This window comes from Homarus americanus, unplaced genomic scaffold (assembly GCF_018991925.1).
Source record: "Homarus americanus isolate GMGI-L3 unplaced genomic scaffold, GMGI_Hamer_2.0 scaffold11022, whole genome shotgun sequence".
NCBI lineage: Eukaryota > Metazoa > Arthropoda > Malacostraca > Decapoda > Nephropidae > Homarus > Homarus americanus.
Genome location: NW_024737068.1, coordinates 39419 through 111507, shown reverse-complemented (window position 1 = coordinate 111507; position 72089 = coordinate 39419). Strand labels below are relative to the sequence as shown.

General features: G+C 42.2%; 3 protein-coding genes across 5 annotated transcripts in view; all 3 read left to right on the top strand.

The window, feature by feature from the left end:
• Window positions 1–31862: 31862 nt before the first annotated feature.
• On the top strand, window positions 31863–37940 carry LOC121872863 (probable serine/threonine-protein kinase drkD; the record flags this gene model as incomplete). Its single annotated transcript, XM_042375916.1, has 4 exons — window positions 31863–32146; window positions 32398–32457; window positions 33315–33360; window positions 37581–37940. Coding segments are annotated over exons 2-4 (450 nt in total), but the record flags the coding sequence as incomplete, so codon positions are not given.
• Window positions 37941–37977: 37 nt separating this feature from the next.
• LOC121872862 (mucin-17-like) lies at window positions 37978–59419 on the top strand. The gene is made up of 9 exons (XM_042375915.1): window positions 37978–40982; window positions 41581–43089; window positions 45058–45213; window positions 45984–46085; window positions 46717–46854; window positions 47310–47668; window positions 48462–48705; window positions 49582–49684; window positions 50578–59419. Exons 1-9 carry the CDS (start codon window positions 38523–38525, stop codon window positions 52332–52334), a joined length of 6828 nt encoding a protein of 2275 aa, XP_042231849.1. The 5' UTR covers window positions 37978–38522; the 3' UTR covers window positions 52335–59419.
• A 7361-nt stretch (window positions 59420–66780) lies between these two features.
• LOC121872860 (N(6)-adenine-specific methyltransferase METTL4-like) overlaps window positions 66781–72089 on the top strand; it is a 7770-nt gene continuing 2461 nt past the window's right edge. Inside the window, exons 1-5 of one of the 3 annotated variants that reach the window (XM_042375911.1) lie at window positions 66781–66905; window positions 69231–69437; window positions 69834–69918; window positions 70591–70756; window positions 71132–71377. In XM_042375911.1, coding sequence (XP_042231845.1) covers window positions 69273–69437; window positions 69834–69918; window positions 70591–70756; window positions 71132–71377 — 662 coding nt within the window. In that variant the 5' untranslated portion in view covers window positions 66781–66905; window positions 69231–69272. The other 2 variants (XM_042375910.1, XM_042375913.1) reach the window with 2 other exon arrangements.

Below are 72089 nucleotides of genomic sequence, written 5' to 3'. Positions count from 1 at the left end.
AGCTGGTGCCTGGTACCCTGTCTCCCCAGCTGGTGCTTGGTGCCCCATCTCCCCAGCTGGTGCCTGTGCCCCATCTCCCAGCTGGTGCCTGTGCCCCATCTCCCAACTGGTGCCTGGTGCCCCATCTCCCCAGCTGGTGCCTGGTGCCCCATCTCCCCAGCTGGTGCCTGGTGCCCTGTATCCCAGCTGGTGCCTGTACCCCTTGTCTCCCCAGCTGGTGCTTGGTGCCCCATCTCCCCAACTGGTGCCTCATCTCCCCAGCTGGTGCCTGGTGCCCCATCTCCCAGCTGCCTGGTGCCCTCTCCTGCCCCATCTCCCCAGCTGGTGCCTGGTGCCCCATCTCCCCAGCTGGTGCTTGCCCTCTCCCAACTGGTGCCCCATCTCCCCAGCTGGTGCCTGGTGCCCCATCTCCCCAACTGGTGCCCCATCTCCCCAGCTGGTGCCCCATCTCCCCAGCTGGTGCCTGGTGCCCCATCTCCCCAGCGGGTGTCCCTGTCTCCCTCGGCTGGTGTCAGTTCCCTCCACTATAAACACCTTCAATATACCATAAATTACTTAAGACAATATTAGTGAACGTTTTTGTAATATTGCATAATTATAAAATAAAATATCTAATGATTACAGTATTATGTTTTGTTTCCTGGGATTAATACAGTAGATAGTCATTGAAAATTTTGTATTGTTCAGCTGTACCACAGAATACACTAACATCCTCACCAATTTGTATATAAACTTAAGTATTTCAGTTGATAATATCCTATAGCAATATATTGATAAACATTTAAGGGAAGAAATCATGGTATTTCTTCCATTACCTGAGTTGTTCTGCTGATGCACTTAATACCATTAACCTGGTTCTTGAATATCACTCTTAAGATGTTTGTCAATACTCTACAGACACACTACCTCCCCGCCACATATTACAGCAGATGTGAACTAAAAATATTACTTTCTCACACCACCACTTTATTAGTCAGTCATGGTAACGGTCAAGATTAATAATGACGTGAGAAGGGATGCATCTTGATTTTCTTAGTAGTAGATGTAGGTGGGGAAGCTGAGATGTGATCAGCCTACACCCCCACCCACTCCGCCTCCTAGCGTACTTCGCCCCACCACACTGCCGCCTCCCTCCCACTATATATTCTAATGCATGGTCGTATTTTATGCATTATAACTGTTCTTTAGCATATAAATTCAAAGACGAGACGGTTATATGGCATATGGTGAAACAGGTTTATAAGATAACCGAAAGGGAGAGCTCACGTCAGCTGTTTTTCTCGATTTGTGGGTGGAGTTGAAGGTTGGTTTTACACTCGGTTGCTAGCTCTTATTTTCTCTCTATAATATTTTAACTTAGGATCATCATCTCATAAATACATGTACAAGAGACAATCTCTATATATGGCAACAATACTCAGTGAGCATATTGATCTTCATAATGGCTTATAAACACTCAAATAAATTGCTTAAAATGATGGGTTCCAACTCGTACTATTTCTTTCTCAGATACACTACAGCCATGCGCGTTCGCCTCGTGACGTCATCGTTTTGCTCCGCCCACCGAGCGTTCTCATTGGCCAGTTTTGCCTCTTGTCAGGAAATGATATTTGGAGAGCTAGCATTTCTACTTGCAATTTTCTAGATCCTCTATGCTAGGGTCCTCATTCTGCTCCCATACAGCTCTCGGGTAACATGGCTCGTGAACTGGGCGCTTTCTTACAGTTTCTGCTCTATGATCTTTTTCATAACTTATGACACATACAGCTGTTAGTTCACCTTACAGCAGTGCCTGACGTGTGACTATTGTAACTCCATTTGACCTAGATTATGCATAAAAGGTATGAGCGGCTTAATCATGCATCATCATTGCAATTAGTAATTTCTAATGAGGCTAGAGTATGTCATTGCTTTTCGTATATGTATAAAAATATCTTGCTGTACGACTTCTTCCCTTTCTTGTTCGGCTCACTGGCGTGATGTTTGTCAGTGACGTCATTAAAATGCGATACATAATGCTCTTTCTCCTTGATATCAGTTTACATTATAATTCTCAGGCTTTGATAACATGCAGAAATGAGTCACTGAATGAAGGCGAAACGAATGTGCGAGTTACGAAGAGGAGGGAACTTCACGGACACGATCCGGGGGGCGGAGCTTACGGCATGACGTCATGGATTGAATGGGTCACAACAGTCGACACATTGTGGTATGATGATGTACTTAACGCTGGGGATTCGACCTTGAACTTGGTGTGTGCTGTAGCCTGAAGCCTCTCACTTCACTGTATAATGTAAATAATTTGTTCGAGTTAGTTTTTATACGAAACTCCACTCGAGGATGTGATATTGCTGCTAAAATTGGGATTGATGAATGAGATGAGATGGAGGTGTTGGCAACTGAAGGCCGGGAGCCCGTGCGAGGCGGAGGTAAGCCCCGTAGCACCCTGGAACGTTAGAGGATGGGTGAGTGTCTCTTGATTATTATTTTACTGATAAAAATATGAGGGAAAACATGAGTTTCAGCCATGACCAAGGTACCAACAAACGCCTAACATTCTCGTGCATAGAAAATGAGTGCAGTGATAAGAGTGAATAGTGATGGTGGGAAATCGTAAGGAAATTAAATTTTGGTGGGGACGTGGCCTTAGTTCCGTGTGCGTGGCGGGTGTTTGTGTGAGCGGCGTGTGTGTGTGTGTGTGTTGGTGTTGGTCTGTGGGATGTGTTGTGGCAAGTGTTGTTGTTATTGTGGTGGTGGTAATTCCTGTTGACTCGCCCCCTACTACTACCACCCCCTCTTTACCACAACTATCAACACTTGTTACACCAACCACCACCACTATCACCACACCACCACATCATCTGTTTACAGTATTATACGTCACTTTTTATCATGTGTTAATTGTATATTATTTTGGGGTAACGGTGAATGTGTTTTATCTCGTTATAGAAAAGTGTATTCGTGATAATTTTTTCGTCAACGTTGTGAATCTTGCACCAGAAACTGTCACCTGTGAGCACGGTAACTACTGCAGGTGAGAGGTATAGTGTTCCTGCTGCCCCATATTGACCACTGTGTTACCGACAAACGTTTGCACCACACACATGTTCCTCGTTTACTCTTCGTACACCGACTATCACCAAGATGACGCCATTTGTGTCGAGAAAGTGAAGTAGTCGGTGAGGTTGTTGTTGACCAGAGGCTGGGAATAATCCTTATGTAGTGTGAGCGACACATGGAGTTGTTTGTTGTGGTGGTGGTGGGAGGGTGAGAGGGCGGGGCGGTGTGGTGGCACTGTGGCGCTGCCCGGGCACGTGTTTGTCCGCCCTGGTCTTCTGCTGCCTCAGTGATCCTCACCAAGCCTTCAGGAACACTGGAGGAGGAGGAACAGCTCCACGTTCAACATATAGGAACGTCACTTGTAAATTCCGTCAAATTGTGTGTGTGCTGAGGAGGGCGCGGATTGGCCGAGCCAGCGGCATTCGCAGTTCAGCGCACTCCCATTGGTTGATAGTGCGCTGGCCCCGCCCCCTCGGACACGCCTCCTCCACCACCACCAGCCACCTATTTACGACACACCTATTCAATAATGGGCTCTACTGCTGTGTGTTCCTGCTTGGTGGTGGTGAGGGTGTGTGAGTAGACTCTACACCCACACCCCTGCGACACCGCCCGCACCCGCACCCTCTACCGCTCTCACCCTGCCTCGCCACACTGCCCACTCCACCACACACACACACTCCTCATTTGGGAACTACGACACGTCACCACGGGGGCACGACTCTTAAATAATGGTGCTAGAGATAAGTCCATTATATCAGGAGGCAATATCACCATGGTGGCGTGTCTACATGTGTGTGGTTAACAGGTTGTTGTGTTTGTGATCTTAGCTAGACTCCCACTACCTACCTGCATGGAGAGCGTGGCAGCATAACACCTCACCTCACCTACCTACAGTCACACTTTGCATAGCACTAGACACCCTATTTTTATTTTATCCTATTCATTGGGAATTTATATATAATAAGTATATTTTAATTTTCCTAATCGCAAGAATTTTTCGTTTCCTCGGATATTTTAAAGGTTATCCACACGTTAGAATATTAAGGTTAGGAGAGATGAGCCAGGATATTGATGGAGATGTAATATGAACAGACACGGAGAATACATTTACCGGTAATGTGAAAGTTTTAGTTTTATTTTATATTATTGTTTGTTTGGGAAAAACTTTGAAACGGTATCTATACGTATGAGTGATGAACCATAAGCTGTAATGCATAAAAAATAGCTGATTGATTTTATTCCGAAATTCATGAGGTAAAGAGTGTGCACGTGAAGGAATTGTCTTCAGTCATAGGATATTTTGAACAGTTCTAAGATTATTCATTTATGTGGCAACTGTGTCAAAGAACCACAGATCGTTTACTGGAGCTGTTATTATAATTATGATATTAATGTTCGTTATCGGTATTGAGTGATTACAAACGATAAATTAAATGATGTATTGCAACTTGTGGTGAGCATATTATGGCTGTGTGTAGTATATATATGTTTCGTAAGAACCTCTCATGACCAGTGATGTTGATAAACTTTGGTGAAATAACGCTCACTTAAACTGGGTTGGAACAGGTTAAACTTGAGTCGATATGTAAGGATGTATTTTATTTTCAAACACTGCTGTTGTTCATATTGTTTAGACTTTTTTGTGAAAGACTGGTTGATATTGTCGAGTATGGGGGTCAGTTCCTCACGAAAGAAATGCACGAAAGCGTCTGGTATAAAGAACGAACGTTTCTGCATTAAACTTGGCTTGACGTAACCCCCTCCCTCCCCCTACTTGTTATGAAAACGCGCAAGCATCCAGCCTTTTCTTACGCACCCCAAGTTTTTGTAAACGAAACCTACACTGAAAGAAGGACTATTTTAATATAAAATGCTTTGACGGCTAAGGTCTTTGAGTACAATTTTTAAATCGGGATCTACAGTAGACAAGTTTTAAAGGCATAAGGCAGAGTACAGTATGTGTGGCTCGTGTCGACAAACTTGATCACGCTACTGTGAATCCTTTCAAGTTCAGTGTGTACTCTGCTTAGACCACGTGGAATTTAAAGTGCGTGCGTACCCTCGGATTTTTCTGGAATGAGTTTGCTTTTCACCAGATATTTTCGTCTCTCTCTCTCTCTCTCTCTGTCTCTCAGAATTTATTAAGTACCGGTAGACGATTATGCACAGACGATTACAATGTATGGCTTTGCGTATGTTTATCAGTCAGTGTCTTTGCTTCTGTCAGTCGCTGTTGGGGGTTCACGCTGGTAATGTAACGGAAGAGACGAGATGCTTTCAGTTGCAAGGGTGGCGGTGGTCATGCTGGCAGTGGTGAGTCACGCTGCTGCAGTTTGCCCAAATGATTTTATTGATACAAGCCATTAGAAAAAGACTTCGACTTTTTATCATGTTAGAAATGCAAGAATGAATGTTTAGGTTAATGTATTTAATGTTTATTTTATTTTATACTACCCGGTTATTGGAGTAAATACAGATAAAAAAAAATTCAGGTGTGAATATTAATCAGTCGAGTTCTGTTTTTCGATTAGAAAAATCAACGAACTGTTTACTCGAAGCTTAACGTATAGATAAGATTCCCGAGGAGTGTGTTTAGGTGTGTGTGTTGTCTTCTAACTAACATTAACACCAGTTACACTACATGAGTTAAGGCGGAATTAGTTGAAATTTATTTAGTTAGGAGTTTGTTTTATTTAATCTTGTTAGGTATTTTGTTACCACAGTACGATGTTATGTGTGTATGTTGGTATGTCTTGAGTCTTCAGATTAAGGAATAGTTAAGGGGATTTTGATTATCTGAATTTTGTTGTATATACTGTACTGTGTTTTATAGGTCTCTCTCTCTCTCTCTCTCTCTCTCTCTCTCTCTTAAGCTCAGTGGGTATGTTTGCTGAGTATACTGTATATGTCAGGTTTCATATCATTGGAGGTGGTGTGTGGTGCCATATCAAACTGTTTACGACCTTGGTGAACTTTATCTTGGCGTGTGTAAGCTGGTTGTGTCTGGGTAGTTAAATATATATATATATATATATATATATATATATATATATATATATATATATATATATATATATATATAAATACATATTATATATATATATATATATATATATATATATATATATATATATATATATATATATATATATATATATATATATATATATATATATATATATATATATATATATATGTGTGTGTGTGTGTGTAAAAATATTTATGAATGATTATATGATGAATTATTTTCAGGATATTTTAAGATTTTTTAATATAAGAATTTTTAAGACAAGCTATAGATAGTGAGTGATTTTATAGGGTTTAATATTCTTTACTTTAATTACCGTTTTATTTTTAAGATACCGGATAAATAATTAGACTTGTTTAGTTATTATTACTATTACCGGTATATTATTATTATTACTATCACCGGTATATTATTATTATTAGTATTACTATTACCGGTATATTATTATTATTATTATTATTGAATAAAGATTTTATCAATATTTTTCAGTAGTAAATAAGACTTAAAAGTTACTGACATTGTCATTAAATTTTATGCGATATAGGACTGTTCATGTAGATTTATCAATACAAACTATAAATGAATACCTTACCGTAAGTACTTCAACTAAAGTAACTCAACACTGTATACTGTAGTCGTGGTTTGGCTGTTACGGCAAAATGACCTGACATGAAACGGGAAATTTTAACCTTATGATTATATTTATTTATTCTAGTTAACACATCATTTGCTTCTTAACGCTTAATTAGATAGTTAGTTCATTATTTAGCTTGACGTCGTGTGTGTATGTATGTGAACGTAAGCTTATGTTGAGTGAATGTAACGGGGTGAACGAACGGGTGCTGACGTGTGAGTGTGTGCGTGCGTGCGTGCAGGAAAATGTGTAAGAGGATTTTCACGAACCGAGTGATGGTGTAAGTTGGTGTGTACTGTACTTGACTGTCCTGGGTGGGTGTCGCCTACAAGACTACACTACACTAGCGGGCGGGTGGGTGGGTCAGGTGGTGCCTATACCCGTTGTGTGTTTTTGTTGGTTCCTCCAGCCGGTCACCGTCAACCGGTCCAGCCAGCATCAGTGTACACCGGTTGTACTCACTACTCCCCCCATCTAGCCTCGCCTACCTAACCGGACCCAACAACTTTCCTTACCTCAACCTAACCTAACCCAACCCTGCCTACCTCGACCTAGCCTAAACCTGCCTACCTCGACCTAACTAACCTAACCCAACCCTGCCTACCTCGACCTAGCCTAAACCGCCTACCTCAACCTAACTAACCCAACCCTGCCTACCTCGACCTAGCTAAACCCCTACCTCGACCTAACCTAACCCAACCCGGCCTACCTCGACCTAGCCTAAACCTGCCTACCTCGACCTAGCTAAACCTGCCTACCTCGACCTAGCCTAAACCTGCCTACCTCACCACCTAACCCAACCCGGCTACCTCGACCTAGCCTAAACCTGCCTACCTCGACCTAACCTACCCAACCCTGCCTACCTCGACCTAGCCTAAACCTGCCTACCTCAACCTAACCCCTAACACCCTGCCTACCTCGATCCTAGCCTAAACCTGCCTACCTCAACCTAACCTAACCCGGCCTACCTCGACCTAGCCTAAACCTGCCTACCTCGACCTAACCTAACAACCCGGCCTACCTCGACCTAGCCTAAACCTGCCTACCTCGACCTAACCTAACCCAACCCGGCCTACCTCGACCTAGCCTAAACCTGCCTACCTCGGCCTAACCTAACCCAACCCCTGCCTACCTCGACCTAACAACCCTGCCACCTCGACCTAGCCTAACAACCCTGCCTACCTCGACCTAGCCTAAACCTGCCTACCTCGACCTAGCCTAAACCTGCCCAGCCCAACTCTGCCTTTCTACCTACCTTAGCCAACCTAATCTAGCAGGAGAGAAATGAATGCCTTCACAACATAAGACTTTTGTGAACCGACTAATAATATTATATACCCTGTACTCTGTTGCTGGTAGTTGCTCTTCACCGATCATTTTGTCCTTATCTCACCTAACTTAATTTAACCTCACTTCACCTCAACTAACCTAACCTAACCTCATCTAACCTAAACCTTGGCTTTACCGTACTGGAGTTAATCTATCTAACTAATCGAACCTGACCTAATATACTATCGGGTAACATAGATTAACGCAGCTATATAACCCCTTGTACCCCCGCCTCGTCTTAGTTTACCTGACCTGACCGGGGCTAATAGTTGTGTTATGGCGAAGAAAACTGTATACTTCAGCTGAGTTGGGGGAGGATGTTTATTGTTTTGTTGCTCCCTGTGAACTATATCGTGGTATTTCCTGTGTGTGTGTGTGTTGACGTTTTGTCCAGTGGGCTTTTATCTTGTGTCTTGTCTAATACCCAACGGGTAGAGGCCCAGGGGATCATGGTATAGTCTTCTGAGCTGGCCCAGTCAAGTGCACCTGACACACACACACCTCTCTCTCTCCCTCTCTCTCTCTCAGGACAGGAAAGTTAACAAGAGGACGGAAGAGGAAGTGTGATGGATGGAAAAGGTGAATAGAGAGAAAGGGAAGTGTGTGTGTGTGTGGTGGTGGTGGTGGTGGTTGTGTAAACTTAATGCAGCATTTGTACACACACACAACATACTACACACATACAAACACGTACACACACACACACACACACACACAACATACTACACACATACAAACACGTACACACACACACACACAAACAGGTACACACACACACACACAGGTACACACACACACACAACATACTACACACATACAAACATACACACACACACACACACACACACACACACACACACACACACACACACACACACACACACACACACTGCACACAACATACTACACACATACAAACACGTACACACACACAGACTAGTGGTTGCCTAGGAGCGTGGTAGAGGCTCCGCCCACTGAGTCAGGCTCCGCCCCAAGACTCACCCTCCCCCAGGTAGGAGCCAAGCGGGAACGTCGCTGAGGAATCCCTCCTCCCTCCTTCCACCTCCCTCTTTCCTCTTCCTATACCTCCGGGGACGCCTTCCTTCCTTCTTCCTCTTCCTCCCCCCCTTCCTCCAAGTCCTTCCCCGTCCTCCTAGTCCTCCCCCTTCCTCCTACATCTCCTCCTCCTCCTCTTCCTTCTTCGGGGACCCTTCCTCCTTCATTACTTCTTGCAAGACTTCCCTCCTCTTCTTTGTTTACGCCAAGATTGTAAGTTGTGTTTACGTTCTAGTTCCTCTTTCCTATCTTATATTTCCTTCTTTCTTCTTTCTTTATTCCTTCCTTCTTTCTCTTTCCATCTTTTCTTTCCTTCCTCTTTCTAATCTTTCATAAGGACGTGTTTCAAGTCTTGTTACCCTTCCCCTCCTTCTTCCTTCCTTCCTCCTACATCCTCCCCTTTCTTCTACATTCTCCCTCCACCCCCACATTATTCCTCCTCCCTCCCTCCTATATTCTCCCTACCTCCTCTCCCCTATATTCCTCCTCCCTCCTACATTCTCCATCCTTCCTCCTATCCTCACCTTGCTCCTCCTCCTCCTCCTCCTCCTCCTCCTCCCTGGTCTCCTGCTTGGTCTCCTGCCTTGTCTCCTCCTTGGTCTCCTGCCTTGAGGATATCCTTACGAGGGACTGATTATTGTGATGGATTAAATTAGCGATTCCTTCTCATTTCTGTTTTTTTTTCCTTCGTCCTTCCCTCCTCCTCGTTCGTGTCTGTTTTCCTGTGAGTTGGTGCGTTGTTATTGTTCTTCCTGTTCTACTTGTTATTTTCTTATTTGTTGTTATTATTAGATACAAGCTATGGATGAATGAGTGCATAATCATCACATTAAAGAAGCTAATTTAACTTCTTCCCTTTTCTCATTGTTCTTCATTCTCTCTTGTTACTACGACTCATTAAGATCTTCCTCTCTTCTTACCTCTTCCTCCCTTCTTTCCTCTCCTCCTTCTCTTCCCTCCTTGGATCACTGAGGAAGGAGGAGGGGATCAACATCGTTATCGTCTCTCTCTCTCAGCTACGGAGAGAGAGAGAGAGAGAGAGAGAGAGGAGTGTTGACTGTGGTGTTGTTTGAGAATTTACTGATAAGATTTATGTTCAGTTTTACGCCGAAGATTACGTCACTGTACACACACACACACACACACACACACACACACACACACACACACACACACACACACACACGAGAAGAAAATGATAATTGTCTAATGGAAAAATTGTTTGTTTGTTTGTTTGTTTGTATGTTTGTTTACTTACTTTTAAGTCGTACCGTACATGTGGCATCCCAACGGTACGAGTGATTGGTTGAGAAGACAAACATTGAAGTAAAAACAAAGAAATTAATGATTCGAGAGTTGAGGAAATACTACACGTAGAGAGGTAATTATAGTGTGTGTAATAATAATAATAATAATAATAATTAAGGGTTTATTGAAAAAATTCTGCAGCCCGAAGGCTGAAAATATACATTGGACATAAATGACTTATTACATACATTGGTGGTTTAACAAAAGCCTTCATTAGAAGGTAAAGGAACATACAGTGAACATACATATTAATGTAGGTGTTGAACAGCAAACTCGTAGTGTAGTAACTCCCTCCCAGATGGTGTTAGGAGGAACTCACGTGGTGTAGTAGTTCCTCAGATGGTGTTATGAGGACCTCACGTGGTGTAGTAATTACCTCACAGATGGTGCTATGAGGGACCTCCGTGGTGTAGTAATTACCTCACAGCTGGTGTTATGAGGGACCTCACGTGGTGTAGTAATTACCTCACAGATGGTGTTATGAGGGGCCTCACGTGGTGTAGTAACTCACAGATGGTGTTATGTGGGGCATCACGTGGTGTAGTAATTACCTCACAGATGGTGTTATGAGGGACCTCACGTGGTGTAGTAATTCCCTCGCAGATGGTGTTATGAGGGGCCTCACGTGGTGTAGTAATTCCCTCACAGATGGTGTTATGAGGGCCTCGTGGTGTAGTAATTACCTCACAGATGGTGTTATGGGGGACCTCACGTGGTGTAATTACCTCACAGATGGTGTTATGAGGGGCTTCACGTGGTGTACAGTAGTAACTCCCTCACAGATGGTGTTATGAGGGCATCACGTGGTGCAGTAATTCCCTCACAGATGGTGTTATGAGGGGCCTGACGTGGTGTAGTAATTCCCTCACAGATGGTGTTATGAAGGACCTCACGTGGTGTAGTAATCCCTCACAGATGGTGTGATGAGGGACTTGACGTGGTGTAGTAATTCCCTCACAGATGGTGTTATGGGGCCTCATGTGGTGTAGTATTCCCTCACAGATGGTGTTATATGAGGAGGTGTGGTCTTAGGCCTTCCTATCGTAGACGGATTAACACATCGCTGGTTGTTGTTGGGTCTCACGGGCCGTTATCACTGGGTACCTGGGACCTCACTGTGTGAAGGTTAACTTGGGTACGACTGTTACTGTTGAGTTGTTCTCACTGACTTAAGCACTGTTCACCCCTGTTCACCTCTGTTTAACATTGGTTCCGTTCCTTTCCTAAATGAAATTGTAACTTCTGGCGAGAACTTGTTGATATTCCGGTGGGGAGGAGGGTTCAGGGGAGGGGGTTGGTATGGGCCAACTTAACAGTTGACCTGGCTGCTCCGAGAGGAGCGCCAGGTACGTCTTGACCCTTCGGTGGTCAAGGATGTAGTGTGATATGTGTGTGTGTGTGTGTAAGGAAATAGGTAAGTCTGGTTTCATTCACTAAAGTTCAATATTTCGTTTATTTTCCACACAGTCATGATGGTGATTGTTTGGTTGATTGACTGGGGTGGGGGGCGGCATATTGTGGTATACTTCTCACTCTTTTGTCTCACTCTCTCTCGTTTGACATATCTTTCTCAGGTGACGATAGACTCTCAACATTAACAGGTGTTGTGGAAAAAGCATCTCAGGAAGGAACCTTTTGAGGGAGGGGGGGGAGGGGAGTCAGCACCCTCTGTTTAATTTACCACAACATAAAAGTCATGAGTTGTTGGAGTGTGGGCAAGACAAGGGGAAGGAAGGAAGGAAGGAGGTGATTTTAACAGACAAATAAACGGTATACTGTTAATAAGGACAAGGGGAGGAAGGAGGTGATTTTAACGGACAACTAAACGGTATATTTTTAACGCCCCAGACTAGAGAGATATTAACCTGTTAGCCAACGTATGTAAAGAGAGAGAGAGAGAGAGAGAGAGAGAGAGAGAGAGAGAGAGACTATGCACCACTAGAGCCGCCACGTGCTGCTTTACCTCCTGCGCCGTCGTCGTGTTCAGGAGAGTGGAAGTGGAGGAGAGGAGCGCCAAGTGGTTGCAGGTGGCGGCAGGAGGGCTTGAGCTTGGTGCATGGAGAAGGGGGTGAGGGAGGAAGGAGGGGGAGGAGGAGAGGGGGTGATGGAGAAAGCAGGAGGAAGAGCAGAGGGTGATGGAGGAAGGAGGAGAATTAATGGGAGGAAGAGAATAGATGAATTGAGGATGAAATAGACTAGAGGAATGATTAGCTTAAATTACCTTAGAAAACTATACCCGTAAATTAAGTATTACAGGTAAGGCACTGGAAGGTGGGCGGGCACAACAGTCGGTAATTCTCGCACTGCCCGACGTCCACTACTGATTCTGCTTACATTATCCGAAGCATCACATCCGGTATATTTTTTCCTCGATAGGACCTATAACAAAATCGATCCTATGACCCTTTATTGTCTATACACTTATGGTACTTCAGTATAGGTGTGTGTTGTGTAATGGTTGTGTTATAACAGAACTTTTCACGAGTGCGTTGTGTTATCATTTGGAGGCGAGCGTCTTGGTGGTAATAAGTGACCCGGCACTAGTTTTATGGTGAGGTGTGGTGAGGTGAGGGAGAGTGTGGTGAGGTGAGGGAGTGTGTGGTGTGGTGAGGGAGGGTGTGGTGTGGTGAGGTGAGGGAGAGTGTGGTGTGGTGAGGGAGAGAGTGGTGTGGTGAGGGAGAGTGTGGTGTGGTGAGGGAGAGTGTGGTAGATGGGTGGTGATGAGGGAGGGTGTGGTAGATTGGTGGTGATGAGGAGGGTGTGGTGGATTGGTGGTGATGAGGAGGGGTGTGGTAGATTGAGTGGTGATGAGGGGAGGGTGTGGTAGATTGGTGGTGATGAGGGGGGAGAGGTGTGACCAGATTGGTGGCGATGAGGGAGGGTGTGGTAGATTAGTGGTGATGAGGGAGGGGTGTGGTAGATTAGTGGTGATGAGGGAGGTGTAAAGTAGATTAAAGTGGTGATGAGGAGGGTGTGGTAGATTGGTGGTGATGAGGGAGGGTGTGGTAGATTGATGAGTGGTGAGGGGAGGTGTAGGAGCCATGCATGTTGTACGTGGGTGTGGGTGGGTAGATTGGGGGGAGGGGCTATGTAGTGAAAAAGCGGCGGGTGGGTGCAGGGTGATGGGACCTTGGGGAGGGTGTGGTGGGTGGGGGTGGGTGGGTGGTCAGGACAGCAGAGCAGGTTGGGTGAGATTGCGTGAAGAGGGGGGAAGAGAGAATAGTGGGTGGTGTGTAGCTCTGGGGGGTGAGGAAGGCAAATATGTGGTTGGTGTGGTTGAATAGAGGTGGTGGGGAGAATTGGTAGTCGGGTGGGTGTTAGAGAGACTTGAAGTGGGGTTGGTGGTGGCCAAGGAAATTGATGTGGGTGGTTGTAGTAGTGGTAGTTAAAAGGTGCATGCATATTTCAGGAGGGATGGTGAGTGGTTAGGGGGGTGTTGGGAGAGGGAGGGATGGGTAAACCAGGACTCTACTGTTTGGAAGTAATTTGCGAGGAGGGGGAGAGAGGAGGGGTGTGGTGGGCCATCCACCACCACCACCCCACTTGGTATACATGCCTGCTGTGGCGTTGCCATACTTTGCTGGTGGGTGTGTGTGTGTGTGTGTGTGTGTGTGTGTGTGTGTGTGTGTGACATACGTATAGTGATGAGGCATGATGCAGTGAATGGTGATGACTCGGCTGGTTGTGGTGGTGGTGAGGAGTTCAGTGGTAAATGTAGTGGTGGTGATGTGGTAAGTGGTGGTGGTAACACAACCCTGGCCTGGTGGTGGTGCCAGCAGGTCCCCCACAGTGTAAACTCCACCAAAATACCCGGGCACACACACACACACACACACACACACGTAGTAAGAGCTCTGAACTTTTACCATGTCTCCCTGACTGGCTAGGGGAACGAATCAAGCCGTGTGTGTGTGTGTGTGTGTGTGTGTGTGTGTGTGTGTTTTATATACTGTCAAGATTCAATTCCCTAGTGACTTCCTAGACTGTGATGAGAGGCTTATAGTGCCCTGAGTATGATGAGAAAGCTTATATAATGCCCTGGGTATAATGAGAAGGCTTATATGGTGCCCTGAGTATGCTGAGAAGCCTTATATTGCCCTGGGTGTGATGAAAACGGTTATATAGTGCCCTGGGTGTGATGAGAAGGGTTATATAGTGCCCTGAGTATGATGAGAAGAATTATATTGCCCTGGGTATGATGAGAAAGCTTATATGGTGCCCTGAGTATGCTGAGAAGGCTTATATAGCGCCCTGAGTGTGATGAGAAGGCTTATATTGCCCTGGGTGTGATGAGAAGGGTTATATAGTGCCCTGAGTATGATTAGAAGGGTTATATAGTGCCCTGAGTATGATGAGAAGGGTTATATAGTGCCCTGAGTATGATGAGAAGGGTTATATTGTGCCCTGGGTGTGATGAGAAGGGTTATATAGTGCCCTGGGTGTGATGAGAAGGGTTATATAGTGCCCTGGGTATGATGAGAAGGGTTATATTGTGCCCTGGGTATGATGAGAAGGGTTATATAGTGCCCTGGGTGTGATGAGAAGGGTTATATTGTGCTCTGGGTATGATGAGAAGGGTTATATAGTGTCCTGGGTGTGATGAGAAGGGTTATATTGTGCCCTGAGTATGATGAGACGGGTTATATAGTGCCCTGAGTATGATGAGAAGGGTTATATAGTGCCCTGAGTATGATGAGAAGGGTTATATAGTGCCCTGAGTATGATGAGAAGGGTTATATAGTGCCCTGAGTATGATGAGAAGGGTTATATAGTGCCCTGAGTATGATGAGAAGGGTTATATAGTGCCCTGAGTATGATGAGAAGGGTTATATAGTGCCTTGAGTATGATGAGAAGGGTTATATAGTGCCCTGAGTATGATGAGAAGGGTTATATAGTGCCCTGAGTATGATGAGAAGGGTTATATAGTGCCCTGAGTATGATGAGAAGGATTTTATAGTGCCCTGAGTATGATGAGAAGGATTTTATAGTGCCCTGAGTTAAATACCCATGTTTAGAGATATTCAAAGCCCTATTATTTTTATTTAATTTTTTTAACCTAACAACAGTACTAATATTTACACACACACACCCTCCATTCCTTCCTTCCTTCCTTCCTTCCTTCCTTCTCTCGGAACGTGTGAACCTTGATGACGCAGTGGTTCTTGGCCAGTGGATGTATGTATGTGGTTTAGGCTGTGTATATTATGAGTACATGTGTACACCGCCAGTAGAGTGTATTAGTTAAGCCGCGAATACGTATATTGTAAAATTTCCAAACCTCTAACAGGAAAATACTCAATAATACTCGTCCTGATAACACGTGGTGGTGGTGTTGAGGGAAGCGACGTAATTTGGTAACAAGGTTTAGTGTTTGTAGATGATAATGTTTGTTGAGAGGTAGGTGGTTGGTTAGGTTAGTTTGTGGTTAGTGGTAGGGGGAGTCACTGCCTGCTGGGGGACTCTCCGTCTTGTGTCCTGTCGCTGCGTCGCCCAATGAAATATTGTCAACTCGATCTACTGACTAAATTCTCACCACTGGAATAGACCCCACCTTGCCCCGGGTGGTAAGGGTGAAGGAGGAGGTTAGCACGAGTGAGGGAGAAGAGGAGGAGGGTAGCACGAGTGAGGGAGAAGAGGAGGAGGGTAGCATGAGGGAGAAGAGGAGGAGGGTAGCACGAGTGAGGGAGAAGAAGAGGAGGAGGAGGTTAGCACGAGTGAGGGAGAAGAGGAGGAGGGGTAGCATGAGGGAGAAAGGGGTGGGTAGCTTTGGGGAGGGGAGAGGGAGGGTAGCATGAGGGAGAAAGAGGAGGAGGGTAGCACAGTGAGGGAGAAGAGGAGGAGGTAGCATAGTGAGGGAGAAGAGGGTAGGAGTATGGCACAGTGAGGGAGAGGGAGGAGGAGGTGCTTGAGTGAGGAGAAGAAGGAGGAGGAATAGCACAGTGAGGGAGAGGAGAGGAGGAGGGTGCTTGAGTGAGGGAGAAGAGGAGGAGGGTAGCATGAGTGAGGGAGAAGGAAGAGGGAGTAGCACGAGGTGAGGGAAAAGAGGAGGAGGGTAGCACAGTGAGGGAGAGGAGGAGGAGGGTAGCACAGTGAGGGAGAAGAGGAGGAGGGTAGCACGAGTGAGGGAGAGGAGGGCAGCACGAATAGGGAGAAGAGGAGGGTAGCATGAGTGAGGGAGAAGAGGAGGAGGGTAGCACGAGTGAGGGAGAAGAGGAGGAGGGTAGCATGAGGGAGAAGAGGAGGAGGTAGCACGGGTGAGGGAGAAGAGGAGGTAGCACGAGTGAGGGAGAGAGAGGAGGAGGGTAGCACAGGTAGGGGAGAGGAGGGGTATGAGGGAGAAGGAGGAGGGTAGCACAGTGAGGAGAGGAGTAGGGTAGCACAGTGAGGGAGAAAGAGGAGGAGGGCAGCAGAGTGAGGGAGAGGAGGAGGAATTGCTCAGAGTGAGGAGAAAGGGAGGAGGGCAGCACAGTGAGGGAGAAGAGGAGGAGGAGGTAGCACGAGTGAGGAGAGGAGGAGGAGGGTAGCACAGTGAGGGAGAGAAGAGGAGGAGGGTAGCACAGTGTGAGGAGAAGAGGAGGAGGGTAGCACAGTGAGGGGAGAGAGAAGAGGAGGAGGTAGCACAGTGAGGAGAAAGAGAGGAGTAGGAGTAGCACAGGTGGGGGAGGAGAAGAGGAGGAGGGCAGCTGAATGAGGGAGAAGAGGAGGGGTAGCACGAGTGGGGAGAAGAGGAGGAGGGTAGCACGGGTGAGGGAGAAGAGGAGGAGGGTAGCTTTGAGTGAGGGGAGAAGAGGAGTAGGGTAGCACAGTGAGGGAGAGAGGAGTGGTGCACGAGTGAGGGGAGAAGAGGAGGGTAGCACAGTGAGGGGAGAAAGAGGAGGAGGGTAGCACGAGTAAGGGAGAAGGAGGAGGGTAGCACAGTGAGGGAGAAGAGGAGGAGGGTAGCACGAGTGAGGGAGAAGAGGAGGATTAGCACAGTGAGGGAGAAGAGGAGTAGGGTAGCACAGTGAGGAGAAAGAGGAGGAGGGTAGCACGAGGTGAGGAGAAGAAGGAGGAGGTAGCACAGAGTGAGGGAGAAAGAGGAGGAGGGTAGCATGAGGGAGAAGAGGAGGAGGGGTAGCACAGTGAGGAGAAGAGGAGTAGGGTAGCACAGGAGTGAGGGAGAAGAGGAGGAGGAGTAGCACGAGTGAGGGGAGAGAAGGAGGAGGGTAGCACGAGTGAGGGGAGAAGAAGAGGAGGAGGAGGTTAGCACGAGTGAGGGAGAAAGGAGGAGGGTAGCATGAGGGAGAAGAGGAGGTAGCACAGTGAGGAGAAGAAGAGGAGGAGGAGTTAGCACGAGTGAGGGAGGAGGGTTGTAACCTGATTATAGGTAGTGATGATGAGGCCTGGGGTAGGGGGGGGAGATGGCCTGGGGGAGGAGGGGGGACGGAGAGATGGCCTGGAGGAGAGGAAGGGAGATAATGCCTGGAGGAGGAAGAGATGGCCTAGGGCGTACGTCATAGCTGTAGGGAGGAGGAGGAGGAGGAAGGGGTCATCTGGGATTTCTCTACCGGTTGCTGATGCTGTTCTCCGCTGCTATAAAATCCTAACCTAACAGTACTTTAGTTAGTTGGTTATAATACAATAATGTGTTGGTGGGGATTTTTGTAGCGTGTGTGTGTCCAAAATACTCAGTCATGCTTCCTACTTCACACCATCTGGACGTGTGGGTAGACGGCATTGGTATTAGTGAAGGAGATGCATTTATTTATTTATTAATTTATTTATTTAGGATTAATAAAACTAACTAATGATAATATACTGCATGATTGGAATTTCCGGAGCAGCAGCTGGAGGATGTGAGTGTTATTCCTGTGCCCCAAATGGATATCAACAAACCTGTATACTCTAAGTTGACCTTTAACACAGTGTAATTAACTCGCCTCACCTCCGCCCCTCTAACCCCACCCACTACCCACCCCACCCCCTAGCTAGGTTATTGATCAGTTAATGGTATACGTTCTTCCTAATATGTCCTGACCTATTGGAATATGATAAAAACAGCAACATAAGTATTAAAATAATTACTCATCAGACAGACAATTGGGTAAATATGGAATTTTCATGAGGGACTGTGTATCATGTATGTACCTGGTGTATAGTGATTTAGTATACTGTACATACACTCATACTTTGTACAGTCAGTATTTTGTTGTTATCATTGTTTATGGATTAATGATACGTTATTTACCTTATCATTGTTACTTTCTTACTACTTTCCACATACTTTCATTGATGTATATACGGGTTGTATCATATATAATTATTATTAATGGACTAGTAAAATTATTAATATCACCACTCGCTTGAAGACCCTAATAATTGTTAAAACGCTGTAGTGATGATAATTATGACGTCAAACAATGCATTGCATCATTCATAAACAAAATACGTACAGTATTAGCATATATTCCTACGTTAAGTTATCCCCCAGACGTGTAATGTGAGAAAGAACTTATATAATATACTATAGGACTAGGCGTGTGTCTGTCTGTCTGTTCTGGGCAGCCGAAACGGCAATCGTTTTTCATCAAACTTGGTGGAAAAATCGCAAAAAAAAAATTGTAGAGTGGAACAAACCTGGTCCCATGTCGATGGTTTCTTTAGGAAGGCATTAATAAACAATTGTAATTACGATGGAAAACATGCAAGTCTACGGACTTGGCGCATCCTCATTCGCTGTGCGCTAGCCAAGCACGAGCGTTCAAACTTTCACTGGGCACGAAGGTGCCCGTGATCACTTGTTTATTACTATAGTCTTAATTCTATGTTCGCTTGGCCACGCTCAGCATACCTGTGGGTGAACCAGTTAATTGCGTTCTCCCTTCATCAGGTAGAGGGAAGCTTAACTGTGTGGAGCCTGCAGACGCTACCGTGATGCCATACCTGTGTTGAAGTGATTCAGATAGGTGTTTGACGTCATAATTGGGTCCGATGGGTGTTTGACGTCACTATTTGGGCCGATAGGTGTTTAACGTCACCAGTTGGGGATATAACTTAGAAATGAGTAAATCCGGGACCAGAGTAGTGAGTAACGAGTGACCTTAGGTTATGTAATGAGTGAGTGACATTAAGTTAGAGTGAATGAGAATTGGTGGTTGAGTGTGTGACAGTGGTGAATGAGTATTAGTGAGTGGTTGAGGTGAGTGAGTGAGTGGGTGAAACTTACCTTGTAGAGCGTGAAGTTCGCCACAGGCAGTAATGTATATACACGTGACTCACCCTTGTGTGGGGCACGCAGCGCTTTGTTACTGTGTGTGTGTGTGTGTGTGCTGGTCACTACACCAGGGCACGCCTCTCAAGATTTTATGTTGGCCCCTGGCTGTGTGACTGTAGCTCACAACCGGTCACTATGGAAGCGGCATGCGTTTTGGGTCCACGTTTGCTGGCATGACGTGTGCTGATTGGCCACACTATTGACCATTTTAATCCTACACATACCACACCACACCTGTCTTTAACCTAAACTGAACCTTATCCTCAACCTATGGATAACGCTGGGATAACACTATTGGACACTGGTTTACATCGGGGAACTACAGAACGATGCGGGAACTACCGGGACACACACGTGGACTTTGCCAACGCGGACTGCATGGAAGAGGAGGAGCATGGAGAGGTGGGGGGAGGGGGATGTGGGCGGAGGGTGGGAGAAATCGCCCCGCCCCATATTGCGACGGGGAGGGACAGGACAGTGGACGATCATGGCTGGCTGGCAGGAACAATGTACTCGTGTCCAGTTACAGAGGACCCGTGTACTGCTGTAGTGGTAGTACGAGGGGGTGGGATCATTGAGTACTGTGGTAGGGAAGGAGGAATGGTGCGAACACCCTTGAGTACGATGACTTAACCTCCCGAGGTACGATGACACACACACACACACACACACACACACACACACTAGCTCCCAGTTACGCCCCTTGACACAGAGAGTTGTCTGTTTAATGCAGGCCAAAGCATCCGGACCTACCTAGCCTCTCTGAACACTGTGCCCTGAGAGAGAGAGAGAGGGGGAGGGACACGTAGTAACCATGGAGAGAGAGAAGAGAGGGAGGGAGAGAATAGGAACCGTGGAGAGAGGGATAGTGACAGGGAGGAAGAATACGTAGGGATAGTGACAGGGAGGAAAGAATACGTAGGGATAGTGACAGGAGGAAAGAATACGTAGGGATAGTGACAGGGAGGAAAGAAGAATACGTAGGGATAGTGACAGGGAGGAAAGAATACGTAGGGATAGTGACAGGGAGGAAAAGAATACGTAGGGGATAGTGACAGGGAGGAAAGAATACGTAGGGATAGTGACAGGGAGGAAAAGAATACGTAGGGATAGTGACGGAGGGAAAGAATACGTAGGGATAGTGACAGGGAGGAAGAAAGAATACGTAGGGATAGTGACAGGAGGAAAAGAATACGTAGGGATAGTGACAGGGAGGAAAAATACGTAGGGATGACAGGGAGGAAGAATACGTAGGGATAGTGACAGGGAGGAAAGTACACGTGGGATAAGTGACAGGGAGAGGAAAGTAATACGTAGGGATAGTGACAGGGAGGGAAAGAATACGTAGGGATAGTGACAGGAGGGAAGAATACGTAGGGATAGTGACAGGGAGGAAAGTATACGTAGGGATAGTGACAGGGAGGGAAGAACACGTAGGGATAGTGACAGGGAGGAAAGAATACGTAGGGATAGTGACAGGGAGGAAAGTAATACGTAGGGATAGTGACAGGGAGGAGGGAAAGAATACGTAGGGATAGTGACAGGAGGAAAGTAATAGTAGGGATAGTGACAGGGAGGGAAAGAATCGTGGGATAGTGACAGGAGGAAAGAATACTGTAGGATAGTGACAGGGAGGAAAGAATATGTAGGGATAGTGACAGGGAGGAAAGTATCGTAGGGATAGTGACAGGGAGGGAAAGAATATGTAGGGATAGTGACAGGAGGAAAGTAATAAGTAGGGATAGTGACAGGGAGGAAAGAATAGTAGGATAGTGACGGAGGGAAAGTAATATGTAGGGATAGTGACAGGGAGGGAAAGTAATACGTAGGGATAGTGACAGGGAGGAAAGAATACGTAGGGATAGTGAAGGGAGGGAAAGTAATACGTAGGGATAGTGACAGGGAGGGAAAGAATACGTAGGGATAGTGACAGGGAGGAAAGTAATAAGTAGGGATAGTGACAGGGGAGGAAAGAATACGTAGGGATAGTGACAGGGAGGGAAAGAATACGTAGGGATAGTGACAGGGAGGAAAGAATCATGGGATGTGACAGTGAGGAAAGTAATGCGTAGGGATAGTGACAGGGAGGGAAAGAATACGTAGGGATAGTGACAGGGAGGAAAGTAATAAGTAGGGATAGTGACAGGAGGAAAAGAATCGTGGGGATAGTGACAGGGAGGAAAAGAATACGTAGGGATAGTGACAGGGAGGGAAAGAATACGTAGGGATAGTGACAGGGAGGAAAGTAATACGTAGGGATAGTGACAGGGAGGGAAAGAATACGTAGGGATAGTGACAGGAGGAAAGTAATAGTAGGGATAGTGACGGGGAGGAAAAGTAGGGATAGTGACAGGGAGGGAAAGTAATACGTAGGGATAGTGACGGGAGGAAAGTAATACGTAGGGATAGTGACAGGGAGGAAAAGTAATAAGTAGGGATAGTGACAGGGAGGGAAGAATACGTAGGGATAGTGACGGGAGGGAAAGTAATACGTAGGATAGTGACAGGGAGGAAAATAATACGTAGGGATAGTGACAGGAGGAAAGAATACGTAGGGATAGTGACAGGGAGGGAAAGAATACATAGGGATAGTGACAGGGAGGGAAAGTATACGTAGGGATAGTGACAGGGAGGGAAAGAAACACGTAGGGATAGTGACAGGAGGGAAGAATACGTGGGATAGTGACAGGAGGAAAAGTAATACGTAGGGATAGTGACAGGGAGGGAAAAGAACAGTAGGGATAGTGACAGGAGGAAGAACACGTAGGGATAGTGACAGGGGAGAAAGTAATACGTAGGGATAGTGACAGGGAGGAAAGAACACGTAGGGATAGTGACAGGGAGGAAAGTAATACGTAGGGATAGTGACAGGGAGGAAAAGACACGTAGGGATAGTGACAGGGAGGGAAAGAAAGTAATACGTAGGGATAGTGACAGGGAGGAAAAGAACACGTAGGGGATAGTGACAGAGGGAGGAAAGAAAGTAATACGTAGGGATAGTGACAGGGAGGGAAAGTAATACGTAGGGATAGTGACAGGAGGAAAGAACACGTAGGGATAGTGACAGGGAGGAAGAACACGTAGGGATAGTGACAGGAGGAAGAACACGTAGGGATAGTGACAGGGAGGGAAAGTAATACGTAGGGATAGTGACAGGAGAAAGTAATACGTAGGGATAGTGACAGGGAGGGAAAGAATACGTAGGACCATAGAGAGAGGGAGGAACACACGTACTGGTCACACATTAGCAGTGATACAGTCATGGGACACGGGGGCGGTGTTTGGACCATTATAGCAACACTTACCACGACCAGGACATTGATCTCCTCCAGGATTCCCAGAGCTTCGTACGTCCCAAATTTCCTCTTAAGTGGAGACATGAGAGAGACCTAAGACACAGTTCACTGTAACACAAAGATAGATCTCAGAGCTTCTACAGCGAGTGCCTCCCCTGAAGTTTAGGTCACTTTGGCTACAACATACGATGCTAAAAGCTGTTGAAAGCTCTCGTAGACTCTAACCTAACCTGACCTAGCGTTACGTAAACTTACAAACCAACCTAATCCAATCTACCCTCACCAAATCAAACCTAACCTAACGAATCTTAATTTACCTTAATCTTCACTTTACCCACTCTTATATAACGCATCTCAACCTTGTGTAATATAACATAACCTAAGCTAATGTAAAACTTAAACCTAACCTAACCTAACCTAACCTGGTGTGCAATGGAAGTTAAGTTGTGGCTGAAGGGGCTGTCGACGTGTACAACCTTTGCACCCCCCCCCCTTAATTGTAGCACCTGCCCGCTCACACACACACATACACTGGCGCCAGGTATTTTGCAATGAGAAAGAATGTGTGTGTCGTGGTGTTTTCTCGACAACTACTCAGCCCCAAAATTTGAGCGGCGCCATTGAGAGTGATTCAGTTACTGCCACACGAGATGGAATGAGATATGGCTGGCGTCGGTGGGGAAGGGGGTGGGGACGGATGTAAGGGGAGGGAGGAGGATGTAAGGAGGGAGGGATGAAGTTTGAGGAAGATGGATGTGTTTGAGAGTGAAAGATGGCCGGAGTAGATAACTTTTCTTAAGGGTTTGCAAGATTAAGATAACACCCCCAACCTTACCTTACCTACCTACCTTACCCTACCTTACCTTACCCTACCCTACCTTACCCTACCTTACCTTACCTACCCTACCTTACCTTACCTTACCCTACCTTACTCTACCTTCCACCCTACTACCTTGCCTACCTACCCTTACCTTACCCTACCCTACCTTCACCCTACCTACCCCTTGCCCTCCTTACCCTGCAACACCCTACCTACCCTTACCCTACCCTTGCCCTACCTTGCACTGCCTACCCTTACCTACCTTGCCTACCTTACCCTACCTTACCCTACCCTGCCTTGCCTACCTTCCTACCCTACCTTGCCTACCCTGCCCTACCTTACCCTACCCCTGCCTTCACCCTGCACAACTCCTACCTTACCCTGCCCTACATACCCTGCCCTACCTTACCCTACCACTTACCCTGCCACCATGCCCAAACACCTTACCTACCCTTACCCTACTACCCAAACTTACCTTGCCCTACCCTGCCTTGCCTACCCTACTTACCCTACCCTACCCTGCCACCCTGCCTTCCACCCTACCTACACCCACTGCCATGCCCTCTCACCCTGCCCTACACACCCCAGGCTTACCTTATCCTACCCTTGCCCTGCCCTACCTTACCCTTACCCTACCCTACCTTACCACTGCCTTACCCTACCTACCCTACCTACCTTACCAAACTTGCCTTACCCTACCCCTACCTTCACCCAAACTTGCTACCCTACCCCATACCTACCTTACCCAAACACCTTACCTACCTTACCCTACCTTGCCTACCCTTACCCTACCCTACCCTTACTCTACCTTACCCAAACACCTTCTGCCTATACCCTTACCCTACCCTTACCCTACCTTACCCTACCTTACCCTACCCAACCTTACCCTACTTTACCCTACCCTTACCCTACCTTACCCTACCCTTACCCTACCTTACCCAAACTTACCTTACCCTACTTTACCCTACCCTTACCCTACTTTATCCTACTTTACCCTACCTTACCCTACCCTAACTTACCGTACCTTACCCTAACTTACCTTACCCTACCCTTACCCTACCTACGTCTATATTTTGTCGTCTTTGTTTTTTACTATAAACTTGACGAGTATGTATAGAGGACAGTGGCAGGTAACATGACAGGCGCTCGTGCTCAGGGAAATATTCTACGCTTAATAGTGTGTCCTTTTTTCTTGTTTATGAGTTCCCTTCCTAGTTTCCTTTTTCTTGTTAGAGCTCTCTTCTCTTCTCCCTCCCCTCTCCTCCCCTTCCCCTTCCCCTCTCCTCCCCTTCCCCTGGGCGTGGAGAGGTTGAGGAAGATAGGATAGCGTTGCCGCCTCCTGAACTCAGCCCCACCCAGTCTGGACATAGTAGGTTGGGGGATAACATTGTTTTCCTCCTCCTCACCGCACAACCTTTCGGGCATTATAGGGAGGGGGATAGCATTGTCTTCCTCCTCTTCACCCTTCCCCCCTCCAACCTCTCGGGCGTTGTAGGGAGGGTGGGGGCGCAACTAGCTATCTCTCCCACCCCTCCCGACCGCCCTCCCCTCCTTGGCCAGGCCGTCACAAGGTCGCCTCACAAAAGCTTCACTCACTGGCTGTGTTGCCCCTCTCAATCATTCAATTATAACCACACAGTGTGGCCATCTACTACTACAACCACACTATGTGTACTACAACCACACTGTGTCTACTACAACACCCCTCTTACCCTACAACTACACTGTGTCTATCTCCTGCATCTCTTCCTTCCTCTTTTCTCATTATTCTTTTACCTCTCTTCTGCCAACCTTCTGCTCTTCACCTTCATCCTCTTGCCCTTGTTCAGCCAAGACACACATACAGTACAGTGTTGTTTGGGTCCTCCTTCGTCTGTTGTTGACCTGTTGTGTTGTTACTTCGGTTGTAGGTACAGGTGGAGAGATCGGTGTTGTGGCTTTACTGGGTGTTAATTTACTTATAGGTACAGTACAGAGAGTGAGTGAGACGGGTGTAGTGTGAGGATGGGGTGACAGTACCAGCCAGCCAGTAACCCGACACAGGCAGCGTACAGGTGTGAATTATATCTGACGCCCTCCCGTACCTTATATTCGTGTTACTGTGTGTTATTTAGGAAACAACTATACAGGTAGAGAGAGATACAGGTACACAAATAGATTACAGGTACACAAATAAATTACAGGTACTCAAACACAGGAACAGGTTCACAAATAGATTACAGGTACTCAAATACAGGAACAGATTCACAAATATATTACAGGTACAGTACTCAAATAGATCACAGGTACAGTACACAGAAACAGGCACAGATACAGGTGATTTTGTCGTATCCAAACCTAACTAGTAAACACAGGAACCTTACCAAACTTATGTAAACAAATTGATGGTTGATGTTACCGTGTTGAGCAACGTTCTTACGACAATACTCAATATTAGTACGATATTTATAGTGTTTACCCAGCGTAAGGTTGGTGATTACTGTACATTATGTCAATAGAGCTTTTAAACTGGCAAATTCTAATTAGTGTACAAGAGCTTAGACTGGTTGGTAGCTTATAAACATTGATATAAATGTTTAATATTATTATTATTGTTGTTGTTGTTGTTGTTGTTATTATTATTGCATCATTACCAGATAGAGACGAATCATCAACTAATATTATTAAATTTTGTAAAGTTTCACCTCAAGGATTTCCCAGATTTCAGATTTTTTTTTACAGTAAAATCTTTTCCTTGAATTGTGTTAATGCGGTTGAGAAAATATAAAAAAATAATACTATTGGATAAAAAAACTATGATAAACGCGGTAACATTCGAATATGCATTTAATTACACATTTTAACATGTTCCAATCCATATGGTGCTGAATGTTGTATATATTGTAATTCCTTGAGATAAGTGTACGGGAGTTTATCAGGTGCCACTTAGAGTACTCAAGGGCTCTTTCTTATCTCAGCCATGTCGATATTGTTGTTATTGTATTTTTTCTGGCTAAATATATTCTCTTATCGGTATCAAGAGTTTAAAATAGTTATTGGTGTTTTTCTTTTATTTGTTATTGTGATTTTTATTGTTTTTTTATTTACTGTATTTATTTTATTTTATTTTTATTTATTTATTTTATTTTTTTTACACCTACACCTCTCCTTCCCTACAGTCATAGTGTATTGAGTTAACTAAATAGTATCAGAATATACTACAAGCCTTCTACAGACTCTTTGCTCTAGATGGCTCTCCTCTCCCACACACTCCCTCCCTAACACCCCTTCCCCTACACCCCATCCCCTACACCCCATCCCAAACACTCCCCGCTCTCCCCCCCTACACCTCCCTTCACCCCCCTCCTATATGAAGTAACTCTGGGCTTTACATTTTTTCCAAGCGTTGTTCTCACACTCGCTATCATTGTTTCCCAGGTGACACAATACTTTTCTTGGAACCTGTGTGTGTGTGTATGTGTGTGTGTGTGTGTGTGTGTGTGTGTGTGTGTGTGTGTAAAATCAGAGTTACATGACATTCACTCCTACGCCTATAAAACACTTTAAACCTAACCTCTCCAAACTAAACCTAACCTAACTCAATGATATCACTCACAAATATCTGCCAGTATCTCATTGTTACATTTCACACCGATTTTTTTTCATCCTACTTATGGGAATAAACTTTTCATTCAATTTTTTTTAATCGTTTTTTCTTTTCTATTTTTTTATTGGTAATATATTAATCAACTTATTGTTTTCATTCTATAATTTATTCAACACTTTGGCTCATATTTTTAGTTTTAAGTTGAGTTAATATCAATCATTAGCTGCATAAATATTCGTTTTAAATTTGCAAAAAAACAAAAAACCAGCAACACCGATAAGATCACCGAGGTATTTACACCGAGTTTATTAAGGTTTTACAGTAATTGGTGGTGTACAGTAATTGGTGGTGTACAGTAATGGTGGTGTACAGTAATTGGTGGTGTACAGTAATTGGTGGTGTACAGTAATTGGTGGTGTACAGTAATTGGTGGTGTACAGTAATGGTGGTGTACAGTAATTGGTGGTGTACAGTAATTGGTGGTGTACAGTAATGGTGGTGTACAGTAATGGTGGTGTACAGTAATGGTGGTGTACAGTAATTGGTGGTGTACAGTAATGGTGGTGTACAGTAATGGTGGTGTACAGTAATGGTGGTGTACAGTAATGGTGGTGTACAGTAAATGGTGGTGTACAGTAATGGTGGTGTACAGTAATGGTGGTGTACAGTAATGGTGGTGTACAGTATTGGTGGTGTACAGTAATTGGTGGTGTACAGTAATGGTGGTGTACAGTAATTTATATGTTTACTGTATGATATCAGGACGAGAGTGGATTATTTTGATACACACGATCTCTAATGCATTTGTGATCATAATAGGCTTAAAACTACTAATTAATTAAAGTAGTAATATGTTCTTGTATAGTTTAAACAGAGCACATATAATTGCATTGTAGTTTATATTAAAAGCTGCTTAGTGCTAGAAGTGACAGTATTTGCAAGAACTGATATTTTGTCTTCCCGCTATTTTGTACACATACGTAAAGGATGTTGCAGGCATGTGTTGAGACAGGAGTGTGTTGAGACAGGAGTGTGTTGAGGCAGGAGTGAGAGTGAGGAGTAGGAGCAACATAAGGGAGTGTCGTTGAGTGTGCGCTGCATTACTGGTAGCTAAAACATGGAGGCCGTCTTGTAGTGCAGCGTTGCCATAGTGCCCCGCCTCGTAATATATTTTGCTGGGGCTTGGTAACAGAGAGGGCCTTTCAGCTCGGGGGTTCGCAAACATTCATTCTTTGGTTGTTGAATCAAATCTTTTGTAGTCTTTGGAAGGAGTAAAGTACTAAGTTTGTTTGCGAGTCTGGGATGGAGTAGGGATCAATCAGTCTTTCATTGAATGGCTGCCCATGCTCCGCCTCCCTCCGTACGCTCCACAGCAAGCCTCACGAGGTGCGCATGCTTTATGACGTCACTGGCACGTCATAGCTTACCAGCCAATAACGCCTGCTCCGTTACATAAAAACCATTACGTTGCGAAGGCTTCTCACATCAAATTACACTGATTATCATTCGAAAGTGAATTTGAAGTTTTGAAGAGCTGTAATGTAAAAGTTGGCAATTTGATATAATCCGTGGGGATGGATGCCAGCGCCCCGCGTTCTCTATTTTGTCCTTAATAACTACAAAGTATTTTCTTGTAGACTATTAGTTCTTATCATCGTATGCGTAATATTATCATGTGTATTGTCTTTATTTTTTTATAATTATGGGCCATGATTACAAAATATCATTACCATTGTTCGTCCACTTTGTCAGTACGTATTATTTAAGGTCTTCTGTATACAGTATACCAAATCCAATATATTATCAACACCTGTGAAAGTCACAATAGATTTTAGGGATTCATTAATTTACGTAAAATAATGTTTTTGTATGCGTTAGAATTATAATACGTTAGATTTTCATAAGTGATGGCAGACTGAATCACCCTCACACAACCCCGGTATAAAAGTGAAGGGGTATTTTGCGCAGTGATATCTGTTCTGACTTTTATATGTACATGTGCATCACCACAACTTGTTCAGTGCAGTAGAATACTTGCCTTCAATAATGTTCCTCAGTATATATTTCAATCAAATTCTCTAGGCTTATATTTATTCGTTAGTTAATACATGTAGACTATAGTGCTTTTATGAATCTATTATTACTTATATTAATAATTATATTTCACTTAAAACATTTCGATAATTTGTTGGTCAAAATTAAGAGAACCGAAGACTGGAGGGTTTATGCCAACTCTTGATCGGGAGGTGTCGGGACACACTATGCTAGGTTAAAAAATTTTCGGGCTGACTGCGCTAGTTGTATATGGCAGGGATTTGGGCACGACATTAAACCAATATAATCTACGTATTACTCGAATTAAATATTTCTAGACATTCTAGATATTTGATGATAGGTATTATTATTATTAAGGGTGTTTGTTTGTGTGGTGAGAAAGGTTTTAGCGTCGCGTCCTCCGATGTAAACAGAGTGAGCCGACAACCTCCGATTTGGGGAATAACATGGAGTTGTTGTGAGCAGTCTCTCTGTTGCTAATTGTCTTCCTGTTGTTAGCCCAGCCCACTTTTACATAATGGTGAGTTTGCTACATAAGGTGGTGAGTGAGCGTGTGAATAAGAATAAATGGCCAAGTAAATAATATAAATTACAGATTCATAGAATCCTACAGGTAAGCGGGCCATGTTAAGGAAATAGATGTATTTGTCAGAAATACCACCTTTTAGTTATGTGGTAAAGTGAAAAATAAATAACATGAAGTAAATATTAAATTTAGAGACTGAAAAAAGAAAGGATTTGAAGTTGAAAAGAATCGGTAACAACAGAAACAGCTACAGTGTACATGTTATGAGGACTGAGAAACAGGGAGTTGGAGAAGATGAGAAGAAAGAATGGAAGTCTAGTACTTTTGGACCAGAGATACGGTACTAGTGGTAATACTTGACAGTTGTATTCCTAAACTACCAACTTGAGGACATTTCTCCATTGAAGATAAAGCCTTTTTTAATGTCACGAGAATGAAAACATGGACTAGGAATTTGATGTAATATAATTCTTATGATTTTTTCAAGTTCCAGAGCTCCTATGCACTGCTTTGTTTAATCCAGTATAATTAAAAGGTTTTATTGTTTGGTGATTTCATTTGCAAGTTTTTTTTTATGGAGGATGATAAGTATTAAATTAGATTTGATTAATTTTATGTATGAATATTTCCACCAGAAATTTGTGGCAATTGTTTTCATTCCAGAAGTACCAGAAACTACTACATTCATATACAGTATATAATGTATCGTTCACTTTTTGTCCTAATGAAGTAAGAAAGTTTTTACCTCTAACGGAGAAATTTCCTCAAGTTGTTTGTTAAGGTGCATATTGTTTGTCAAGTATTACTGTAATAGTTTACTTTTCTTTTGCATTGTACAGTATTTGGAAATTTATGTAATTAACTAAGATTCGTTTGTTTCCTTCTCAAATCGGGGATTATTTAGTTTCCTTGGTCCTAGATCATCCATAATGCCATCGGCTTACCGGTAGACAACTTCAAGTTTTGTTTCCACACACTTAAACAAACCCAGTTAAATGTTTCATTTACTTCTTAAATAACAAAGATAAAAAAATCACTACCCTAACTCGAGGAACAACATGTCCTGTTTTAAAAAATCTCTGCGGTTTTTGAAGGTTTGTACTGTACCTGTTTATGAACCAAGTGTTGAACGATAAGAGGTGAATCAATAAAGTGTCGTAGAACATTGCAGTACCAGCGTTTTGTTCCATGAACATCACTGAACTTTCTGATTTTAGCTAGATTGAACCACCAAAACAAACGGTTGAACTTAACCAAGGTACCGGTACTTAATTTAATTCTGAAGTATTTGGTAAGTTAGGTTTGGCTGGTTAACTGTAGAGTATATAAAAGTGTATGTCTGTGGCCATTTTCGTCAACTTACAGAGGTTACGTTATCTTTGGAGTTTCACGGTGGTGGTAGAGGGGTGTGTGACCTTGTGATGTTGGCCTAGAATAATGAGTTGTAAAGGAACACAACAGTATAGTACTCTACACCTGCTAATGGAGGATTTTTTTATGCTTTACTTCATTTATTATGTGTGATTAATGTGTTTGTTTTAATTAATATAAAAATAAAACATAAATTGGGGATAGTGTGCCTCTTGCAACTGGGGCCAGAACTGTAAGGGTAAAAACTAGAATCTTTACACTACAGCACTAAAGAAGAAATATTGGGAAATATCAGTGTGTCATGGAATGTATAAATTCACTGCAGATCTCATATTTATCAGACGACAGTTAAGAGATATATATTAGGAGGCTAATAAAGCATTTTTGCATTATTTATCATTTATTTTCAGCAAGCTTCTTTTGTCTATGTTCACAGACCATCCTTGTGGTGCTGTAGTGTGGTGTACATTCCCACACCTGCTGAGGAGAGAAACATATACCGTGAAACCTCTATTTAACGGACTATATGGAGAGGAAATTCCATTATATCGAGGGTCTGTTAGATGTGAAACTTCCATTTAATGAACTATAAGAGATGTGAAAGTGCTTGAACTCTCCCCCCATCTGACGGATTTTACGGAGAGAGAAGTCCGTTACATGGGGACTTCACAGTAGTATTAGAGGATTCTTCCACGAGTCAATCACACCCCTAAGATAAACTCGGCTTATGATGGATAAATGGATTAGGAAGATTGGAGGCACTCGGAGGGGAGGGGAGGACTGACAACTGTTCTGGATACCATTCATTTTTATGTGCCGGGTATATATTTATTTATTTACTGTATATGTATAATTGTTTATTTATCATTAAAATTACTGCTTTGAATTTTTCTTAAATATTTTATCTTAAGGGGCTAGTTTATATTTGGAACTCAGGATACTAGATATTTTAGCTCATACTTACACCTTTTCATAGTACAGGGTGTAGCTATAAAGGGTTCAGTTCTTGATAGTGTTCATTAATTTAATATTCCTGAAAGTTTAGTTATTATTATTTTTATTTTTTTTCAGTCATGTCTAGCTTGCAATGGATGATGATGGCCAGAAACAGAGACTGCTTGACGTAATAGGGTGAGTATCCTTGCTAATGCTTTACAGTAGTAAGGTACAGTTTATGAAAGGGATGTACCTAAGCTACCTATGCTTTGACTTTTAAGAGGATATTGTTACCTTCAGAATAATAGGAATCCAGTTTAAGAATGTAAATTCTTTTGGTTTGAGAATAAAATTATGTAGAACTTAAAAAAATTGGTCTTAAATCTATATTTTTTCAAAGATATGGTAAGAGAAGACACGCACTTTGTAAGGAAATGTAGTTTTATTGTCAAGGCACTGTTTGTTATGATTCAGTGGTACATTCATACAACAGTGCTCAGTGGTCTAGTGTTGCTGTAATCTGACAGAGTGTCGAGTCTTTGTTTTCATCTGATAGATCCACAGAGTGACATTAGCAGAAGTGACTAAACTAAACCTGAAGATTCTTGAAAACTAGAAACAAACTGATTTAAGAATTTTTTGTACGGGAATCCTTTTATTTTTTGAGGTAACGATATAGAAAAAAAGAGTCATGGTGTGGTTAGTTTAGGTACCTGTGGACACCCTCTGTTATCATGTCTTCTTAAGTATTATGAGCTCACTACCATTTAATTACTCACCTTTGATAAATATCCTAAATATTATTAAGTCATCCTCAACCCTCCAGTTTTTTTTATTCTAACTGACATACTGTATTGAGGAACTTTTGAGCATATCTTTACCAAAAATATTAAAACTTTATGGTAGACTGAAGCTTTTGTAGTATGTTTTCTGAAAATTTATATCGTTACTGTACAATAATTTGATGAAAGAAGGGGCTTATTATTTTTTATTTATGCTGATGAACTACTTGTACTGTGTTTTAATTCTGGTGGGTTTTTTTTTCCTTACAGAGATCCCCATTTACTTGAAACTTTCCTAGAAAATTTTCCCAGCTCGGTAAGTTTCTTTCTCTGTTTACGAGTAATGATTAGCTTATACATACCAGTAAGGTTATCATATTTATTGTCTTCATCGTTAATAGCTTGAGAAATAACATGCCTACATCGTATAACAGATCATGGGCCGGGCATTACTGTAGTACTTTACCGCACCTCACTGGGAGAAGTGTTTGTTTGGTAAAAAAAAAATTGTACTTCTGTGGAATTGTTATCTCTCAATACTTATACTGTAGCTTGGTGTAGGTATTAAGTATTTCATCAGAAGAACTGGGGAGTGAAGTGCATGTTAGGAAGATTAACTAGCTTATTGTTTTAGTTCAGAAGGGCTTAGGCTATACAAAACAGTACCCCAGTGTAATCATCATCGTCACTGGTTAACAGATGAGAAGGTTTTGTATCTCAGTTTGTTATGGTCAGGTTTCTGTTAACTCTACTACCTGCAGCTGTATGATAGTGAGACAATGTTTGAATGACTCTCCAGCAGTCCTCACTATATCTGTAATAGACTTTTCCTAGAGGTGTTACAGCAACTTTTGGTTCAAAAACTTTAACTACAATACTGTATTGTAAGTTGTTTTAACTACAGTGAATAACTGGATGCAGAAATACATTTTTATCTTATACTGTATAGTAATATATTGTACAGTATAACCATATCTTTTATAAATATATAGTACAGTATTAGTCAATTAAATTCATAGAGATATTAAAACACTTTCATAGCACCGCTAAAACTTTTGTTTGAAAGGTTTGTAAATCTTCCCGTGTAATAAACGATCCTGTAGACTTTGTGTATAAATGTTTTAAAACTTGAGGTCTGAAATTTATCTTTTCATGCTGTGTGCTTCTGTGTAAGGAGTAGTTTTCTTATTTGCCTTTATCTGTTCTTTACACACGTGCTGTATTATATGATTCTGCTTGTTGTTGTGTTTATGTCTGTGTTGACAAGGTAGAGGGAATTATATCACCCATGTATACTGCAACTGTTGGTTCTACTGCAGTGTTAAGTATGGAAGAGTTAGAAAACACTGCAAGTCATCATTTTACACTGATGCTTCTCAGCTCCATAGTTTACAGTCCCCTACCTCTGAGACTGGAGGGGGACTAAGCAGTGTTTAGTGTCTGTGTCTGTCTGTCCCATTAACCTGTTACGTGTTTGTTTGTCTGTCCCTCTAACTGGTCATTTGATTGTCCCACCTACCAGTCACATATTTGTTTGTCTGTCTCTCTAACCAGTCACATGTTTGTATGTTTCTCCTGCCAGTCATGTGTTTGTTTGTTCCTCCCAGTCATTTGTTTGTTTGTTTGTCCTTCACACCCAGTCATTTGTATGTTTGTCTGTCCCTCCATCCAGTCATTTGTTTTTTTGTCTGTCCTTCCTACCAGTCACATGTCTGTCTGTCCGTCTGTCCCTCCAGTCGGCCATTTCTTCGACTGTTCATCCTTTTCTCTGAGACCATTCATGTGTCTGTCCTCGGTTATCTGTTTTTTGCCTAATACTCTTTAACCGCCACAAATCTTTTTCACGAAACTCTGCTCATTTGGGTACACTGATTGGCTTCTTGGAGTTCAGGTCAATGAGTGGGTGAATGCGGGGATGTAGTACCCATAAGGAGTAGTGTATTTACTGACGACGCGTGGCTTGTTGACGTTGTATCTTTACTTGGTGGCCTTTTCATTTTTCCTCATCTGTAATGCATCTTTGTAACCCATTTATTTCATCTCTTCTGTAATGTATTTCTGTATCCCATTTTATTTCTCCTGTAGTCTGTTTTTTTAGCTTTGTATTTTTATCTGTATCCATCAACATTATATAAATATACTGTACCTGTCCTGATTGAGTGACCAATTGACTGGTTCTTGCTTACCTTATTATGAAGGAGTTGTCTTAGAAGAATTTTATGATACTGCAGGTCAAAGTTGGCTGTTCTTTTGTGGTAAATAAGTCAGTGTTTATTTTTTTTTTTTTTTTATTCCTTCATATGTAAAAGGACTTATTAAATGGTAGGTAAAACCTATAGTCCTGTCTTAATAATTAAAGGCAGCCCAACATTTATTTTATTGTGGCTAGATTTACTTCTGGCAAATTAAAATTTATCTGTTGGGGCAACTTAGAAAATTGTAAAAAAAATGTTCTTTTCTGTAATTCTGTCTGGTTCTATGTAATGGATGCACAGGAGCTGTAGTCCACAAAATTAACTGGAATTAACTGAAAAAAATTTACAATCAGTTGACGAATCGGGAAAAAAGTACAGTAATGGCTTTATAAACAGTGCTCACTCAAAACATTCAGGAAGGTGCAAATAACAGCATGGAACATTTTTGAGATAGTATATATGTATATATATACAGGTATATATATATATATATATATATATATATATATATATATATATATATATATATATATATATATATATATATATATATATATATATATATATATATATATATATATATATATATACTGTATATATACTACCAGTAAACATAGAGTCTTACTAATGTTCAAGACTCAAACTGAACAAATACATTTTTCTACATTCTTTTTGCGGGAAATGTCTCACAGTACACGACCATCTCACAGATGTTGTATATACAGGTGTAGACCCTCAAATCCGGGAACCCTTAGGACTAAAGACTGGACTGGTTTTTGAGGATATTTGGTGTCCTGAGTTGACTTCTTCTTGGTGGGTCATCCATATGTTACCCCAAGTCTAACAACGGTTCAGAAGGCTTCGTCAAGTTTGCTTATACGTACACAATTCAGTTCAACATTTATTTTACTTCTTAATTAAGTACTGTATAAAAATTATCCCTGTATGCATACTTTAAATACAAAACAAAAAATTACAAGTTGAGTGTTGCCAAGGTAGGACTCCAAAGCACCAGTGTAAACTTAGCTTAATTGTCTTAGTACAGTACTATACTGATGGTAAATTTTAAGCCATAGTGCAATGCACAGAATCTAATCTATAGTAGGCAGAACTTAATAGGTTTAGCCTTTACGGGTATTTGGTGCAATGTAATTCCCGCCATTTCTAAAAGTGAGTTTGCTGGGTTTGTTTACGTCACAGCGGCTTACCGAGAGTTAAATAGAGTGATATCTTTCTGTTTACTGTATTTGTAATAATAAATATTACAGTAAAGTTATTTGTTGAATTTTTGTAATTAATACTTCCATTAGTCAGATTAAACAACAGATTCAAGGTAACTTATGCCAGATGTACCTTGCTATCACATGCGATCCTATGATGGCACAGTGCTGGTCGATGGTCCTGGTATAGGATTTTGAAGTAAGGTTCGGCTGTTTACTCAAAGGGAATTGTTTACGTCGTAGCATATGCTTCATGAGCCATTTATTCAATCATATAATAATTTGATTGTTTACGAATTCTACTTCTTGCAAAATTATGCAGGTGGTGAGAAGCTGCTGGGATAATTTCTCCTTTATTTTGTGACTTAAAAAGACAGTAAAACCAGTACTGTAGTGAACTGATTGTGTGGAAACAAACCTTAACATAGCCTACTGGTAGTCGTAGGTAGGGCAACAGGTGGATGACACTCACAAGGGAAACATAACTAATCCAGGGAAGAATAAGTACAGTTTTCGAGATTCCTCTTATTTTCTGAGATCGGGATTCGAGGGTCTGTATCTGTAGTGCTGTTTACACATTGTCTGATACCATTATTTGTTGATATATTCTTTTATTTAATCTAAGGCTGTTGTGATGTTAGTATAAGTCATGGATTATACCTGTAATTATCTTGCTTTGTTGTGTTATTTTTTTACGAGAAAGTTCCCTTTGTGTCTGTATTTGATATTCAATAGCCAGTTGACTGCAATGACCAAATGCAAACTTTTCCATAAGTTGCATCTCACTATTTATTTATTTTATTTTTTTTTAACCTTTGTTGTGCAATAATTATTATACCAATTATATTCACAACTTTGATTTGTACTTGTTAAGTTTTTTGCACAGTAGTAATTCTGGTTCATTTGATATTTGTTTGAGATTTTAAATGTCTCATTCATTATATTCTTTTTTTATGTTTTGTGTTAAATTATTTAATGTATCAATTATTTTATGGTGGACAAGCATGTTTTTCCCATTGAACCCATGAGAAAACTTAATCCATAGTACTTTAATACTGACTGATGTTGATTTTGTATTGTATTGTTATTAATCTTACTGCATACTTTCTGTTTGGCGGCAGAGTTTTCCCACTGATGGTGGTCTCCTCTGGCAGGGCTTAGACTCTCCTCGCTTCGACAATGTGACCTCCTCCACGGATTCCGGACTGGTTAGCAGTTGCCTGGACAACCATGTCTTCGATGGCCAGTTCCTCGGTCAAGTACGAGGGGGCAGTCATCCCCTCAACCACCCACAGGTGCCCACACATGTGCTGCAGCAGGTCCTACCCTCACCCACACTCCCCACTGGTCCTCAGGGGGCACCACACCACCAGCATCACCAGCCACATCAACAGCAGCAAGAGCAGCAGCAACCACAGCAGCAACAACAACAGCAACAGCAACAGCAACAACAACTACAACAGCAGCAGCAACAGCAGCAGCAACAACAGCAGCAGCAACAACAGCAGCAGCAACAACAGCAGCAGCAACAACAACAACAACAACAACAACAACAACAACAACAACCACCACCACCACCACCACCACAACCACAGCAGCAACAACAGCTTCACCATCAACAACATTCTCATCAGCAACAGCAAAATGTAGCCCTTCAGCCATCGGGGGCTCCGCTTGGTGTTGGAGCCCCAAACACTAGTGGGGGAGAAGGGAGTCGGGAGAATGACCATCCAACTCTCCAGCAACTACTGGCCTCACCTGCTACATTTCCATCCCAACCAACACCACAGCCTCAAAGCCAACCACAACCTCAGCAACAGCAGAGTGCTGGGACAATAGGACATGGTTTACCTTCAGCAATACTCACTGCATCTCGCCATCCCTCCATACAACAAGCATCACAGACCCAGCAGCAGCTCACACTCCAGCCCTCTCCTCGTACAGTTTCTGTCAGGTCGCAGGCATCGCCGGCGACTAAAGGCAGCCAGGGTGTCCTTCATAGCACCCCTCAACCTACTCCTCAGGTCATATCTCAAACTTCAGCCCAAACTTCCCCACAAATTATGCAAGGTGGTGTCCAGCTTGTTGGGGGATCCAACCAAGTTATAACATCAGGAGGTCAGATCATAACATCAGCTTCACCACAGCTTATACCGGGCACACAGCTCCTGCAGGCACATGGGTCCACCCAAGTGTTACCGACAGGTCAGATACTACCGGGTGGACAAGTGCTACATAATGGGCAGGTGATACAGGGAGGTCAGGTGTTTCATGGGCCACACCTGTTGTCTGGAGGCTCTTTATTACAAGGTGGCCAAGTTATACAAGGAGGCCAGGTATTGCAGGGTGGACAGCTAATTCCAAGTGGACAAGTGATCAACAGTAGTCAGCTGATTACCACTACCACACAGATGGCAACCACTGGTGTATCGGGATTAGGTGCTGGTTCTACACCATTATATGTTACACCAAGTACACCAGTTCAGCAGCAACAACCTCACACTGTCACACTACACCAATCTGTTCAGCAGCCTCCCACCCCTACTGCTTCACCTTTTTCTGTGCTAAGTAAGTCTCCCGGAGCAGCATTACCTCGTACTTCTCCCAGCCCCTCCCCGTATCATCCAACTACACCGTCACCACATCCATCAGTACAGAGTCCTGCCCCATACACGACACGCTCTCCAGCTCCTTCTCCTCATAGCAATGTTAGTGCCATGCGGTCACCTGCTCCACCTACCCCATCACCTGCTGCAACACCAACACCACAAGCACATAGTAGCATTGCCACAATAGGACAGCAACAATCAGCAGGAATGGTGCAAGGAGTGATGAGTAATGTAGGAATGGTGCAGAGCTTGGTGCCTCAGTTACCTTTGTCTCAGGTTGTTGGATCAAATGGCATGGTGCTGCCTCAGCCAGGAGTTCAACAAACCGCGACTGGAGTAAAACAGGTTGTGTCGGGTGGCCAGCTGATTCAGATTGTCTCTTCACCACAACCAACTCAACCTAGGCAACCTGTTGCAACACCCACACCCAAGCCTATTCAACCAAAACAGCCCCAGTTACTTCCCAAGCCTCCACAAGCAGCTGTAGTTGGTCAACCTGCTGCACCACCTCCAGGGAAGACTCTCATGAACACACGTCCTGTAACGCCTGGGGGTCAACAACCCATTGTAATAGGAGCAGCTGGACAACAACAAGCAATGATGGCTGGTCAGCAGGGGCTTGGAGGGTTTGTTATTAATCCTTCCTTATTACAATCAAGCCTACAGCAGCCTTTCCTAATCCAGCAGCCAAATGGTGTACTCTTGGTTAGACCATCAGGGCACACTGGAGCAGGTGGAGCACCTGGTCAGGCTCTCTTGGTTCCCATGCCTGGCCAGCATCAGATGATGAGTGCAGGGGGTAAAACTGGTCAGCATCAGACTGTAGTTTTCTCAGGCAATGGACAGGGAGGACCAGCCTATGTTATCCCACAAAATGGATCTGCAGGTTTAGGTGCTCAAGGGGTGATGGGGACAGCACAGGGTTCGCGTGGGCCTCAACCTATAATTCGATTGGTTGCACCTCAAGCTCCACTTCAGTTACAGCAAATTCAAACCCCAAATGGACCTACCTTTGTAGCCATACCAGCTGGCCAGACAGTAAATCTACAGAGTTTACTAGCAGCTGGAGGTGCCACTATGCGCACATTAGCACCTCAAATGACCTCAGGTCCTTTGCAGCTGGCTCCCTCATCAGTAGCTCCTAATATGGGCCCTGTAGTGAGCATGGGTCACATACAAATGTCAGGGGGTGGGCAGCAGCTTCAGGTGTCTGTCCCAGGAGCACCCCTCCAGCTAGCCTCCTCCCTCCCTTCCTCCCTCCCATCTGTGATAACCACCACTAAGCAAACTGTGATAGATGAAGCTGTGGCTCCAGCCTCCATGGTGACAGCTACTGAGTCTGGAACACACCACCAGACTTTAACAGACTCAAATAAAAATACCAAGAAAAAATCTAAAAAGAAAAAACGGGAAAGAGAACCAAAGGATGAAAAATTGAAAGGTAAAGGGACATCAATAAATCTAAATGATATTTTAAAAGAAACTGGAATTGTGGGTGACTTGATGCTGTTTGACGAAAATGAACTTGGTTTAGGAGGGGAGGGGATGGAAGGGGTGCAGGTGGCAGCACCAACACAGTTAACTCAAGTACCAGCTGCAGCACAGATGGTCTCTCCAGCACCTGCTGCAACCCAATTACCTTCACTCCCCGCACATGACACCAATGCTGGTTTTGCAACGAGTGAAAATGCTGGCCATATTGTGGTTGGTTCTTCACATCAACATCCATTACTGGGGATGGGTAATTCCTTAATGACTGGAACGGTGGTCACTAGCTCAGCACCAACTGGGCTAATGACCTCAGCTAGTATGCCCAGTGGAATGAGCATCACATTGGATCCTAGTTGCAAGTTCTTCTTGGGTTCAGATCCGACTAAACCTCATCTCACAACACCTAATCAAACACCTTCACAGGTAAGACCATAGGATCATTACTATAGCAACCATGAATATACTTAGTTAATAGGATAAATATTACCTGAAACAATGATAACAATAGTATGAAGGTAAAATAATAACATCAGGAATTATTGTATAAGGATCTTTGTTATTTATATACAGTGACATATTTTAATATTTCTATCATCTGATTGATTTTCTAAGCAGTGTTCACAATAGTGCTAAATCTATATTATATGCATTGTGTTCCATAATAATTATTGTGGTGAGTGTTGTAGGGAGAGAGGGTGATAGTGTTGATGACTGTATAAGTAGGCATGTGAATGAGGATAGAGATAATGATGAGAGAGAAGTGAAAAGAAAATGAGAGATTGAAACTTATCTTGTGTAATGGTTGAATGAGAGAGAGAGAGAGAGGGGGGGGAAATTTTAAGGATATTTTAGCATTAGCAAGCCTGTGTGAATGAGCATAAGAGTGAATAAGTAGTGTGTGTGTGTGTGGATGTATACCTGCATTTGTGTGTATGTGTATGTACTCATTTAAATGCATATGGTTGTGGCTGGTTGTAGAAGGTTTAATGAATTACTACATGTTTTAAACTTTGTTTTTAAGATGGGTGGATTGATGATTCCCTCGTGCCAGTCTCAGGTGCAGGTGATCGGAGGAGCAAGTATGGGGATGACAACTTCCTTATGCAATGTGGCCAACAGTGGGAGTATGGTTAATGTGATGAGTAGCAGCATGCCTGCTCTTATGACTGGCAGCTCTGGTGCTGGGGTTGTTGGGACAAATACACTTCCTACTGTGTGTTCCTTACCATCATTCACTCAGCTCTTAACTCCCCCGACGCAAGTTACCTCCAATCTTGTAAATCACGGTCCCAGTGTCACAGGAAAAACAAAACCTCTTCAGTTACAACAGACTGCTTCTAAGTTAACGCAAGTGACGACAAAGAACCTAATGGGGGCGGATATCTCTAAGGTGGCTCAGAACACTCATCTGTTGCAGACTTTGCACCTCCCTACTGCAGAAAAGCCTTGTCCAACACCTAGTGGACAGCCTCTGCTGACATCACTGCTATCAGGGCAGCAGGCATCATGCAGTAACAGTGGGGAGCAACATGGGGGTTTTCCCTTGCAGGTGTCTGTGGCAGATGGAGGACCTGTGCTCACTGTGGTCACTGTGGGAGCAGTCATGAGCTTACCTGAGTGTGTAGTGTCTACTGGTACAACTTTTTCCTCGCCGGCGACTCCTCTTAGCATACTGGTGCCCAGTCAAGCTAGCCAAGTGCCTCAGAGTTCTGCTGTGATTGCATCTTCTAGTGCTACAAACAATGTTGTGTCTGGTGCTATTATAAGCCACAAACAATTTGCTTCCAACTCTGCTCTCATTCCACAAACTAGTGTAACTTATACCAATACAGAAAATGTGCCAGTGTCGCGAGGTCATTCCCAGATTGTTAATGCTTTGCAAGATAATGTTCCTAGTCAAACAAGTAATACAAGTTCATTTGTGGCAAAAAATATTGAAGGCATTAATAAAACAAACAGCTTTCAGAATGAGTATGTGGCTACCCTTCAGAGAGGTCAAAATATTATAGATACCAATAAAAATAAATCAAAATCTAATAAAAAGAAGAAGAAAGATAAAGAAATTGAAACTTTTTCAACGCCCACTACAAGTACAGTAATGGTCAAGCAGAGTTTACAAGAACGATTAAAGTCAAGCACATGCAGCAGTACAACTGGAACCCCACAACAACTGTGTCTGGCACCCATTCCTAATGGACTCAATGGTCCTGCCATAAAAACTGCCTCTCAGAGTGTGGGCAGTTCCACCCCGCCTGGCTCCTTGCCCATTACTCTAGGAGAGAGCGGTGTCCAAACTGATAACACATCCTTAGTGGGGCCTTACATATCTACCGCCCCACCAGTGTCTATCATACCTTCTATAATTACTACTACTACAACGATGGTTCAAGCACCGACTATGGCAACCACTGCCACCATAACCACCACCACCGCATCTTCACCACATACGCCTACAGGAGTTGTATTTCCTGGCCCAAAGCAGCAGTTTAAGCAAGTCAAGCACCTTATTCTTTCACCACAAAACCAGGAGGTAAGCTAAAAAACAATTGTCACCTTTATTTATGTAACAAATGAGTGTGTACAGTACCTCATATTCGTCTTCACTTCCAGATTTACATTTCTTCTATAACTGGTCTCGAGCTCTGATTTATGAAGAAAACCCCCAAAATAATAATAATAATATTTTTTTTTTTTTTTCCTGGGTACAGTAATAATGAAAATATGCTAAAACACTGCCATTATGTTTGATGCCTGTACAGTACACTTAACTTTATCATTATTCTCTAACACACACGCTGGTATTAAGTCTACAAATAGCTTTCATCGTATCATCATTCTCCTACAGTTACTCTATAACTCGCTCCCCAAACTTACTGGGGACAAGTAGGCTCGTCTCCACCACCATAGTCACTCGGCCAGTTGTCTAATTTCTCCTCATTTAATCTTATGTAATATGTGGCAAAATTAAGATAACAGTAAATTATTCAGTCATATACTAATTAATGCATAATGAATGTAAGGGATTGTGATAGTGTCAATAATTGTTGAGGGATTATGATAGCTTTAGATTATGTCACATGAATTATCTTACAGTAATGGTTATGTGTGAGCTCAGTACTCTACACGCAGGGATGAATGTGTTTTGAGATGTATGGAATATGCCGAAGTAAATAAAGTGTACTGGGTGACATATACAAGTTTTTTGTCAGTGAAAGATGGATGTGTTGCATGTAGGTATTTTGTGGGGTAATATTTTGTCATGTTTCAAGGATTCTAACATAAAATGAAGAAAGGTACAGTACTTTATATCCCTTTGGTATATTAAAATAGAAGATCCAGGTGTTATTTTAGCTCAGTACAGTATCTCAGGTTTGGGTAAGCCTCTCTGATAACTAGCAGATAAGGTGAGTGGTTGTAGGGAGGGAGAGTCTTGAGATTACTATCAGTGTGGAACGTGGCCCAGGTGACTGTGTGTGTGAGGCAGGTGTGAGATGTGTAGCCCTGCTCTCTCTCTCTCTCTACATATGGAGGTATATTTCCCCCTTATGGCTAACTCCACAATGTAATTATTATTTTTTTCATCACTGATTGTTAGCCACTCTAGAATGACCTAGTTCTCAGTTATGTTATATAGTTAGTTAGTATATTATAATGAAGCAGAGTATTAAATAAGTATAGTATTAGTAACATACTACGTATATGGGAAATCTTCAATATTCCTCATTCATGTTTACCAATATTTATTATCATGCAAAACAGGACTATAGAATACACTATACATTATATAAACATATAACTGCTAACCACTGTATACAGGAACAGTTGTTAGGAATAAAGTAATTGAGTGAAGCTGTTAATTCCTTTTCAGGCAGAGTAACAGTGTAGAGAATAAGTTGTATTATAATTTAGGATGTGTCTGGGAGCTGGTGGGTAGAGGTGTAAGGATAACTAACCTTTCTGGTCCACTGAAGCCAATTTTCATAAGTTCTCTGAGTGTTGGGGAAGGAGGGAGGGGGGTGTTCCCTTCATGTAGCAACCCCCCCCTCCCAAAATGGTTTCAGTAGACATACAGATTACAAACACCATTTATTTTGCCCGTTGATGGAATAATGTATGTCGAGTATGGTCATGTTAGGATGGCTTTAGTTTAAGTTACATTGGGTTTAGCCGGGTCAGGTTAGGTCGAGTTTGGTTAACTTACGAAATATTTGGCCAAGTCATTTATTTGGGTTGGGTTTCGTTAAATTGTGATGCGTTTGGTCAGGTCATGTTAGGTAAAGTTTGGTCAAGTTTGAGAGGATGATGGGAGTTAATACTGTACATGGAGGGTGAACTTGAGAGTCATGGATGAGAAATAATGTTAGGGAAGACCAAAGGACGTGTTAATGTGCCTTCTGCAGTATAGTATATAGAGTACTGAAAACATATATATTCAGTATATCAACATGACGTGGTAAACATTGAATATTCCTTCTAACTTGTTTACTCTCTGTTTTAGGCTCTCAAGAAAGTTCATTCTCAAATCCAAGTTCTTCAGAATAAGAAGACAGACCAGGATGCAGCCGGCCTCCAGCAACTCTATGCAGAATGCCGAAAAATCGTGGCAACGGGAAAGCACGTGACTGTCACCACCACCCCACAGCAACCTCAAATAGTACGTGTGTTCTGTCTATTGACGGTGTTGATCTGTAATGTGTAGATTGTCCCGTCCCTCGAGGAAGGCTTCGGTGTCCCGTTTAGTCGACTTCACCCTGTTTGTTTTAACTGTCTTTCAGCATCGTATAATTGTCTTCAGGTTATATACCTGCTACTGTAGTTAAACCAAGACATGTAGGTAAAGATGGATACAGCAGTGGCTTAATTTTAACATATTTACCATTATAACTGAAAGGAGTATGACCCAGGGCAATCTGTTAACTTTATTTATGTCGACTTCTTCCACTTCATATTGTCATTCTCAGAGGTTTAGAGTTCAGCTTCTTGAATTCATGTCTGATTGATTTTTCTATCATCACTATCCTCTCAACTTATCCCAGTGTTTTGTATTTCATTAAAGGTCAAGAGGATGTTGTCAGACTAGGCCATCAGTGTGAATGTCTGTCTGTTTACTTTTGTTATCTGATTCCTGCAAACAAAAGATAAATAATCAAAATTCCTGGATGATTCTTACAAAAGGGTTTACTGTATTTATTGTCCTCCACCTAATTACTGTACTGTACTCCCAATTGAACATAACTAATACATAGAACCCATATATTTTCTGAATCCCCCACGGTCCACATCAGTTTGTGGCTGACCCATTTTTACACGAGGACTGGATTACAATTACCAGCGTAGTGATTTGAGATTTATTTTTATTTTTTTTAAGTGAAATATATATATAAGTTTGCGATACTTTCTCATTGTGATGGTGTTACTCCTCAGGCACCTACACCAAGTCAGCCTACTCCTGTACGTTACTCGCATCCAGTGGGACACAAGTTCATCACACTGACTCAGTTCAAGCAGATAAAACATTTACCTCAGGTAACTGTCCTTTACTGTACTGCATATTTACATACTATACTTGAAGATTATTATTTCTATAACTGTATGTATTATATTTGTATTTATTTTTTATTTTTTTATTAAATGGAAAAATAAATATTTTGGATGATAGTCTGGTGCTAGAAGTTACAATGGGTGTAAGAGATGCAATTGTTATTGAAGAAAATATAATTAGTTTAAGTTTACAGATGATGCTGTTTACTGATGAGGGAGGGTGGCAATCATAACCTAACACTACTCATGTGGTGACAATTGTACCATTTGTTTGATTAATGCATAAAGTAAAGGATTTATTGGAGTTACTATACTGAATTCATATGTTACATAATCAGTGAAAATACAAAATATAACTTCGTAATATGAATTCTTTTGGCCATTTTGTGTATCTATGCAGCTAACCACAACATTGTATATTAATATTTTTGTTGCAAACACTAGAAAATATGTTATCATTTGTAAGAATGTTCGTTAAGTGATGTGTCCCCCAAGCTGCCTCCTAGAGAACTATTAAAAAAAAAAGGCTTCATCAACAGTGTTTTCCCTACACCGCCTTAAATAGAGTGACAGACGTATAGGACTCACTTTCACTATCACGTATCATAATTCACAGGACCAACAGAGGCAGATTATGGACCAGAGTAAACAGGTCATGCAGAGATGGAAAGACCCAGGGACCGTATCATCAACAGGTACCTCGACTGTTTCAGCCATCCACACACCAGCCCCTCATCTCTCTCCCAGTCCACAAGTAAGTGTATTCAGTGTTTGTTCCATATCATTGTATTACATTAAACAATATTTAACTCAATCCTAAAGTAAATTTGCAGGACCCAATTAGGCAGTATATGCATAGTGTAACATGATTATACCCAGTTAGTAGTAATTATTGTTGTATCCATCAGTCATTGAAGGTTCCACTCTTAACCTGAGTATTGGCAACTGCAAATGTTTTCAGGCTGTCTGTCAGTTCTCCCCTCTAGTCCTTGTGTTCTTAATTTTAACCATTTATATATCTACCATTATATCCTCATTTAAATTTTTTCCTCTTAATAAACATCAGTCTATCCATAAGACATTTTCCTCAGCTTATGGACATTTATAACCTTTTTTGAACCTCTTTCACTCAAAAATTTTCTCTCATTGTCTCATTTAAAAAAAAAAATGTAAAGCCTGTTATTAACTTGTCTGTTTGCGATATTACAGGTGTCTGTAAGTGGAGGTCCAGCCAAGGGAAGTGTGAGTCCTGTGAGTGGGGCCAGCATGCCTACCATTGCAACCTCAGCCTCATCACCCACTGTGCCCACCACCTCCACCACAGTGTCTAGCTGCTCCACCACAAACACCCTCAACTACTCCACCAAAATGACCCCCCCTCAGTGCTCCCCCGTGTCCTCCACCACCCCCGCCATCAGTCACACTAATACCTTAGGACCGTCGCCCAAGTCGTTGGTGGTGCTCCCCCCACAGGCCTCGCCCCATCCCAGCTCAACGTCAGGAGCTCAGGAACAGTCTCCAGGGCAGACGAAGGCACCTTTGGCATTCAGTATAACCAAGGAACAGTTGTAAGTGTATACTCAGGCACCTTGTTTTTGTTTTCTATTTCCTATATTGTTGTGGTAAATTATTTGGGTTGGGAAACACATAGTTACTTAATTTATGACTAAAACAAACTATTTAGAAGAATTTTCAACAGTTTATTATTTTGTAAGTGTGTAAATAATTTTTACATCAACGTAACAATATCTTTATAGCCTACACCTGTTCCCAAATTTATAGCTCAGCAATGTAAATATACCTGCAAAGTTTCTGTTAGTACAGTATATCAGATGATTCCTTTTGTGGTCAGCACCCTTCACCAGGCAGCTCTTATGATTCTAGGTAACTGGCAGGACCTTGTGTTCTCAGACAGGATAAATATATTAATTCTTTTTGCTATTAACAAAGAACTGAAGGTCTACATGGACCCATAACTTTTCAGTTCAGTACTCATTTGCAATGGCATTTGGCTTTAAACCCGTGTAAGACCAACTCAGCCTGAACAAATCCAAGTGCACTTCAGATACTTTGTTCATAAATGAAATATTGGGATAAAATTTGGTTTCCATAACTTTGGAATTTTGTAAACCAAATCTTGGTAAATTGAAGACCGCCAGTACTTCTCCCATTTCCGTTCTCTTTATTTTTATTTGTTACTTATTTCCTCTTTCATTCATAACTTATTTATATTTATCCTCTTGGTCTTATATTCCCAGTTAGTACCTATTAATGAGACAACTTGGCTGTGAATGTAATCTGAAAAATCTTCACCCCTTATATTGCATTTATTATGATTAATGGTAATGTTTCTTCTGACAGGTTTGAACATCAGCTCAAGACTGACCAGAATGGTGCTTTAAATCCAGATTATCGCAATCCATTCAAAAATAAAATTGATGCATGTAAACGGCTGATACGTTACCATGTGTTCAGTGAATGTGTCCCCAGTCCTCATGAAGTGGCAGAAACAACCACACAGTTTGAGTTACAGGCAGAATCCCTACTGAAGAAGTTTAATAATATGAAATACAAGTATCAGTCACTCTTGATAAAGGATAGCATGGTAAGTTCTTGTTAATGTTTCTTATTTATTATGTATGAAAGCACTTCTTCAACCCAGACATGAAATTACAATACTAATCATTCTTTCACCAGTGTCCCAACATTAATATTTGTCTTGTAATATTAATATCCATATACAGTGATATCTCCATTAGTCGGAACAGTTGGTGAAGAGCACTTCCAGGAGTGAGAGATTTCCGGGTAATGAGACACCTCTCTCAAAGCCAAAAAAAATCCTTCATTCCCGGGAACATTTTCTCGGATTTTTCCAGAAAATATGCTCCTAGGAAAATTGTTCCCAAAGCCGTAATTTTCCGGCTTTGGGAACAATGTTCCAAGAAAATTTCAATTCCGGCTATCGGAGAATTCCCGTTAAGAGGATTCCGGCTAACAGATATATTACTACTGTATTTACCAACGTCGTGTAGATATATTTCTCGGCATATACTGTACTGTCCCAAGGTAAATATCTGTCATAGGTTATTAATATCTTATATCAACAGTCCAGATAACCCCACACTTTATACTTTTGTTTTTGAAACGTAATGAGCAGAATTGACTCTAGTGGTTAGGTAAGATGATAAGAAAAGACGAATTGAAGTAATGTTGAATTAAAAGAAACTGGATGATGATCTGGCTTTGAGTGGAAAAAAGTAGAAAGTAATTATTTTGTTGTATATGAAAAATCTTGCTAGGGAATGTAACAAGCATTATAGAGTTTTGGAATGTAGGTCTTATGAACTGTGCAATTAAACTTCTCCCTCATAGAAAATTTTTATGTTAAGTGCACATTGAATTTATTACATTGTTGTATTTTTCACATTTGATTTTTCCCTAAAGGTGATTCATATGATGGCATTGTGACTTTACATTTCAGCGTCGTCATGCATCGTCGGAAACAGTGATGCTCTACCGGTTACTTGTGCAAGAAGATAAGACTAACATTGAGAGGGAGAAAGCTGATGTTCAGAGTGGAAAGAGTAAGTAACAGTAACCCTCAAAGAGTCCTTTAAAATTGTGTATCAGGGTCACGGTAATGGATGGAAACTTTTACTGTATTATAAAAGTTCTCTGTGCATTCCACTTAAAAAAATACCAATAGGAATTAAATTAGTTTAAATAGTGTGGGGCTTATTTACAATCATGATTTCCTCTTAATGTAAATCTTTAAGTTTCTTTCAAATATTTACATAAAAACTTCCACTAAACTTCCTTCTTCATCTCATTTATTGTAGCTGATTTGCATTTCAAGTGTATCATTCGCACGTCACTTTTAATGCATCGCATGATTCCGTGTTGTATATGATTTGTCTGCAATCAGTTGTCTGAGTTAGACTACATTCACAATCAACATTCATCATCAGAGGAGTAATATTTACATGCAGAAAAATCTCAAAGCCTCAGAGCAAAGTTGTCAAAACAGTTTCTGCACATATCAGCCATCATGGATTTGACAAGATAAGGGAAAGATGTGCTTCCCCAGTGTTTATATTCTACGTTTGCGAGTTTACCCTAACTGTCATTAATGTGGATTTTGCCTAACATAAATTGCAAGAGAGCGTTAAAACCAAATTAACGTTTATGTGGATTATCTTATGCTTATAAATTGGGGGATACCTGTATGCATGTGATTGCTTAATGTACAAGAGATGTGGTAGTGTCACTGCTAGGCTTAGAAGTAATTAATTAGATTTGGGTAGTAGACTGGTTGCTGTTCTGATTACATTAATCTGGCCAGCCTTTCAAGGGTGATCATTATCTTGCTGTAATCAAACTCTAATATAATAGTATTTTGGGGGGCTAAAAGAAATTGTAATATAATGTTAATAGGAACATATTTCAGACATTTTAAAGGGATATTTCTATTTTTCAGTAATAGATTTGCCAACGGTCCCACCTTGTCGAGCCTCTGAAGAGTCCTCACCTCTAGATACACCTTATCCTTGGGAGCTGGAGTGGGAAAACCAAAAAATCTACAAATTTGAACCATGGAAGAACAAAGAGGAGGAGGGGGAGGAGGAAGAAGGGGAGGAGGATGAAGAGGAGGAAGGGGTGGAAGAAGAGGAGGAGGAACAGCAGAAGGAGGAGGAGGCCATAGTGAAAGAAGAAATGAAGGACAACATTAAAGACATTAAGTTGGTGATAGGAGATAAAGTGGATGTAAAACTGAAGGAGGAAGAGGAAGTAGTGGTAAAGGAAGAAGGGAACCAGGAAATAAAGAGAGAAAGAAGAGAAGATAAAGGCGAGGAAACCCAAGGGAAGGCAGAGAAGGAAGAGAGCAGCAAAAACCCTACAAAACCTGACGAAGATGACGAGTTCGACGACGGCCAGGAAGGGGATCCATGCCTCCATATATTTGTGGAAGACGAGGAGGAGGAAGAGGAAGAAGAAAAAGTAAAGGAGGAAGAGGAGAAGAAGCACCACATGTCACCGGCTGCGAAACTCGACTGCGATGACGCCAAGAGCAACTCGGACGACCGGGATAGCAGCAAGAAGGAATCGGAACAGGAGGAGGAGTTAGTTATTTGTGATAGTGAAGTTGTGTCGACCAGTATACAAAATAGTCCGGTAAATAAAGAAGAGACAACTGTGCTAAATTATTCTAGTGAATCCCCATGGACGACAAGTTGTGGAGAGAGCTTATTAAATAGGCTTTCTAATCGGTCCCAATCACCCGATATCCGTAGAACTCCTTGTAGTATTTCCAAACCAATTATATCATCCAATTTTGAAACCAGTGGTAATAACTCGTACAAACAGATACACTCTCCTTCTTTGAAACTAGTGACTGATAGGACAGACAAAGACAAAAGGAAGGAAAGAGTTGAACGAGAATATAAGAAAAAATCAGTTAGGGGTAAAGATAAAGATAAAGAAAGAGGAAGAGATAGAGAAAAGGAAGATAGACCACCTAAAAAGCTGAAAATCAAATTAAAGTCGGAGGAAAGGGCTTTAGTGCCCCCTCTGCGCATCAGAACTGAGGATAGAGGTAGTGGGCTTAAGTTAACCCTCAAGAAACAAGAGGGTTCTGGGGCATATTATAGTGTCGGGGAGGAGAGAAAGCGCGAGTACAGGGTGGAACAAAATGAGGACGAGGAAGAAGACGAAGAGGCAGATGATATTGTTGGTCGACTCTGTGATGGGGAAGAGGAGGAGGAGGAGGACGGTGATGGAAAGGAACATGACCTAAAGGAAGTGAAAGTGGTTCTACAGGACGTATGCAAAGACGAAAGGTTTAAAAAACAAATTGAGGAACGAAGTAGTAAAAAGAGAAGAAGAGACAAAGGTGATGATAGAAGTGATAGAAATGAAAAAGGTGATAGATACAATTCCCATTGGTCAAATTATTCCCAACAGCTTCATCAGAGTGAAGGAGATAAAAATTTTTCCCAGTCTTCAAACCACGAGAATAGGACTTGGAACTGTAACAGTGGTATGGAGTGGCGGAGAAGTGGCGGTGAAGGTGCTTCCAGTGTAGATAACTCTAGCGAACGCAGAACAAGAGAATATAGTCCCCGTTTATACTCTTACAATGACCATTATGGACACGAGTATTCCAGCCGGCATAATCACTCTCAGCCATACGGGCATTCTGGTAGTCAATCGAGAAACTCGCATAGTTATTATTGATATTAAACTAAAAAAAAACCACTGTTTGAAATAGAAATTTATATTCTGATTTAAGAGACTTCAGCATAATAATTGTTGTGTTATGTTCTTCGCTGTATTTCCATATAGCACAAATACTCATGTTTTTAGTTCACAAAATTAGGTTTTATGTGGATAAGCTTCTATGACATGTCAAGTTTTAACAAGGTATTGATGGCTGTTACAACATATCTAGCTATTGCAGTATCGTTTAGTTTTTTTATCAGTTTCTTCAATTGCAACAAATTCCAGTGCGATTTTTTTATTTAATTTATATAAGTCATTGTCCTTTTAGCCCCTTTGTGTTGAATCTAGTCTTTGCCCATCTACCCTTCTGGACTGTAAATAGCCAGGTTATAATTGCTCAGTAGAGTGACTAGTTGTGAGCCCTTTGTTGGTGACACAAGTTTCATGGTTACTATATACAACATTAATGAAGTGAGCCTTAGTGGAAGGATAACTGAGGTTCACGGTGACTACGCAAGTCACAGTAACAGAGGTAGGAACTTGGTCGTCTTGGAGGCATCTTAATTTGGGAAATGTGGTTAGTATTTTCCCATTGTGATTGTCGAATTCGGCAGAAGACTTTTTTAATACTTAAAAGCCCTGTGGTGTACCTATGTTTCAGTAGGTGTAAATGTTTTATAGGATCCTATTATAGTAATTTAAAATGACATTTAAGATTGTGGTTAATGACCTTAATAAGGACACTGTCATTCTCAAAACATGTGATCTCAAGTGTGATTTTTTACAACTTATCTCATTTTGTACTGTTGCAGTGGTATGAAGTAAGTCTGGTCTGTGTGTATATTTTTGCCATGTACTTATTACTCTTGTCCCATAGGTTGTTGACATTTTCAGGGAGTTTATCAGCCTAGATACTGATATACTGTAACAATAAAAGAATCCAGGCTGACTTGCTATCTACAAAACAGTACTTCATCTGCAGTGTGTATATGCAAAAGCCACTATACTATTTTATGCTTTTGCGATTTGTATCATGCATAATTCTTGACTAATTGTCCCTCTGCTCCAGTATATATATTTGAAAATGTAGACTACTGTGAACAATCAATATAAATCTTCACATGAAGTAAATTTGGTGCAACTCTGATGTACTGTAGGAAGTTATGTTTGTTTTCTTTGGGATGCAGTGGAGTACTGTACTGCTTTTCTGTCTGTTCATGAACCTAAAACAGTGTACACAAAATTACTGTCACAAATATTTTGCCATTTACACAAGAACACAAAAGGGGCACATCAGTTTCTGGTTTAAAATTATTTAATTTAACTTATTGGAGGTAGTAGATCTGTTGACTTAATCCTTCATGAAAGAGGAGGAGGAGGAGGAGGAATTGGGCGTCAGAAGGAAGTGTGTCTTGTAACCTTCTTATTCTGTTACATTAATAGTTCAGCTCCTCTAAATCGTAGACCACACATCTTGAGGTCGACACAGTCTTATAAATGTTTAGTCTTTTATCAGTTTTATCTTATATATTTTACATCATCTGCCTCATTCTTTTTATTATTTTATTGAGATAGAAATGATGCAGTAGCTTTATTTATTTTACTCTCAAATTAAAAGTAGAATCTTTTTTGCAAATATTAGTCTTCTCTAGGGTGCTGGAGAAATATGTATCGTAAAATTGTACGAAGAGAGTTTAGTGCAGTATCACTAAACTCTGAATTCCGAAAGCAAAACTTGTCATTGCTATTAACTTACCATTGATATTAGTTTGTTGATTATATTCTATCTGTTTACCTGTTTCAACCTTACTCCATTGTGAAGTGACAAGATGAAGGAGGTATACAAGCAACAGTAAAAGTAAGTAACAATTAACTCTTGGTTAGTGAAACATCAACTCAACAATTCCGAATAATGTTAGTACTTCATAACTTCTCTTTCCTTACCACATTGAATGCTTTTACTTGGCTTCTGTGTTATATCAGTTTTCTGGCTTACTCCCAATAAGATAATCCTTAATTGTGGTCATACTTGAGCCATCTAATGCTTGGTCTACTTTTCCCCTAATACCTTTAACCCCAGTAAAGACACAGCTCCCTTTCTCCATGCTCTATCATTTATATGTTCCTAAATTCCCTATTTGTCTGTTCCACATCATCTCCATATGTTTTCATCTATATGCATTTCTAATTTTTATTCATCTCACACATATTACTTTTATCTTTTTCTCCTCTGTTGTTTTGTAAGATTGATCTACTTAATGACGATGCTTTTATTAAGCTCCCATGAATTTTCTGCATTTCATTGTTATTGTAGTTTTTGTTCATGAACTTCTGGGATAGAGTTGTACTGTATTTGGTTATGGGAGTGAGGCAGATTACTAGGTTGATGGGATGACTTGATAACTGTTTCTTGGAAGGGAGGGGTAATCATTTGTCCTTGCCCTGACTGAACTGATCTGCTATGTAAAGTCTCCTGTCACTTTTCTCTGGTCTGTTAATTGGCATCTTGAAATCTCCGTATCTCTAACTCGAATCTTGGCAGTATTAATTCCTTATGTCTTATTTACATTTGCAAAGCACATCATCGGGTGGCAATAAGTGTGTGTAACAGTACCTGCAGTGCATGTTCCAAAATAGTACAGTATCATAATTCCTGCTTCATGTCTCCCTACACCATGCAGGTATGTGTGAAACCATCTTTTATATCAGTTTAATCCAGCTGGCAGAAATTTTTGTTAACAATCATACCCTCAGCTGTGTTTATGCTTAGGTATATGCATATGGAAACCCATACTTATTGCACATTGGGGGCAAAAGGTTTATATTATTAATCCATTGAGTCCTTGGTAGTGGAGCTATATAACCCTGTGATATATGCAGGTGCTCATTGTAACAAAATATTGAATAATATATTGCTTTTACTGTGGCTCAGTCAGTAGCATTTAGGAATATGCTAACTTACCATTACATATATCATAAAACTATTTTATCAGTACATTAAATTGTGTATGGGCATCATTTGTGGATGAAGCTTTCGTCAACGGTGAGATGTAAAATGTGCAGTGTTTCGCACCACAACACCGGTCAGAAATCTTTTTATTAAACAAAATAGTGAAAAGAGCAGAACATCATCTTGTGTATATGTTAATACAGATCTGAGGAACCATGTAAAGAATCTCCACATCAAATTTAAAGTCGGTCAGACAAGTTTAGAATATAATGGTAGGAAACACTATGCCTGTCTCTCACTCTGCTGATGGCAGTTGACAATACAGTACAGTACCTGTAAATTGAAATGTTATTTATTGACACTGATGAACTTACACTTTGAGTGAAGAGTTATTTCATATTTAAAGGAATTATTCCAGAAATTGACATTAAAATTGCAGTACACTTTATCATGTACATAATTCACTGGAATTAACTTATTTTATAATTGTATTTCAAACACAATGGAGACCATTAAACTTTTTTATGATGAAGGTATCAGACTAGGTCATCATTTCTCATTTATTGTTATCTGTGAACCAATGACTTTATTAAATACTCGTATATTATTTGACAATGAATTACATATCCTTAATTCATATCAGTATAGTTTTTATATATCAGGACTTTTTTCTGACAAGTTGAAGTAGAGTACTGTAACCTGTAATTGCCTCTAAAAGGTGGGTTTTACACTTACATGCACAGGACCTGTTGGTTTGTTTAGGATGACAGCTTTATCATTTAGACATCATCATAGTGAGAGACAAGCTGATGTGCTAGAGTATGGGTTCATATTCTAAGACATGGTTACAGAGATGGTCTCAACTACTGTACAGTATTTTAAAAGCTGGATATTTAAAAAAAAATTATGTTCATCTCTTAAAATCTGAAAATTGATTTCTTTCAAGTGCAGGTTATTGTCTTTTAATTATTTATTATTGCTCTCTGTTCTTATTAAACAGAATAGTTACTGTATAAAGACTGACCTAAGTTGTCATCTGGCAAAGCATATTTATAATGTTAGCTAATTTTTGCAAGTTGATTGGGTTAGTTGTGTTACACCTTTATAATTCAATAGTCAACCATGGATACTGTTGTATATTGACAAGTAAATTTTATATAAAGTGAAGCAAGTATTATTCTGGAAGATGCATGTACACTTCATTTTGGTCGAGTAAAATATTTCCAGCTCAGGTGCTGTTTCTATGAAGACTTGTCTTCATAAACTACGGTCATGGCATATCAACACCACACCTGTCACATGCAAATTCCTTGACTTTGTTTCTTCACCAAATTTTGTGCTTTCACATTCCTTCTCCAGCAGTTAAAAAAAATAAGTTGAGTCTGAATAATTCTCTCTTGCATCCCCAAACTGTGGCAACTCAGTGTTTATTAACAATTGCAAACTTGATCAATATATCTGCATAAAAGTTACATTTGTTATGTTTGAGGCTTAGTGGAAATAAGGGATGGGCAAAAGTGTCAATCAAATTCACAAGTTTTGAAATTGTAAAGCTGAAATTTCTTTGAAGACAATTAATATGTACACTTGATGATGATGATCTTACATAGACTGAATAACAAACCTGAGGGTTTAAATGCATATTTCATCACAAAAAATTCTGCTTACCTGATTTACATTCAAAATAGTTGATACTCTGCATGTTGATGTGCATTTGTTAAGACTGAACAAACTCCTGGTTGTGGCATTACAAATTGGTTTCTTGGTTTACAGCTTTGGTATGTTTATGCTGGTTCATAAGTGTTACACCATTTTTTTCTCTCTTTTTATCCCAGTGAAATAAGTACAGTAGTGTGGTGGGTTGTCAAGGAATACGTGAAATATTAACGCCATTGACATTTCAATATTTTCCATTATGATTTTTAAACAACAAAGGCTTTTTATATAAAGGTGTTATTATCTAACATTTAAGTCATAAAAATGGATATTTATATTGCTCCCTTATTATAGTTATAGTGCTCCCTTATTGCCAGGTAAACAGTACTGTACTCCACTGCATAAAGAGCTTTATGGAAAACTTTCAGTAGCCTGCAAATATGGTTACAAATAATTTCATTGAGGAAGAAGTGGTTTGTATGCCTTTGGAGTTCTTTCTTCAAACTTCCTAGCTTTTTATTCATCACCAACAAATAGATTTCTTGGCAGCTACATATTATTAAGCCTCTACCAGTTCTTCCATGTGTGAGGAAGGTTGAGAACACAGTACAGGCAACAATATTTTCTTGTTGGTTTAATGTGGTCAGTTCCAGAATTTTTGGAGGTCTTTGCTACTTCCTTTGAGAGTACAACTAGTTTATGTCAAGACTCCAACCCTGGCATATAGCTGCTTTGACCTAGGTAGCTTTGATACTGCAAATACAACAGAGAATTGTAAGGTTTCATTTTAAAATGCAGTACATACAAGTTTTCCTTTATTATGTATTAGTAGTGTCCCTTCCAGACAAGCAATCTTAAACACCTTGAACCAGTAATGCCAAGAAAAATATTCCACATTGATTGTTGTCTTCAAATATTCAACTATTGGTGAATTACAGTATATTTGATTTTCAGTCTCTGCTTGTAGCCTTTATTTTGTCAGTTTTCCCCAGATTTCAGGCCTATATGAGAATCAGAAATACACTTACATTAATGAAAGCAAATGTGTCGTTGCAATCAGCATGGAAGTCATTGAATACATAGTGTACTGTATCATGCAATCTGTTTAGTTTTGTAATTTAATTTCCTTCAACTTGATTGCTTATTGAATTTAAAACAAACAGTATTAGCACTTGATCACTATTTATGAATATGCTTATTTGTTTTTAGTTTGCCTTTTTTCAATATTATGCAAGGCTAATACAAGTGTAATGCATATAGCTGAGTGACTTGTATGTCCCAGTGATACTGTACTGTAGATTGTTCATGCACGGATGCTAAGCAATATGTAAATTTTTATATTACTTTAGAATTTGCTGAACAAATATAAGACTGCTTCTGGAAAATTTTTAAAGGCCTTGCGAGTGAATATATATATATACAATATATAATTTTTTTTTTTTTTTTTTTTTTTTTTAAGCTCAGACCTTCCAAACACTGAAGTAGACAGGCATGGTATACACTGTGCTGGTATGTTCTCTGTGCTTCATTGTCAGGTCATAGTTCTAAGGGCATAACTTTGGTGCTTTTTTGGATATCAGTAAATACTAAAGATGATTAGCCCGATTGTAAAGTCTTCAGAAATTGTACCTGGTGAGAAAGGGTTTGATGTGTTTTTGAAGGGTAAAGAAGCTTATTTTTGACATATAGCAGCTAGTCTTGGTTTTATTGCTTGTAGGTATTTTATATTTCTTAAATAGACTAAATTGATTAAATTTTAATCAAAAAAATAATAGCCCTCCAAGCATAATGGGACCTATTGACCCATGGGCTGTAAGGCCTGGACTGTAATTTGTTTTGTCAACCTTCACAAAGAGATGAAGCAACAATCCAACCGTGCCATACTGAGACCATCACACCCCTCTGATGCATCTTTGTTGCTCTTAGGCCAGTTTTCCCAGTTGGTAAAAAAATGGGTTTGTTTTTGAGTTCTAGCATGCTAGGAGAGTAGCCCATATTGCAAGTTGTAAGGATATTGAACTTAAAGTTCCAAGAGGTGGTTTCACCGGTATTTATAGGGACAGTATTCAGTGCCTTTTTTGACTAAAAATATAAAATTATCTTCTCTGTCATGGTAAAGATTTACTCTATAATTAATTTTAGTAATCTTAATAAATTATGGGTTACTTTTCTAAGCTCCCATTGGCTGTGGGTACTAGACCTTTGCATGAGATGCATATGTAAATGGAATGTATTCATAAGTCTGAGGGGGATTTCTTCATTTTAGGCAAACATGACAAATAAAGAAAGATATTTTGAGTAAGTTATTTTTTATACCTCATGAAGTTGTTGAAGTTCAAATGCCTTTTTTTATAATTTGTTTAATTTTTATTTATATTTGTTTATCTTTTGTTGGAAGGGACCTATGTTTGTCTCTCAGGGTCCATGAAGTATGGTAAACTCACAGTTATGTGATGACTAAATGTATCTTTTAATAATAAAAATATGAATTAAAGTCATGTGTTTAATTTTTGTTTAGCTTAAATATTAGTTGTAATTAATGAGGCAATGTTCTCCCATTCTTGATAAACAGATGTGGTCTTGATCTACAACAAATAAGAAAACGTTCATCCAAGACAAAATCATCTCGAAGTTTCTGTTGATTGTCAGTCTCCACGTGATGTACGCCATCAGCAGTATGTCATCAAAATGTCAATATCTTATCCCAAATCAATCAAGGGTTCTGTCGTGCTTGGACTACCACCCACAACCGTAAACAAGAGAATTGAATGGTGTGTACAGAGGTAACGGGCAAAACTCGCCACTCGTGGGTTCAAGTTTTAATCTCTGCTGCATGTGGGAGGGGTGTTACCCTGTGTTCCCCTACCAAATATGGCAGAACAGACCTAGAGGTACACCTGTTGCCAAGAAATAATATAGGATATTGACATTGCAACAAAAAGTGGACATTATTAAGCAAGTGGAGAAGGAAGATGGCAATTTTGGAGGGGGGGGGGGGTCAGTCAAAAGGCAATTGGAGTGATTCTCAAAGTAAAAAATTTCAAATCTATGAAGGGGCCTGTTCCAATGCATTCTACTGTAATAAGTAAACAGAAGTCCTGCACTTGTGGAGATGGAAAAGTTATTCATCCTGTTGATCAACAAGTACCCCCCCCCTGCACTACAAGTCTCCTTCCTCGACACTATCCTCCATTGACCACAGCCACAACAGGTAAATAATTAACAACTTTTGATTATGCCCTACACCTACCTGTACTGGAGTTAATTTTTACTTGAACTTTGCACATATATTTAGAAAATTTCCAAGTCCTTATGTGCATATATCAGAAAAAAGTGAAAGTAAAAGATACTACTGGTCCATGATTCAATTGTGGGGTAATTTGGGGCTGTAATGACACTTGGAATATTTTAATTACACTTTCAATCCTAATTACTCGCTAACTATGGTTTTCTGAAGTGCCATTTTGGTGTTTTTATGTTATTCTGGAAGTATTTAATTAGTTAAACCCTTTAAATTCCAATTCCAAGAAAAAAGTATATTTTGGTCAAAAAATTACTAAGACATTATAAGAGGGATGGGAGAAACTTTGAGGTCGGGGCAGTTTCGTGGATATGGGAAGCAAACCGTGTGTAATTATAACTTTAGGGGCACCCTGAGACCTACAGCTTCCCCATCCCTGGTAGACTTTTTTATTTTTTTTTAATTATGCCAAAAGTGCAGAAGAGTCGGTAATGAATTAGTAAAGTTGAACATTTGCAAACAGAATCTATTACACCAAACTATAGTACTGTAGTGTACTGTATGTGGCCAGTTGTCCATTCTCTAATGTTGTCTATTGTCTCTTTGTATGGGCACACAAATGTTCGTACATGTAGATATCTCACTCAGGAATGAGGTAGAATAGAAACTCACAATGTGTTTTCTGTATATATATTGTCGTACAGTGCAGTGCTAAGGAGTTACTAGGTGAGGAGTAGCTTGCTCAGAGATCCTGTAGGGCGAGGACCTTTCTGAGGGAGCTGGGTGGTGAGGCGCTGGAGAGAGATCTTGCTGGTCCAGTAGGTCAGAGTAGAATGGTCTCCCTGGCCAGCCATGGCCGTATTTATACAATTCAGAAACATCAGGTTTTGGGGTGTGCGTAGCGTGAGAGCCAATCACAGAGGAGGAAGCCAGGAATCCCTGGCACTCTGGTCCTAGCATTGCTACGCTTGCGTCTGCACTGGAAAGTAGGTCTACCAGCATCGCTGGCTGTACACTGATTGGCTGGTAGGCGCGCGGGAGCTCAGTCGTCACTTGTAGGGGATGGGGTCCACTACAATACTCCCCTTCCCCTCAGGGCGCGGCTGGAGGTTGGCAGGGTTGCGTCCCACAAGTGATACATACCGGGCAGGTGTACGTACGACTCGGCCACTGCGGGTGACGACTCCGTCTAGTGACACAAAACCTGTGGGAGGAGGGGGGTTTTGGATTAGAGGAGGTTGTACAGGCAATGGTGGTTGTGCTCCTGTCGCGGCAGGGGCAGTGTTACTGGCTGGGTAGACTGGGTTAGGGGCAGGGGCCATAACAGCAACAGGGTCCACGACAACAGCAGGGTGCAGGACAGGAGCAGGGGGTACCTGAGGGTGGAAAGAGGGTGTCCAGAAATGTTGTGGGCTTGGTTGACTGGGTCAGGGCAGGGACCACATCAGGAGGAGGGTCCATGACAGCAACAGGGTCCATGACGGCAGCAGGGTCCACGTTAGGAGGAGGGTCCATGACAGCAACAGGGTCTACGTCAGGAAAAGGGTCCACGACAGGAGCAATAGGTACCTGATGGGTGGAAAGAGGGTGCCCAGAAGTGTCGTGGGCTGGGTGTTGTTGCAGGTGGTAACTGCAGGTAGACAGGTGCAGGCGTAGTTCATGGGGGTGCTGCTGGGCTGGGGACCCAACGGGTAAGGTGGCCGGTTTGACTCGGTCTATGCTGATGGTGTCGTGTCTGTTTTTCTGGATAATCGTCAGGAACTTCGCTGAACGGGTCACAACCTGGAAGGGTCCATCGTAGGGGCGTTGTAGTGGGTTGCGGTGAGCATCATGCCTGACGAAAACATACTCGGCAGTGAGTAGTGCAGGAGGGATGTGTTCAGGGCGCCGAGGAGGCTGGCGCGGAGCAGTAGCTCTGAATGCAGAAACTGCTTGTCGTAGCTTTTGGAACAAGTCGTGACGGACGGCAGGAGTGGGTTGGTGGAGGTCAGGAGGGAGTGAGAAATCGCCGGGTAGGCGAAGGGGCTTGCATAGTGTGATATCTGCTGGGCTACAGTCCATGTCCTTCTTGTGTGATGCAGCGCATCCGTCCATCTGTAATGGTCATGCTGTTCCTTGAGTGCGTCCTTCAGCTGCCGGTGAAACCACTCTACCATGCCGTTGGATTGAGGGTGGTATGCGGTAGTGCGTTGCCTACAAGTACTGAGGAACTGTAGGAGGTTCTGCCAGAGTTGTGACTCAAACTGGGCTCCTCGGTCAGTGATGACGGTTGCAAGGGGGCTGAAACAGGAAACCCAACCAGACATGAAGGCGCGGACGGCAGACTCTGCTGTAGCACTGGGCATGGGTATGGCTTCTGTCCACTTGGTGAAACGGTCGATGCAGGTGAAGATGTAGGTGCTACCATAAGATGATGGAAGAGGTCCCACTATGTCGAGGTGCACTACTTGAAAACGTCCTTTGGGTATAGGGACGGTTTGTAAGGGGGCCCGTATGTGACGATGTATTTTGGAGGACTGGCAGGCCAGGCACTGGGCAGCCCATTTCTTAGTATCGGACTTGATGCCGGGCCAGACGACACGTTGCCTTTGAGGAGGCGCTGGGAGGCCCGCACACCCGGGTGGCTGAGCCCATGGATGTGGTTGAAAACAGCGCGGCGGTGGGCATGAGGCACGAACGGTCTAGGCTGCCCACAGGATACGTCGCACCACAATTTGATGTTCGTGCCGGGAACAGGGAGTTCTTGGAGTGTGAGGCCTGAGGGGGATGTCTTGTATGCTGCCAGGTCTTCGTCGTTCTCTTGAGCCGTGGCGAGCTGCCCATAATCAATGGGTGGAGATGAGGGAAGAATGTTGGATATACAACGAGAGAGGGCGTCGGCGATCTCATTGTGGCTGCCTTTAATGTGTTGGACGTCGCTGGAGAACTCCCAGATGGAAGCCAAGTGGTGCAGGACACGAGGTGTCTGTGACTGGGATGCTGAAACAAAGGCGTGGACGAGGGGCTTGTGATCAGTGAAGATGGTGAACTGACGGGCCTCGAGGAAATGCTGGAAATGTTTGACAGCCAGGTATATGGCCAGGAGTTCTCGATCAAAGGCGCTGTACTTGAGGTGTGGTGGTTGAAGCCGTTGTGAGAAGAATGCAACGGGCATGAGAATTCCGTTGATCTCCTGCTGTAAGACGGCGCCCACTGCAGTAGAAGAAGCGTCTGTTGTGAGGGTGGTCCGGGCGTTAGGTGCGGGGTGGGCCACGAGGGTGAGGCGTGTGATGTTCTGTTTGATAGTGGTGAATGCCGTAACAGCCTCTTGAGTCCACACGAGAGGCTTGTGAGACTTCTTTGGGAGTCCCTTGAGAAGGTCGTAGAGGGGGCCTAGGACGGTGGCAGCGTTGGCAATGAAACGGTGGTAGTAGTTGACTAAACCCAGGAATTCTCGGAGTTTCTTCGCCGTTTCAGGTTTGGGGAACTCACTAGTGGCAGTTATCTTCTGTGGTAGGGGTTGGATGCCACTAGACGAGACTCTGTGACCGAGAAAGTCGATGGAGGAGGCTCCAAAGACGCACTTAGCAGGATGAACTTTCCCGTTGTTGTTCTGCAGGCGTTGGAGAAGGAGTTGTAGGTGGTGGCGGTGCTCGGCAGGCGTCGAAGATGCAACGAGGATGTCGTCAATGTAGGCAGTGACAAAATCGAGGTAGCGAAGCATATGGTCCATGTACCTCTGGAAAGTCTGTGCTCCATTGCGTAGGCCAAAACTCATGAAAGTATACTCGAAGAGTCCGAACACTCCGGTGATGGCTGTCTTCTGGGTATCTGCAGGTGCTACTGGGATCTGGTGGAAGGCACGCTCCAAGTCGATCTTCGAGAAGATGGTCTTGCCATGAAGTTTGTGGTGGAAGTCCTGGACATTCGGAATAGGGTACATGTCAGGTTTGGTGACGAGGTTCAGGGCTCTGTAGTCGCCACACACCCTCCAGTCGCCGGGTGTTTGCTTAGGAACCATGTGAAGAGGCGATGCTCAGGGACTCTTTGAAGGACGAATGATGCCGTCTTGCAGTAGTTTGTTGAATTCCGCTTTGGCTGTGTTCAGGAGCTCAGGGCGCAGACGGCGAGGGCGTGAAAAGACTGGTGGTCCTTCGGTTTCGATGTGGTGGAAAATTCTCGACGTAGGTGGTGGGGGTAGAGAGACTCGGGGTGAGAAAAGCTCCTTGAATTCGTCGAGCAGGGGGGAGAACTCGTTGGAAGGCGAGAGACAGGTGATAGTGTCGTGTGTCTGGCATGAGAACCCTGGACCTTGTGTGCTGTAGGCTCATGGATGAGGCATAGATGGCTTGGGTCGACGCCAAGCTTGTGGAAAGTGAGGAAGTCGAAGCCAAGGATGGGTTGAGACACGTCTGTCCACGAATGACCAGCGCAGAGTCTTGGGAAGACCGAGGTCTAAGGCGAGGGTGCGTGCACCGTAGGAGGCGATGAGGGTACCGTTGGCGGCGAACAGGTAATAAGAGAGTTGCTTTGACGTGTCTTGTAGTGAGGGAGGGATGATGCTGACCGATGAACCTGTGTCGACGAGGAATTTCGTGCCGGAGGTGCGGTCGGTGATGTGCAGTAGTGAGACGCCTAAAGGAACGGGGGCTGAGGTGTCTACCAGTCCCCGTTGTTGCCGTTTCCCGAGTAGGTGCAGTGGGGCTCACAGTGTTGAGCGTTGGAGCCGAAACGTCTGTAATACCAGCATAGGGTAGGTCCGTTGTGCTGGAGGCTGGCGGCGGTTTCCGGGGCAGGAAAGACGCGTCAGAGATTGTAGGGCGCGGTGCGTGAGCCAGGAAGGGGCCCAGCAGCAGGCATGGGATTGTAGGGCATGGTGCGTGAGTCAGGAACAGGCCCAGCAGCAGGCATGGGATTGTATGGCGCGGTGTGTGAGTCAGGAACAGGCCCAGCAGCAGGCATGGAGAAGCAGAACTGTTCAATGGTGTCCATCCTGCGGTTCAAAGTCTGCAACAGGTCCCTGATGTCTTGTGAGGTATTGCTCGGCTGAGGGTTGATGACCCTGCTTACAAGTTCGGGGGTAAGTACTGGTGTGGTCGTTGGGTTCTTTGCACCGGCGAGGCTCGCAGCAGCGCAATCGTTGAATATCCTGTCTGCCGAAGTTGTGTAGAGTTCTGGTGTTGTAGAGTAATCTACTACGGACAGGGTGATGCGTCCCTGTGTGGGGAGCTTTTGTGCGTGAAGCTGGTTCAGGATAGAGTCGGGGAGTCTGTCTGTGTGACGGGAGTTCAGCCTACGCATCTCCTCCCAGAGACGTCCCGGGGTTGAGTTTCCGCGGGAGATAGAGGATAGGTCTTGCAGGAGATTGGGGCTGGTTTGTTGATAACGCGTCTTCAAGGAATCCCGCAGGTTAGTGAATTTGTTGTCATCTGGAGGGTTGGAAATGGTCTGTGAGACCTGCGTGGCGACATCCGTGGGCAAGGCACATAGCAGGGCGCCATACTGTTGCTAGTCAGTAGCTTGTGTGCCGATGAGGGCTGCTTCCACATGAACTAACCAGTCCTCGACGTTGTGGTTGAAGGTTGGTAGAGAGATCCGTCCGTCCATTCTTGCGGAAGTGCGTCAAACCTGTTACGGAAGGATGAGGGATGGGAGCTTGTTCCGACCCCCGTATTCACAATCTCCTGGGAGGGAGGTGAACAGTTGCAGGGAGGACTTCGGGACGAATACACTTTTTAGGGTGCAGGTCCTTAGGCCAGAACTAAAAAAAACAAAAGAAAAATAGGAGAGTAGGCAAAAGAGCTCAAACCACGTTTGGAATATCGCACAATAGTTGCTCTCCGGCTGTGATGTGGGTCACTCACATCGCCAATGGGGAGAACAGACTAATGCGTTACAAACCTTACGGTCTTGAGATGTGGAGTAGCGGGTGGGGCAGGTGGCCCGGACTGGCAGCAGACAGCGATCCTCACAGTAGCAGCAGAGGGAGTGTGGTGCTCACAGCTCCGATAGTAAGGCAGCAGCAGAGGGAGAGTGTGGTGTTCACAACTCCGGGGTTCACCATTTGTAGCGGACTGTATGTGGCCAGTTGTCAATTCCCTTTAGTTGTCTATTGCCTCTTTGTATGGGCACACAAACGTACGTACATGTAGATATCTCACACTCAGGAATGAGGTAGAATAGAAACTCACAATGCGTTTTCTGTATATATAGTGTTGTACAGTGCAGTGCTAAGGAGTTACTAGGTGAGGAGTAGCTTGCTCAGAGGTCCTGTTGGGCGAGGAGCTTTCTGAGGGAGCTGGGTGGTGAGGCGCTGGAGAGAGATCTTGCTGGTCCAGAAACATCAGGATTTGGGGTGCGGTTAGCGTGAGAGCCAATCACAGAGGAGGCCAGGAATCCCTGGCACTCTGTGTCCTAACGTTGCTACTTGTGGGTCCCGCACTGGAGAGTAGGTCTACCAGCATCGCTGGCTGTCCCAACTTAAACCCCCTCACGCAAGCTGTGTTTAGCCACGGCACCTTTACCTCCTTCTAAAATTCACTTCAATCCTCCCTTTATCCTTCCCCTGAACCTCCTTCCCCCCTGTCACTAGCATTATGTCATGTGGCTGTACGCTGATTGGCTGGGAGGCGCGCGGGAGCTCAGTCGTCACTTGTAGGGGATGGGGACCACTACAGTACATCCATCATGAAACTAACAAACCAAAATTAATCTCCTGACCCTAACTGCTTTTTCTGTTTTAGGATCATATTGTAAAGAAGTGTGTAATATACTAGGTGTTGTTTTAGGTGAATGTGCAGATATGCATACATTATACGTACAAATTTATGCCCAATTAAAAATAAATTAGGTAAGTAGTGTATGGTGAGGCCTGTAGCCCCTTCACCACTGATTGTAAACAACACACTACAAGGTGAGTGACCGGATGCTGCACCTTTACTGTTTTATATCATTTATCCCTGTAAAGGTTTATCATCCACTGGCAGATCAGATTCAATAAATTCAGTGAATATTTGGTCTCTGTGATAAAATTAAAATAACAATTAATGTTTAGGGAAGGAGAATATACTGAAGTAAGTCTGCCATCATTGCTACAGGTATTACAGGGAGAATTTTGATGTGGCAAGCATAAATACAGAGGAAGACCACAGTGCTTTATATAAATGGTCAATTTGTAGTTTCGGTCAACCACGGCAAATATCTTAAATATACCGGGGGGATCCAGGGAGCAGAGCCTCCCGGTTAGGAGGCTAGGTTAGGTAATTTTAGGTCATTTGCGAGGGAAACTGTCGTAAAAGAAAATTGTCTAAACCATAGGAAAAACACATTGCTGAACTTGAGATTCGTGGTTGGTCGAAACTGCAAATTGACCATATAAACTTATGAAAGGTAATACTTTGGTTAATACTGGGCAGGCGGCTAACACCAGTACCTAGTAGTTCGATTTCATTAATTTTTTCTACAGGTGTTCTTTGGATAACAGTAAGTACTGTATTTTTTTTAGCTCTGCTCTATCTACAATCTTAAATCACATGAAAGATGAGGCAAATTTCTGGGTAAAACAGTGAAAACATGATCATATGACAAAAGATGTCTACTTGCTTTTTCAATGAATAAATTAATTATTTATTAACAATATTCAGCCGAAAAATCTGCCGGGTCTTCATGTGTTATTTGTTTTTTGTTTGATTACGAATACTTACGTTCACAAAATATGTAAAATTAGACCATGCTGCTTCAAGAAAGCTGCTTCTATTAGTTCAAGACATCAAAGTAATTTTTGTTTAATATGGCTGGGGTCTGCCCCCCCCCCCCAGCTACGAAGTTAGGTATGGTTAGGTAGGATTCTTTGGTTGGTTAGGTTAGGTTCTATTAAGTTCTGTGCTTGTATATCGTTTTTATTGCTTACTATCATCTAAGGAACATCAGTGGAAAAATGAACGAAATCAAACAATGCGTTCTGGTGTTAGCCATCTGCTCCAGGATTACCAAACTCTGAAACATGGTCCTGGGTTAACCAGTAACTAATGAAAACTTTTCTGTAGAAGATAACTTTGATAGTATAAATAATAATAATAATTAACAGTTTATTGAAAGAGCATGGCAGCCGGAAGGCTGAAAATATACATTTACATAATTGGGGAATGGGTCTCTTGATTGACAAATAATATACAAGTAACATAAGTGATACAAATATGATATATAATAACTAGGCAGGGAGAAGCTCAAACTACAGGGCATTTCAACATAGTGACAGTGCAAAAAGTAAGGTTGACTGGGAGTGAATACACTGGTTGATTGCACGTTATTGATAATTTTTACAATGGTTGAGACTGGGCTGTTCTTATAGCGATCAGTTCGTGCTCATATGGTCTGGATGTGGTTGTGGTGTCAAACAGCAATTCTCGGGCGAGGGATCTCAGGTGGTAGTAGGAGCCGGTGTCGAGGATGGTGCAGAAGCTTCTCACCAAATTTGCAGATGAGGTCGTTGTGATGGTCAGTGAGAGCCGACAGGGTCAGTGTGTTGAGCGCTTCTTGATATGTGGAGTAGGAAGGGGAAAGAATAATCTTGCATGCCCTCTTTTGCACTTTTTCTAGGTGTTTACGTTGTGTGGCATTTAGGGAGGAAGGCCAGGTAGGGGAGCATAGGTGAGCTTGGGAATTATGAATGTTGAGTAAACACTGAGGAGCTCGGGTGCAGGAACTCCGAGGGACTTGAGTTGGCGGAGGAGGTGGAGACGAAAACTGGGGGATTTGACAACTTCACTGACGTGTGGTTTCCAATTTAGTTTGTTGTCTATGGTGACGCCGAGGAGCTTAGTGGAGTCCACAACCTGGAGTGTGTTGGGACCTAAAGTAATGGAAGGGGGTGGAACAATGTCAGATGTGAGGTTAATGTGCATTACCATGGTCTTGGTATGGTTGATGGTGACGTGGAAAGAGTCAGAAAACTTGGGTATATAAAACTAAAGGCCGCAGTTGGTGTAATAGTATAGAGTGAAAACCATGGATACACGGAATCAGTTTTTGTAATGGTTTGTCAGACTATTGTCCTCATATTATTTACTGTCTTTTTCATTCTTAGGTATAAGAGTATCTGCAGGAAGTGACAGATTAACTATGAAGAATGTCTGTAAACCTTGCCACTGAGAAGAGCGCCATCTTAGACCACGAGTCCTGGATATTGCAACTAATAAACACCTACAAGTTAAACCTCCATGAGGATAAATCAGTGAAATGTAAACGATGGAATTTTCAAGATTTGTTTGATCTGCGAACACCGTACATGATGGTAAAGTTTTTTGTGTCGAACCTTAAATAATTATTTTCGGACATTCTAACGTAAATTTAATGAGGGAGAAAATTTAGAGTAAGAGTTCATGAAAGTATGGAATAGAGGAGAGTACAGTACTGTATAAGAGTTACTACAAGTTTATATCTGCAGACTTGTAGGAACTAGTCTGAGAAGATGTGGTTAATTCTTTCGCTGTGATTCCTGCTGCCACCAGACAATTTTATTCAGCCTTGGGAAACCTTCATCAGCCAAAGGGTTAAATACTTGGATCAACTTCTTTGAAATAGAATACGGTACAGTATTAAGGGATACCATACTATAGTTAGTGTGCTCTGTATATTACAAGTTTTATTCTGTATATTGAATTTGTTTTTGTTTTTTGTTTTCCTTAAGGATGGACAAGCTGAGAAAGTAGCCAATCAACTTGAAAGAAAAAATGAAGTTATTTCAGAACCAAAGAGAAAAAAGAGAAAGAAAGGTATGTACTGTATGTTCATATTATAAGACAATTGGTACAGTAGTAGAGTAAGAAATGTTTCGTCACTGAATCGGGTGCTTCAACCTCTCCCTCTCACTCGGAAACAATCTGTATGCTGTTAACCCGGCACCAAATTTTAGGAACATTAGTTAGTGAAGAACACATACTGTATGCTATGTCTGGGGAGGAACATGGATCATCCTCTCTCTTTGACAAGCAAGGGGTAAGAAGTGAACTAATGTATATGTGATCTAGTGCCCTTACCCTACCTCTCCATCTCCTGTCTAGACTTCATATGTAGGGAAAGATCAGACAAATTTTGTTGTCAAATCGGTAATATTTAAGGACAGTAGCCCAGGTTATCCAACCACTTGAGGAAAATCTTTGGAGAGGAAAACTTATTTCTTACCTCGAGACTAAATCAGGTGGAGAAATAGCACTTTTCCTATTCATGTTTTGTCTTTAGTTTTACCTATATATTTTAATGATAACATTGCTATCACACACCTGCTTTGACAAGGTCATCTTGCATGTGTCAAATGGCAGATGAATACGATAAGTCTTGTCTGTCTGTTATTTCCCCACATAAACCTAATATTAACCTAAGATAATAAAATTACTTTTTGATTCCTAATACTCGAAGTGTACCAACATTTGTACTGTACATTTCAGAACACTTGACTCAGAAAGCAGAAGAAGTAGAGTGTGAGGTGAGGCACATCCAGGAAGTGTTCACCTCTCTACGGTTAATGCCAGAATTCAAGCTCAAGTTCCAGTTTATCCCAAATATTGAGGATTTTAGAAGCAATAATTGTCTTGTAAGGGATTTAAGGAAAAGGTAATTTAACTGACATAATAATACAGTAATAATAATAATAATCTCTTAAAAATTAGGAGTATTTTAGTTAAAACATTTTAACACTATTTGGGGCAGAGGTTAGCTTAGGTTAGCATTAGGGTGGTTAATCTTTAATCAGTACTGTAAACATGGCTAATGGATTCATAGCATCTACAGGATGAATCACTTCTTTAAAGAAATATTTAAAGGGAACGACCTGCCTAAAGATTATAAAAACAGTGTGTTTGAGTCACTTAATGTATTGTGTTGTGAGGGTAGACTACAGTTTACAGAATATTTGAGATGTACAAGATTTTATTGAAGGTTTGAACCAGATGATCTGTTATTGGTGTAGGTTGGTGTCTCGTGTTGCAGGTTTACTGAAGCGTCCAACACTACACTGCCTCAGCTTGATGAATATTACGATGGCCCGCACTTTGATACCAGAGTTGTCAACGGCAGTAAATACGTGCTACCTCCAGATGTCCGATATGTGTGTGATGATGTGTCTAACCTTGCATCACATACATTAGGAGCCAAATTTGACTTGATTGTTATGGATCCTCCGTGGCAAAACAAATACGTGCGGAGACGAACCCATAGCCACGGAAGTCATCACGGGTGAGATTGCACATCTTTTGTATACAGTTACCGGAAAATATGATGCTTTTCTCATACTACAGACAATGTTTTAAAATGCTTAACTTTAAGTATTCTTCTGAACTAGTGTAGCCAGTGTCATATATGCACAACTTGCACTTCTGAATTTTACAGATGTACAGTTCCAAACAAATGTCCTGTCACACTTCTGCTGCTCCACGAACCCTAAGATTCAGACTCATGAACCCGAAGCAGTAAACACTGATGCATTATACTATCCATAAATGCTTCATGTTGACGAGTCTGAATCTCGGGGTTCATGGAGCAGCAGATTTGGGGATCTCCTGAAGAATCTCTACCACAGCTTATTTCACCTCAAGATTAACCACCCTAAGTAAACCTAACCTAACCAAATCTCATCCTCCCCAAATAGTATTGGGGTTATTGAGTACAAATATAATTACAGTGGAATCTCATTAATCTGAAAAAAAGACTTAGTAGTACAATAAATAGTAAATGACATTGCAGGAACTTTTTAATATGACCAAGAAATGTGAATGGCCAAGATCATCAGCTTAGCCAGTCACCATGACCAATACCTGATGCACCTGAGGAGATAAATCCTGATTGGTCCTCCAGCAGCTTCCTCACCTGTCAATATTACCTCAGCCTCTCCTTTTGTCCCCTGCCTTTAGTTTTATGTTGGGTAAAGTACTTAAAAAATTTGTAAATT

Bases quoted from the DNA above. Each gene is read 5' to 3' on its own strand.
- LOC121872862 (XM_042375915.1), top strand. From the start codon at position 38,523: ATGCAAGGTGGTGTCCAGCTTGTTGGGGGATCCAACCAAGTTATAACA. The intron at 45,214-45,983 runs GTACGTGTGTTC...GTTACTCCTCAG, and splicing joins CCCCACAGCAACCTCAAATA to GCACCTACACCAAGTCAGCC. The intron at 47,669-48,461 runs GTAAGTGTATAC...TTCTTCTGACAG, and splicing joins AGTATAACCAAGGAACAGTT to GTTTGAACATCAGCTCAAGA.